We start from the raw sequence: 72,089 nt of genomic DNA, 5'->3' as shown, positions 1-72,089 counted from the left end.
GGTTCACATCTAAGCTGACATTTGTTCTTTTAAAACTTTTAACTTCATCTCCCTAATGAGTGTATAATTCAATCTTGTTATTGTACTGATTAGTATTTTTCCGATTCTAGTGTTGCACACCTCTTCTTGTGCTGTACTGGCTATTTATCATCTTCTTGTGTCTATTTTTTAATAGGGTTTTCTATTAATGAGCTGTAAGTGTTCTTTATACATTCTGGTCATAGGTTAAAGGTATTATAAATATGGTCTGTTTAAGCACTACTTTTCATTTTCTTAATGATGTCATTTAAAGTTCTAAATTTTGATGAAATCTAATTTATCAATTTTTTTCTTTTATACATCATGTTTTTTGTATCCTAGGAAACTCTTGCCTACCCTAAATTCATGAACATTTTCCCTTATAATTTCTTCTTAAAGTGTTACAGTTCTAGTGTTTCATATTTAGGTTCATAGATCCTTTCAAGTTATTTTTATGTATGGAAATAAAGGGTTGAAGTTAATTTTTTACTATGGATAGCAGGTGTTCTACTATCATTTGCTGAAAACAATATCTTTTCCTCTGCTCTTGAATTGAGTTAATACTCTATAAAATGTTAATGTTAAATAATCTTTCAAATTCAGTGGACCATACATGTGTGGTTCTACTTCTAGATTCTCTGTTTTATTCCAATGATCTATATGTCTTTCCTTACACCAACACTGCCTTGATTACTGTAGCTTTAGAGGAAGTCTTAAAATTAGGTAATAAATGTCTTCCAACACTGTTTTTTTTCTCTTTACTTTTCTAGGTCCTTTGTACTCCTACATAACTTTCAAATTTCAAAATCCAATTCTTCATTTATAGCCAGTATACACAGACCTGCATTTTTATATATATCTTGTGTTTTCTAATCCTGCTAAATTCAGATACAAGTTCTAGGGGCTCCTAGAGATTTCTTAGTATTTTCTCTGTAAATGATCATTTCATCTACATATAAAGATTTTACTTCTACCTTGCCAATCCTATGCTAATTGTTTCTTTTTATTGCCAGGCTATTTTGGTTTGGGCCTACGTTTCAATCTTTAATGGACAGATGAAGAGTAGACATATCTGCCCTTGTTCTCCACCTTAGGGAGAAAGCATTGTATCTTTTCCATTAATATAAGGCATTTTTGCTGGAAGTATGGAGTACATGGCTTATCTGTTAAGAAGGTTCTATTCTACTTCTAGTCGCCTGATAGCTTTTACCATGAACAGCTGTAGACTTTAGTCCAATACTTTTTCTCCAACTAGGAACAGGATCATATGACTTTTTCCTTTCCTCTGTTAAAATGATGACTTATGAGGGTGGATCTTCCAATGCTGAACCAACACTGCCATCCCTATAATAAAACCACTTTCTACATACTGCGAGATCTGACTTCTAATAGTCTGTTTTGTTAAACAAATTTTTATCTATGTTCATACTTTTTTCTTCTATTATCTTTATCCAATTTTAGTATTAGCACAAAGTTGATTTCCTAAAATGAGGGGAGAAGTGCTCCTTCTTTTTTCTGTTTTACATGTTTGATATAATTCTTAAGTTAAAATGTATAGGACCCTGTTGTTATCATATAGATAGGTTTTTATGCTAGGAATATACTTTCTTCAATAGCTGCTATTCAAGTTTTATATTTCCTCTAGAGTCAGTATCATTAATTTGTCTTCCATGGTGCTTCTTAGAAGTTGTCAAACTTATTTCAAAAAAGATTTTTGTAATATGCTTTCTATATTCTTTTAAATTCTGTAAAATCTGTGGTAATGTCCTCTAAATTTTGATATTGTAATTAAAACAATGTATAATTGATATTGTGTAATAGGAAGGAAAGGTCTAAAAGAGCAGGGGAAGTGGGAGGGGTAGAGGAAAGGAAAGAAGGGAAAAGAAAAAATATGAGAAAAGGAAAAAAATGGAAACAAAATCTTTGTAAATAGGGGAGGTTGGAAGGGGTGAAGGGAGGGCAGGGGAAGGGAAAACAGTAAGAACCAAGATATATCATGTAAAGATACAAGATCCTAATGATGAATGTAACTGTATTTTATACCTAAAATATACCAACAAACAATGGAAAAAAGTAGAAAAAAATAGTATCTTCATCTAATGAAATTGTCTCCAGGTAATTCATTAAGGCCAAAGTTGAATCTCAAAGCTGCTGTAATTAGAATTTAGAGAAGATTGGTCATCATATACACAATAATACAAAAGTTCCATTTTTCTAAACCAATTTAGTTTGATACACCTAGGGTCAAATCATAGCTCCAACAACAGTATGACTGTGAGTAAGTTCATATGAACTCCAAACCTGGTTTCCTCCACTGTAATTCTAAATAATACTCCTGAGTGCATAGGGTTGTTGTTGAAGATGATATACAAATGAAATCATAATTGACGTAATCTATAACTGGATGCTGCTGCTCTTGCTACTTCTTCCACAAGTCCTCCCAGTCCCCCCTTATCAACCTCATTGGTCATCCTTTTGGGAAATTATTATTCAGGATATTCTATTCTTAGAGATATTTGGTCTCTGTCACAAACTACAAGAAATGTTTTGGGGCCAGGGATATAGCTCAGTGTCACTAATGCCTGCCTGGCAAGTGCAAGGTTCTGAGTTTGATCCCGCCCCCCCCCATGTATTAAGAAAAAAAATAAACAAAAGGAAATGTTTTTATATTATTAACATTTTCTGAGTCCCTGGCACAGTGCTGAATGCTAGTAGGAGTGAGATGTGCCTGCCATTTGATACACAGCAATAGTGCTTTATAATTGGCAGGCAGAGGTATAATATGGGAGCATTTGCTCATTGACCAGCAACAGTACATTATAAGAGGGAATACCACCCGTACTGTAAGGGTGATAGACACAGTGGGGACCTCACAACTATGCTCTTCCTCACTGTATTAGTTGGAAAAGGTTGGGCCATGACAAAATACCAAAAACTGAGTACTTAAACAACCTAAATGTATTGTCTTACAGTTCTGGGGGCTGAAAGTCTGACCTCAAGGTGTTCACAGAGTTGGTTCCTTCTAAGAGCTGTGAGGAAGAACTTGTTCCATCACTCTCTCTGCTTTTAGTGATGGTCAGTAATTTTCTGCATCTCTTGGTTTATAAAAGCATCATCCCAATCTTGACCTTGATCTCGTTTTGCATGTATTTGAATCTGTGTCTATATGCAGAAGGGCCCACTCTACTCCAGGATGACCTCATATTAACTAACACATATAACAACATATCCGATAAAGGTCAGATTTTGAGGTACAAAGGATTAAGACTTCAATGTATGAATTTGGGGAAACTCATTTAAATCTGTAACACAGCCATACTGTACATCATTCTGCATGGTTTTCTTGTTTAGGACCTTGACTTTCTCCTGCTTTCCTCTTCCTCGTATTATATATTCAGTGTTAAACTAGTATTTAACACATCCACACCCAGGAATCACCTATAGCAGCTTTCTACATTCTTGTCTCTGCTGACTTGCCACCTTATAATTCAAGCCTTGCACTCTAGAAAGGAAAGAAGAGTCCAGGCCACCTTAGGAACATTCTAGATAATAACACAAACAGAACAACTTGTTTGAAGAATCCTTTAATGACGCATTCATTATTTCTATGCTCAAACTGTTTCAGCTTATACCTCCTTTCTGACTGACCTTTCCTCTTGGCAAACATCTTCAGATAAAGAAATTCCTTCCTCCTTAAAGTTCAACCAACCCACAAAAGAAGATATTGCATTCTGGGCTGGCATAGAAATGATCAGCATAGGTACCACGGGGGAAGGTTAATGAAAAGAAGTTTTAATTCTATGGCCATCTCCACACTTGTCCCTATCCTCCACCATTATATCTTCAACATATGGTTAACTTTTTAATGTTGCTTTAATGTTTTCTCTTGTATTTAATTATTTAAATATTTAATAACAAACTGCTGAGAATCAATTGCACACAAGGGACACATTTTTTTGAATTATTGTTCTTTTTTTTTCTGCTTTTGCTTAAGAGTTAATTTAAGCCACTGGAAACTAAAAGCATAAAGCTAAAGGGGGAAAAGAAGGGAACAAATTAAAGACATTCAGGAAAGGATATCTGTAGGTAAAATCAAACTCTCAACAACATCTGATAGGAATCACTTATCAGCAGGAGGCAGTAAGGATAACCAAGGAACACCAAAACAAATAACTTTAATTCCATTTTGTATCTAGCAATATAAAGTCAATAGCTCATATATCAAATTTTTTTCTTTTTACAATAAATTCTTTTTGGAGTTGGTTTCCAGTGTTAGGGGTCAAGGAAATGGAAAGATTTGTATTTCTGTAGTCCAAGTAACAGAGTATCAGTTTTTTAAATTTTGAAGAGTTTGTTGCTTACTATTTTGGATGTCTTTTCCTCATTTGTAACTATTGTCTGGATAAGCTTGTTTTTCTTTTCCATTTCAATGTTATGACAATGACAGGAAAATTTTCATTCCGTAGCATATGTAACATATGTATTTTGAGTGATCAACTGTGTTAGACAGCATTCCAGGTACTGAGGATCCACCCAGAATCAATACCACCATGAGTCCTGCCTTCAGAGCCACTCACATCCACCCCGGAGAACAAAATTACCAAAAGAATAATTAGACTTCATATGCTGTGATGCAGGTAGTACAAGATACCATGGAAGATCAGAGAAGGAGCTCCTAACCCAGATTTGGAAGAAACAGGAAATGCTTCCTGGAAGATGAGACAATGACCATGAGACTGGAAAAAATCAATAAAACTGATGGAGTGAGGTAAAAAACATAAATAATAGACATTTGGGCAACTAGACTATGATTTAGTCATTTGATATCTGTGCATTTTAAATAAGAATTAGAAATAAAACTATCATTTTACAAATAACTCCATAAATTTTATATAAAGGCAAAATCCCTATGGATTTCTCCAGAAAGATACTTTTTTGACTTCTAACCAACTGACTGAGCCTGACACTTTACTTTTGTGCTCCAGCTAACACTGCTAAGAGACACCCAACACTGCACCCACCATGTGGTTTCTTGAACCAGAACCTCTTAAACTCTTAAATTCTTGGGATTCTAAGTTTTGGACTGACGAAAAGGTAGTTAAAAAAAGTCAAATAGAATCAAGAGATTTCTCCTGATTCTAAACTGAGATTTCTCAGTTTTTCAAATTCTTCCTTTGGTAGATTACTGGGCTCTTATATTCTATTTTCATACTTTTTAAGACTATGACACATATTTGAAAATCAGAATAAATTTGGAATATAAGTACAAAAGAATAGAGTATGGCATTGTGCATTTCTTCTTTGCAGATTAGTTAGGTATATAATTAATGACATTCATCATTGGAAATTTGCACCTTTACATAATACATCTTGGTTCTTATTTTTTCCCCATTCCCCTGCCCTCCCTTCAACCCCTCCATTCCTCCCTATTTACAAAGACTTTGTTTCCATTTTTTCATTTTTTTATATTAGTTCCATTACCTTCTTTCCTTTCTCCTACCCCTCCCACATCCCCTTCCCCTTTGCCCCTTTTCTTCCTATTTCACATTATCTATTATACCTTTTAGTCCTTATTTACACTTTCAGTTTCTCACACTAGAGAAACTATTCGGAATTTACACATGTGTGTCCTATTTATTTCACTTAAGAGTATTGCCTCAATGTGCATCCACTTAGCTATAAATCCTGGCCAGAGATAAGCTGCACAGGCACATGGGCTTCAGCCAGAGGCTCACCATACCATCAGCCACACCCAGGGACCCACATGGAGAACTGTACAGGCACACAAGCAATTCTCAGAGGCTTGCCCGCATACCACTGATAAGTGTGAGGACAGTCAGCCAAAGCCTATGCAGACAACAGAAACTGGGCTGTATAGCCCCCACTTAAAGGCCCTCCCAGACAATAGCTACACAGGGGTCCCAGCAAAAGCTATGCCTAGATACCATCCCAAGTGTGCTCAAGCCCCAGCCAGAAGCCCGCCCAGACAACAGGTCAGCTCAGGGATCTAGAAGGCCAAGACTCTGAACCCAGGAATTGGTGTACTGTTGAGCAATAGAGTAAAGGCTGCTAGGTGGCTTGCTGAGAATTTAAGACCACTGGGTGAGAAAGAAGTAGCCTCAACACAGACACAGCAGGGTGCATCTGTTGAAATGTGAAGACATGTAAATGAGTCCCCAAACTAGACTTCCAGATCACCTAAGGGAACCCCAAAGGGCAATGAGATGGAACAATATGATACTCAACCATTGGAACTCCCTGAACTAGCAACGAAAGGGGACCTAGAAAAAATGAAATCAGAAATAATTTTTCAGATGATAGCAGAGATTGTGTCCATAGCACAAGATACGATTGATAAATTTAGAGTGGACACAGATTAAAAAAAATAGAGGAGACGAGGAATATAATGGAATCCCAAAATAGGAAACAAATGGAATCCATAAAACAGATTCAAACAGATTTCCAGGAGATTAAAAACTCCATTGAAAGTTTACACAGCAGAATGAGCCAATGAGAGGATAGAATTTCAGATATAGAAGATAGGATTGCAATTAGTAACCAGGAAAAGAAAAATTTCTTAAAAATAGTAATGAGCCATGAGAAATCAATCCAGCAGCTGCTAGATGAATAAGAAGAATAACATCAGAGTTATTGGAGTCAAGGAAGAAACAGGAGAGAGCGCAGATGACATAAAAAAAACTGTTGACAGAAGTAATGGCAGAAAACATCACAAATAGGGGAAAAAAACTAGACATAGAGATAACAGAGGCATATAAAACTCCAAATAGCCATGATCAAAAAGATCTACACATAAGCATATAATACTTAAGATTCCAGAAACCCAACAGAAGAACAAAATACTACAAGCAGTTAGAGAAAACAAACAACTCACATACAAAGGAAAGCCCATCAGAATCACAGCAAACTTCTCAACACAAATCCCAAGGCAAGAAGAGCTTGGAGTGATGTATTTCAAACACAAAAGGAAAACAACCTCCAAACCAGATTGATGTACCCTGCAAAACTATCTTTCAAAATTGATGAAGAAATGATACTTTCATGATAAAGAGCACCTTGGGAACTTCATGAATACCAAACCAGCACTCCACAAAATTTTAGACTATATCCTAGGAAAAGACAACAAGGATCACAACCCCAGGAAGTCCAGCAGAAGGAATCCATCAGGCACAACAAGAAATTAAATGGAAAGGGGGAAAATCCAACAAAAAGAAAAAGTCATGACAAGAATAAGTCAATATATATCAATTATAACCATCAATGATAATGGTCTCAATTCACCAATCAAAAGAGACTGGCAGAATGGGTCAAGAAGGAAAATCCAACAATATGCTGCATAAAAGAAACACACAATTCAAAAAGAAATTCATAGACTGAAAAGTTAGAAAACAATACTCCATGGGACAGGAACCCGAAAAAAAGCAGGACTAGCTATCCTCTTTGCAGATAAGTGGATTTCAAATCAACACTGACTGAGAGACAAAGAAGGACACTCCATCCTTATAAAGGGAACAGCCCAAGAGAAAGTGATGACAATCATTAATATATATGCACCAAACACTAGCCCACCCAACTATATAAAACAAATACTAACAAACATGAAAAATCATATATGCACTAATACAATAGTAGTGAGGGACCTCAATACACCACTGTCACAAATTGATAGACCAACTAGGCAAAAAATAAGTAATGAAATACTAGAACTCAATCAAACTCTGGAACAAATGAACTTAACAGATGTTTACAGAGTGTTCCATACTACCAAATCAGACTACACCTTCTTTTCATCTGCACATGGGTTGATCTCCAAAATAGACCACATACTCACTCATAGAACATGTTTAAATAAATGCAAAGGAATTGAAGTTATCCCATGTATATTGTCAGACCATACGGTGATGAAATTGGAGTTCAATTGGCAAAGAAACTGCAAGAATTTCATAAACACATGGAAACTGCAAAACACACTTCTGAATAACCAATGGGTCACAGAGGAAATTAAAGAAGAAATCAGACAGATCCTTCAATTAAATAACGATCACAACACAAATAATCGGAATCTATGGAATACAATGTAAGCAGTCTTACGAGGGAAATTCATAGCAGTGAATACTCATATTAGGAAAACAGAGCAAGCCCAATTAAAGAACATGATGCTGAACCTTAAGCTTCTAGAAAAAGAAGAGCAGGAAAAACCCAAAGCTCATATAAGAGAGGAAATTATAAAGATTGGGGCAGAAATCAATGCAATGGAGACTAAGAGAATGATACAAAAAAATCAATGCAAACCAAGAGTTCGTTCTTTGAAACAATAAACAAAATTGACAAACCCTTAGCCAACCTTATCAAAAAAAGGAAAGAAAAGGCCCAAATCCATGCAATTAGGAATGAAAAGGATGAAATTACAACGGACCCAGCAGAAATCGAGAGAATCATCAATACCTACTTTGAGAATCTATACACCAATAAGATGGAAAATACAGAAGAAATGGACAGATTCCTAGATAACTGTGAATTATTAAAATTGAATGAAGATGACCTAAAAATTCTAAAGGACCCAATATCAATGAATGAAATTGAAAATGTAATTAAAAACATACCAACTAAGAAAAGCCCAGGTCCTGATGGCTTCACTGCTGAATTCTACAAGACATTTAGAGAGGAACTATTGCCACTACTATTTAAACTCTTCAAAGAAATTGAAGGGGAAGCAATACTCCCAAATTCATTCCTGGAAGGAAGCATCACCTTGATCCCCAAAGCAGAAAAAGACCCAACCAAAAAAGAGAACTATAGGCCAATCTCACTAATGAATATAGATGCAAAAATCCTTAATAAGATACTGGCAAATAGAATGCAGATGATCATTAAGAAGATCATACACCCTGACCAAGTAAGATTCATCCCAGGGATGCAGGGATGGTTCAACATACACAAATCAATCAGTGTAATCCACTATATTAATAGAACCAAGGACAATAACTATATGATCATTTCAATAGATGCAGAAAAAGCATTTGACAAAATCCAAAATGCATTTATGATAAAAACCCTACAAAAAAGTGGAATAGATGGTCCCTACCTCAATCTGATAAAAGCCATCTATGAAAAATCAACAGCCAATTTCAAATTAAATGATCAAAAACTGAAATGCTTCACATTAAAATCAGGAACAAGACAAGGATGTCCACTATCACTATTGTTTGATATAGTTTTGGAAACATTAGCCACAGCAAGTAGACAAGAGAAAGAAATAAAACAAATAAAAATAGCAAATGAAGAAGTCAAATTGTCATTATTTGCAGATGAGATGATACTCTATATAGAAGACAGCAAGAACTCCACCAAAAGTCTTCTAGGTTTAATAACCAAATTCAGTAGAGTAGCTGGATACAAGGTCAACACACAAAAATCAATAGCCTTCCTGTACACTAACAACAGACTCACTGAGAGAAAAATAGGGCAAACAGTTCCTTTCACAATAGCATCCAAAAAACTGAAATACCTAGGAATCAACCTAACAAAAGAAATCAAAGACCTCTACTCTGAAAACTATAGCACTCTGAAATAAGAGATCAAAGAGGAGATCAGAAAATGGAAAGACCTCCCTTGCTCCTGGGTAGGAAGAATAGACATAGTGGAAATGGCCATACTTCCAAAACTGCTATATAGATTCAATGCAATCCCAATTGAAATCCCATCAGCATAATTCACAGACCTGGAGAAAACAATCCAAAAATTCATTTAGAACAGAAGAGACCCAGAATAGCAAAAAGCAATACTAGACAATAAAGACAAGATAAGAGGTATCCCAATCCCCAACTTGAAATTATACTACAAAGCTACTGTGATAAAAATAGGACGATACTGGCAAAGAAACAGACCTGAGGACCAGGGGAACAGATTAGAAGATTCAAAAACAACACCAGACACACTCAGTCACCTCATCTTCGATAAAGAAGCCAAACACCCTCACTGTCAGAAAGATAGCCTCTTATTAAATGGTGCTGGAAAAATTGGGTTTCAACTTGCCGAAGGTTAAAACTAGACCTGTATCTCTCACCGTGTGCTAAACTACAATAGAAATGGATTAAAGATCTAAATATTAAAACAGAAATGCTGAACCTGCTGGAACAGAAGTTAGGAAGAACTCTTGAAGACAATGGTGTAGGAAAAAATTTTGTGAACAAAACCTCAGTTGCCCATGAACTAGCACAAACAATCAACAAGTGGGATCTCTTCTTACTAAAAAGCTTGTGCATAGCAGGAGATACCACCAAGAGTGTAAAGAGACAACCTGCAATGTGGGAAAAAATTGTCACCTGCTGTTCCTCAGACAAAGGTCTACTATCTAGAATATATAAAGAATATATAAAGAACTTTAAAAATTCAGACCTCCCAAATTTAAAGACCCAATCCAAAAATGGGCATTTGAAATGAACAGACATTTCTCAGACAAGAAGTAGAAATAGCAAATAAGCATATGAAAAAATGTTCAACATCATTGGTCATTCAAGAGACGCAAAAGAAAACAATGCTGAGATTCCACCTTGCCCCAGAAAGAATGGCTTCCACCAGGAAATCAACCAATAACAAATGCTGGCAGGGCTGTGGGGAAAGAAGTACCCTAGTCCACTGCTTGTGGGAATGTAGACTGGTGCAACCACTGTGGAAATTCGTATGGAGATACCTCAAAGAACTAGGACTGGAAGTCCCATTTGACTCAGGTATTTCCCTGCTGGCTATCTTCCCCAAAGAATTAAAAGAATCATACCACAGTGATATATGTGCACCCATGTTCATAGCAGCACAATTCATGATAGCTAAACCTTGGAAACTTCCCAATTGCCCATCAGCTGGAGCCTGGATAAAGAAAATGTCTTTTTTTAAATAAAATGGAGCCATAAAGATTGAGAAATTAGAGAAATTTATAGCTAAATGGATGCACATTGAGGTGATACTCTTAAGTGAAATAAATAGGACACACATGTGTAAATACCTAATAGTTTCTCTGGTGTGAGAAACTGAAAGTGTAAATAAGGACTAAAAGGTATAATAGATAATCTGAAATAGGAAGAAAAGGTGCCAACGGGAAGGGGAAATGGGAGGGGTAGAGAAAGAAGGGAATGGAATTAATATGAGAAAAAGAAAAAATGGAAACAGTCTTTGTAGATAGGGAGGGATGGAGAGGTTGAAGGGAGGGCAGGGGAAATGGGAAAAAATAAGAACCGAGATGGATTATGTAAAGATGCAAATTTCTAATGAAGAATGTCGTTATATTGTATACCTAAAATGTACCAATGTAATTAATTTTAAAAAATAAAATAGATTAGTTCATCTCAGTTATCTTTCTGGTTTCAGGAAGGCACATGTCCATGAAATATATAGTATAAATTGTTTTAAAATATAATGAACAAAAACAATTTATGTCTTAATATTCAGCAATGCTCTCCTAAGACTTGATTAATGGGAAATTTGGCTATAAATTAAAGTCCTGACCACAATGACAAATCCTACCATCCCATCATATAAGCACCAATTTTTTTATACCAAATGAGACCCAGAAAAACAACATTGTTGGTTTTGTAAAAAGTCATTTAGAACATTTTGGAACCTGCATTTTTCATAAGTAACTTTTATTTATGAAAGATTTTTTGTTTTGTCACACCTACTACAGTACATACCAAGAACTGTCCTAAGGGCATAAAGCTGTAAACAAAATATGTTGAAACCAAACAAATAAAAAAGCTTATATTTCGGTTGGGGAAGATAAAAATAAATAACAAATTATGGTGTGCATTAGGAGGTGATAAGAATTGTAGGGGAAAGTAAATTGTGTGAAGGACTGGAGAGTGTTGGATAAGGTTATTATTTTAAACGGGCTGATTGGAAGGTGATACTTAAGGCTACACTTGAAGGAAGAGAGAGAGCAAGCCACGTTTGTTGTCAGGACTGTTGCAAGCAGATGCCTGACAGGCAGCCTGTGAGCTGGCCTGCTATATTCAAGGACTCCAAAGTTCAGTGGCTAAAGAGAAAAAGGTTAACAGAAGCCAGAGTATGTGGCACCCTGTAGGCCAAGGAAAGATGTTTCAGCTTTTTCTCTAAGAGAAGCCATGGAAGGTTTCAAGGATTCAAGGAGAAGAATGTAGTACTCTGATGTCTCTCTAGCTGTTGAGTTCACATCACAGATGATGAGAATTATCACAGAACTCGTCAAGAGGTTACTGCAAAATTTAGACAAAAGGTGATAGTAGTCTGGGCTGGAATGATGCCAACTGAAGTACTACCCAGAGGCCAGATTTAAGATTACTTTAAAAGGCAAATCCAATCAATTTTGCCAATAGTTTGAAGGTAGAGTATAAGGGAAAAAAGAGAACTCAGAATAATCCTAATTTTTTGGTCTGAGAAACTGGAAGAATTGAGTTCCAATTTAATCAAGATAGAGTGATTATAGATTAAGCAAGTTTATTCTTTAAAGCCATAGTGTACATTTTTAAGTTCTTAAATTTGAATTTCATACTGGTACAAAATCCTGTACATTAACAGCTCCAATAGCATACTTTATCTGGAAAGCATTTACTGACTAATCTGAGTGAAAAAGTAGCAGGAGATTAAATTAGAAAACATTTTATTTGACAAAAAAGTTATTTGCTCTTTCTTTATTCATGAGTGCTATCCTTTATGCCGCTTGCTATCAACATTTCTGGCTAGAGTTGAAATGCTAATATTTTCCTAAATATATTAATTTTCTTCAATACTTCTTTTGGCATGGATATTGTTAATGTTTTCTAAGAGACACAATCTGGCCTGGACTTGATGTGGATCTAACAAGCATAGCTGAGTTTCTGTAGCATTGGCCCCATCTTGTCAATTGACCTCAATTTTACCATTTTCTGTTCCCACTAATCCTTGAGTCTCCTTGAAAAATAAATCTAAGTGACTCAATCTCATTTATAATCTTTTTCTCCAATTTCTCTCTCTGGTAACTCATTTCATGTTTATTACCCTCTTTGTGTGAAATAGTTCTGCCTGAACTATCCACTTAACATTCATTTTATGAAATGTTAAAACACCTTCTTTTTTAGACCCTATTATATTCATTTTGTCAAACTCTTGTAAACCTGAAAATCAGTATCAGCATTACCTTTATCACCCTGAAATAGTACACATTAAAAGGAGTTGATATGTTCTCTGATATATTGCAAGACAACATCTAGAACAATTTACAAAGAAGCTAAAATAACAGATCATCCTAAAATCCCATCAAAGGAATGAGTTGCCTGATGAAGGATTGTGCCCCTATTTTTTTTTCCATTAAGTTTAATGGTACATTTTAGGTATACAATACAGTGTAAATGAGGATCAAAATGTATAACTGATATGTGTCCCTATTTTTTAAGAGACGAAGGCAGCAAGAAGAGCATTATAGAAAAGATCTTTGAGTTGAATAGAGGTTAAGTTATAATTCATTACTATTTTAATCATACAAGTAATATACTTGAGTTTCGTTTTCCTTAAAGCATAACTGTTAAGATCATTTAAGATATAAAAAGAATATTGTAATCATTAATTGTGATATATCAATTTAAGAACTGCCGAGCAGCTCAGTAAAGCTCTGGGTGCGTCTGTAGACGATTGACATGTACGATGAAAACTAAGGAGGGAAGACTCACCCTGGATGTGGGTAGTATCAATCAATAGACTTGTAGCTTTGATGGACTAAAAAGGGAAAGAAGGAAGTCTTCCCTTTTCTCTTTTGGAGAAGGTCCTCTCTTCACCATTGCCTTTGGATGTTGGTCTCCAGGCTGCACTGGAAGGCCAGCATGGCTTCAACCTTGCAGTGGGGAGTCTTTAGCCTTCCAACACAGATTCATACTGGTGACTACAGTGAGCTTCTGGATCTTTGAATTTTCACTGCTACAGGATCCTCCATTTCTCCAGTGCATAGATGGTCATTTTGGATTTTTCTACCTCTGATTCTGCAGATGCCATTGGGACTCTTCCCCTTCAGGATCAGACCTAATAAATCATATTCATATATATATATATATCTGTTCCACTAATGAACCCTAACTAATACAGATTTAGATCAGAATCTGGCACAAAACATAAGCTGGCTGTGTTAGTCAAAAGTCTAGAGCAGTAGTAGTAAGATACGTTAGGGAAAAATACAAAATAATAAAATGTAAAATATTCTGTAATATTTCCACCCAGAGAAAAGCATTTTGTATTTTTGGTATTTTGTCTGAGATGGATGAATGGATGGATGGGAAAAAGGGAGGGGGCAGTGGACAAAAAGGAGGAAGGAAGGAAAGAAGCATGGTCCTATGTCTATATCTTTATTGTTTGCTTGTTCTAATGTTTTCTTATTCTGCCAATTTTTGATTCATATCAGAAAATTTTACTTCATTTCTTTTCTTTACTTACTTTCTTCTGTTTCATCAATAGATACTGAGTGTGGGAGAATATAAGCTAAAAGGAAGCTTGCCTTCTGGGCCTAGGAGCTCTTCTCCACCACTTCATTCCACTTCTTTCCCTGAAATTAATATCCACGCTGAATTTTTATTCCTTTGTTCTAAGAATTTTTCCTATGTTAATAAACTGCAGAAAATGCTGGCTCAGACCTTTACAAAATCACCACAGGTGACCATCTTGTGGCTTATTTCCTCTTTGCAAGTCTTGAAACTCTGATCTAGGCCTTCACCCTCTATTCAGAAGGGAACATTCACACTTAAATAGTACCTATTTTCACAGGGTCACAGGCACCCCTGTGTTAATCTAATTACATCTGGTCTGTGTCTCCCAAAAATTTATTAGCATATCTGGCCTGTTGGTAGTGTCTTTAGAAGGCACCCTTAGATCTTCCTCAAATGGGAAGGGGGATCAAGAGATGGAGGCGGGAGGAAAGGAGACGATAAATGGAATGAAGATGTGTTATGTACATGTACCAACTCCACACAAGGAATATAAATACTATGTATTATAAACATGTACTAATACAATTAATTAGTTAATTAAGAAAAAATTAAATGAGTTAGTGAGGTTTGTTTTTTCCTGTCCAATGGTATGCCCAGTGGCCCTAGTTGTACTGATTTATTTCTATATTTCTTCTGTCATTTCAGTGGTATCACGGAAGGAGAAAAATCAAATGAATTTCTTCAATCAAACATGTTGAATAGAGTTGTTGAATTATGTTTAATTGTTCATTTACACGTCTGCCTATGCCTATGATTATAGAGCCCTTGACGTCAATATCTCTATATTACTTCATTTGTATATACCTGGAGTGGGTACATAAAAGATGTATAGTAGAGGTTTGTACAATAAATAATTGATTAAATTAGGTGGCATGGCTATAAACAAATATTTTTAAATTAAGGACACATAAGTAAATAATGAGTAGTTATCCTGTGAACATGACAGAAAGCAATAGGAGAGGAAATTCTTACCTAAGCCTATATGTTGTGCTATGCAGAGAGGGGAGCTTTATAAAGAAAGCAACATTTATGGAAACTCAAACAAGGTTGCAAAGAAAAATTGAAAAGAAAGAAACTAAGAAGTAAAAGAAGAATCTATTTTTAATGACTATGCTCAACGAGAATTTATAAAAGATTCTATCTTATTTTTGTGCCCTCTATACCTCATCATTTTTCCTCTCCTCTAAATTTTATGCTTAGATTCATCTCTCTACCTGTGTCTGGTTTTCCAGCTCCCCTGATTTCAGTGACCTCCATTAAAGTCACCTCTGCCTAAGTTTGAGCCTCAGAGTCCATTCTTTATTCCTGCCCTTCTCAGACTATCTAATAACTACTCTCATTCCAGCCTTGTACATACGAAGTAGAAAAGTTTGTACATATTTTTTCTAAACTTACTGGATTTCTTATTCACCTCTAATAAAATTAATATAATAATTGACTTTCTCCCTCAACTCAGAGGTAGTGGTAAACTTAAAGCATCATAATACAGTTCCAAAGTCTCCAAGAATTATCAACAGTGCCTAAAATCCAGAAGCCATGGTGACCATGAGCAATTATGACACAATAAATAAAAATCAAAGCACTGAGATTTCTCAAGCTACTAATCATCTGCCCAAAACACTTCCAAATTTAAAAATTGATAAAGCCTTATCCATATGACCAAGTAGAATAATTAAGTCTAATTTTTTAAACTGCAAATAACAACATAGCAGCAATTATTGTAGCACCACAATAAGGCAAACTGCTTATGATTGAATAAATCTACACATTTCAGTGGCAGTCATTCTCACAGCTAGTATAGCCACCATCCCTTTATCTGAAGAAGAGATTCTGCTTCAGTCTATTTTGAGGCATTGAGTTTAACAAACTAGAAAGTATATGCTATGAATTTCTACTTGTGGCAAGAAGTTCTGTGTTGAAATATATTTGTAATTCAGCATGGCATCGTGATATATTCTTTAGATTTGTGAAAATAGGACAGTTTGTGAGAATGAATTGGACATGTGAAAATTATCTATGGGAAAGTTAAATACATTGGAGAAAATAATCACTGGAAATTAAGTCACTCCCATTTTATCACACCCGCATTTTCTTGACTTTGTCTTGATAAGTACATTTGAACCTTTTTCTCACCTGAGAAAATTCTAGAGAAGCAGACTGTGACAAAAATTTACCATCCTTTCACAAAACCCATTTCCTCTTTTCCCAGGACCATGAGGGATGACATTTTCCAGCTACCTCTGCAGAGACAGAGCCTCACGTTTCTGGAATGTGTGTATCACCACTTGCACTGCAGGCCCACAGGATCCTCCCACACATGATCTTTCGCTTTCTGGCCCTATCCTCAGGCTGAATGTGGAGAACTCTGCTGTCTTAGAGGAGAATGAAGCCAAGAGAGGAGAGGAGTCTGGAGTCTCATAGGGTCACCTGGCAACAAAGAATACTCACACTGAGTTGTTGTGTAAATAAGAAATATGTTTCTCATGTGTTAAGCAACTGAAATTTGAGGGTTTGTTATGTCAGCTAGCATTAGCCTCACTGATTTATTATACTGTTATGAACTAGCCTTTCAAATTTTGAATTGGTCATTATGACCAATGAATTTTGAATAATCTTCACGACAAAGAAAGTAGGAATAGAGTTAAACAGATGATGACAGGTAAACCGCATACCTGGAAAGGCAAGCATTTGTAGCTCACCTCTGTTGAGCTTAAAACTCTTTTGAGACTTCTCAGCAAATAAGATAGAGAACTACAATAGCAACTTCCTAGTGACCACGCAAGACATCAACCACTCAGTATCCTGACTGCATGGTTTTTTCCATAGAACTTATCGATTAAAATTATCCTAGTCTATGATTTATTTATTTTCTATCATCTGTTACCTTGAATATTAGTTCTACAAAAGAAGAAATTTTACTGATCATGTCACTTTTTGATACCTCATTACTGGATCCACATTAGACAATGGATAATTTCTGTTGGGTTAATGAATGACTAAGTAGGATTTTTTTTTAATTATTAAATTCCTCCTCCAGTGAACAAATGTTGGTGTGACTATCTATGATAAGTGTTAAATTTAATTAAGGTGGTAGAATTCAAATATCTGTGGGACACAAGAGCAAAAGAGAGCTTAGGAAGATTTCATAGGAAAGTAGTTTGATTTTAACCTTAAAGAGTCAGTAGAAGCTGATGACCCAGGGATATGTTCATCAAGCATTTACACTGAGAGGAGTGTGGGACACTAGAAAACACCAAGAGTGGCCAAAATAATTAGAACTTTTATTTACCTTCACTCTTTATGTTTTTAAGAATTTGCTAAATATTACTATATGGATTAATACTGTACGTATATGCAATTTATAAAATAAATACGCATGTAATTCAAAGGCATGTTTATAATCAAAAAGTTTGCAGATTACTTATATAGATGAACCATTTTAATGAGGAGATGCAAGTAAGGCAGAGAGGCGGGAATCCACAAAGCTTGACTAACACAAAAGGACACATAGGAGTAAAATCTAAGTTAAAGTTAGAATGGAAGATGGCATCAAATTATAAAATGCATTAAATGTCCATAAAAGCTTTTATATTTGATGACTATTCCTCAGAGTGTTTGCCTGGATGTCTACTGTTTTCACCTCCTTGACTGCTTCCCTAAGAGAATACCCTATCGGTGCCTGGATGACTACAGTACTCCTTAATTCATCTCCTTGCCCCACTACTAGCTACTCCCCCCACAGGAGTCATTACATATTTAAAAACTCCATGAGATAACTCTGCTGCCTTGTTCATACCTTCAAGCATCACCCCAGTATTCTTAGAATAACATCCAAATTTCTACAAGTTTCTATATGATCTGATCCCTGCTTATCTCTCCAGCATCATCTTGCTCTTGATCCCTACACTCAAAGTTCATCAGTCCCCCATTCTGTTGCTTCACTTATGTGCAGTCATTTCTTCCATAGTACTGTTTCACTCACCAAGCTCCTCCATATGGATAGGTAACTACCCCCTTCTCATCCAGGCCTATGCAGTTTTAGGAATGTTCATATATGAATATCTTTAATTTTATCCTCCCTTGTCTCAATGAGAAAGGATCAGTTAAATTTAAAATATATGCATACATAAAGATTACACACACACACTCAGATGTACATCGGTTACTTTACAAAGTACTTCAACATGAGTCTATTTGATCTTCAACCCGATTTTGTCAGATAGAAGATGAATTATCAGGGGAAAAATGGAATTAGACAGATTAGAAAGATTTTTAAATCATTCCACCAAACTTACACACAGACTTTAAGTTCTGGGTTAATTATTGCCAATGTCATTTGGCTTCAACCTCTATTGATCATTTGACTCCAACACCCCATGGAGGTAAAGATGGTTTCAAGAAAGTGATGAGAAGGAATAGCAGCACTGAGAGACTCAGCAAAGTTTTGACCAAGAGGTCAAGAGCGCCCTTTAGTAATATAAGGCGTCAATCAAAACATCTATTGAATTAAAGCATTCATTAAACCTCTACTGTGTGCAACCCACTGGTCAAGGTTAAAGGCAACATAAAGATACTTCATAAGATAGAATTTGCAAAGAACTATGGCAGCAGAAGTAAAATTCAATCAGGACAAGACATAATGTTCCAAAGAAAGAGAAGAAGGAGAACATGCAGGCTAGTTCTCTGAGAACTTGGCTGTGAAATCAGGAACCAGCAGCTCCATTGCAGGAAAAAAACAACAGGTCAAGTGAAGGTTGTCAAAACCGAAGGCAAAAAGCAATTAAGTAGATTTCAGCTTTTCTAGCTTGACATTGTTTTGTGGATTTTTCAGCCTATATTAATAAATTTGCATTTTCAGGCCTCTAGACACCCACATTTCAGTGTTGTCATCAAATTGACTTTTCCTAAAAGCCTGTTCTAGGAGCACACGTCAATACTGAGAGCTCAATATCCATGGAAGGGTGGTGTTGAATCACAGAAAATGTCCTTCTGATGAATGATGCTTTTGCTGCCTTGAGTTGGCAGAGTGACACATTGACCCAGGGCTCACAGGATTTGCTGATCCTTGGGCGTGAACTGAGAGAGATTCGGAAACCCTCAGAATAATTCTGATGAGGGCATGGGCATTTGATACCCTAATACCCTAGAGACCCGAAAGTGCAAAGGCAACCTTCAAAAGTGTGTTTACAGATTCTGGAAAGAACAGAGACTCTTAAATTTAACTCAAAGTATTTTGCTGTCAGATCCAAATTCAGTTCACAGTTGGTACTTCACTCACTTTGTCTTAAATTGTAAATATCATCCCAGTGATCTAAGTCTGCCTTTGAGGGGAATTCTTCAAGATTTGGCATATGATAAAGGTGATCATGGTCACAACAATGTTTACTATTAGGGAATTTTAAAATACATTTTCTGGAATAGAAAAGTGACAAAGGAGAAATCACTATTGGTAAGCGTCTCTTTACTATAACTTAAAATCTAAAGTAATTAATTTGTAAAGAGAAAAGATTTATTTTGGCTGAAGGTTCTGGAGGTTCCAATCCAAGTTCAAGTGGTCCCATTTCTTTGGGCCTCTGATAAGAGCAGCACATTGTAATGGGAGCAGGTGACGGCCCAAACTGCTCACTTCGTGAACTGGGAAGCAGAGCAAGAAGGAGGTGCAGGAATCCCACACTCCCCTGCAGTGATCTAAGGCCCTCCCACTGGGCCCCACTCTCAGTGGTTCCAGCATCCCAAGACTGTTAAAGTGAGGACCAACCCTATAACACATGAGCCTTTGGAGAACATTCAATATTCAAACTACAGCACAAGCTAAAGTTCAAAGCTGAATGTGGTGAAGGATTGGAGCCGGAACAAAATAAATGCCAGTGAGGTAAGTGACACACAGTTAGACACAATGGATCAAACCCAGGAATGCAGTGGATTAAGTCAGTCAACTTAGATATTATATTTACTATACTAATAAAGAGAAATACCAAATATTTTCTGTAAACTAACTACAAGAAGAATTTCTGTGGAAGGCTGGCATTTATTATTATTATTGTTTGTTTGCTTCCTTGATTGCTTTGAGACCATGTAGTTCAGGCTGGCCTTGAATTCACTAGTAGTCCAGGCTGGTCTCAAACTCATAGTTATCTTCCTGCCTCAGCCTCCCAAGTTCTGGGATTATAGGCATGTGCCACCACACCCAGCTTGAAGACTAGCATTTAAAGAGAGTTTCTCTTTCTGAATCTTACTTTTTCTCTTTCTGAATCTTACCTTTAGAACATTATTGATGGGTGTTATTTCCTGATCCTGGCCCAAAGCCTTATTACTACTCCATTTATCTGATATTCTTATTAACATAAATTTCAGATTCTTTCTTGACAGTGCTAGGAGATTGTGTATTGGGAGTGCCACTATGCTCATGTAGCTTTAAGAGATTTTCCATCTTGGAGGAAAGTAGGTAAGAAGGCTCATGATACATAGATGTTTCTCAATCTATAATGGGATTCTGTCCCAATAAACCCATCACAGATTGAAAATATTGTAAGCAGAAAATGCATCCAAGTTACCTAACTTACTGAACATCATAGCTCAGCAATATAGTACACTATAGAGCATCAGTTTTGTACCCCCATAAGCCTGTAACCAATAAGAGCTGCAGCTTGCTGTCACTGCTTGGATAATGACAGAATATTGGACTACAAATTGTTGGCCTGGTAAAAGATCAAAATTCAAGATGTAGTTCCCACTGAATGTGCATTGCTTTCCATGGTTGCAAAGTCACAATATTATTAAGTATAAGCATTGTAAACCAGGAACTATCTGTATTTCAGTGGAATTTTTTCAACTTTTTTCTAAGTATAGCTGCCTTTCTATGCCAGCTTCCCCAGCTACACAATTACAATCCTTTTCCTTATTTATTACACCTTTTGCTTATTTTTCCTTCTCTCATATTTTCTCTCCAGTACTTTCAAAAAGAAGGAAAAAATAAAATCAGTAGTCATGGGAATAACAGTCTAGTACTCATAATATTGATAATAAACCTGACGTTTCTCCTGGTTTGTATGATTAGAAGCCAACCATAGAAAACATAGTTATAATCTATAGATATTAATTAAAGGATTTGCCTTTTCTCCTAGCAGTATAGATAAATTAGTCAAGCCTATTATTTCCATGGATCTGGAAATGGCCATACCTTGATAATGCACTAAGAATGGTCAGGATATAATTCAATGATTCTCAGTGCTGCACATCAGAATCACTTGAGTGGTTTATAAAAATGCTGGCACCCAGTACTCACTCCAGGCCAATTAAATTATAATATGTGGATACAGCGTCACTTTGATTTTTACTAAAGCTGCCAGCCTATGCTCTTATGTAGTAGGCTGAGAACCACTGACACACATTCACCAGAGTATAAATCTGAGAACTGGATGGTAGTCCCTGCTTTACATTACCTTGCTCCTTGTATTTTAGTTTCTTCCACAGGAAATTCTTTGGCCCTCATCTCTTTCCCTCTCTGTCTCTTGGACTAAATCTGATCCAGCTTTAAAAGTTTATATATTTCAACACTAGCAAATGGCTCAACTGGGACTATTTTGGCTTCTCAGACCCTACGAAGATCTCATGACAAAAAGCACCAATAGTGATTCATTGAATACATTAAGGATGGTGGGGAGATTGCCTTGGAGAAAAGGCACAAGCAATAGCTAATAGACAGCCAGGGACTTCACATGAGAACATGGCTGGAGAAAGATCCAATCTTCTCAAATATTAACCTTTCATGGGTATAGGAGACAAAATAATAAGGGAAGAATTAACCTAGCTTGTGGACAAAGCAGTACAGCCATGGTAGAGTTGGGACAATATTAGAATATTACTGATTCTGCCTTTAAATTTTCAGTTCTACTCTGTGCAGAAACTTGAGAATTTAGTCTTATTTTAGGCAAATGCTATACCTAACACACACCTGCCTATGTGTCTTTTAAAATTACATAGTCATGGGCTGGGAATTTAGCTCAGTGGTTCTGCCGCCTTCCTTGCAAGTTCAAGGTCCAGAGTTCAATCCCCAGTACCAAAAATAAAATAAAATAATAAAATAAATTAAAATTGTATAGTCATATCTATTGCACTTAGACATATGCGTATTTATATGTTGAATACAGTTTTTTTTATTAAACAATCATGTACTGAGCACCTATTATATATACTATGTGCTGGGGATACAGCATATAAAAAACAGCAAAAGTTCCTTCCCTGAGGGAGCTTACATTCTAGTGGGGAAGACAAACTACAAACAAGATAAGTAAGGTGTTTCTTGATAAACACTAGGTAAAATTAAGATGCAGGAAAAAGATATAAGAAAAGATGGGAACTTCATGTGTTTTAAATATAGATACAGGAAAAGATAACCTCACACATCTTATTTGTATTTAGTACCATTAACCACCTTTGAAACCAGGCCTGTTTAGAGAGATAAGTGAGATTTTTGTATACTTTGCTTTTTTTGGTACCGGGGATCAAACTCTGGTCCTTGAGCTTGCAAGGCAGGCGCCACAACCACTGAGCTAAATCCCTGGCCCATTGTATACTTTTTTGATAAGATTCCTGGAAGTTACTAAATTCTCAATTAGTAAAGAAAGAGAAAAAACTCTCAAACAATGTGAATAAACCACTGTCAACCATAGGTCAGTATTACAGGCAGAATCTAAACTCAGAGCCTCTGACTTTAAAAAGGGTGCCTGCTCCTTCCTCAGCTCCATGGGATTGTATTTGAAACAGGCCACCAAGCTCAGAGAGTGGCCATGGTCACTTCCTGGAAGGCTTTGGCCTCTTTTGTAATTTTGTCCCCTCTCAGGAAGAGCATTCTCCTTATTCACCTTAATAATGACTCTCCTTTGTGAAACGGTAAGAATTTTTAGTGAATAGTCATGCTTATATCTTCAATTTTCCCTTCACTTAAGCTTGCTAATCAATTCTTTTTAATCAGCATTTTCCCCATCAGTTTCAAAGACCCAACCATCTTCCGGTTCCTTGGGCTAAGATCCATACAGTAGGGTCATGCTACAAAGCTGGGCACCTCTTTTGGGAATCTCTTCATTTTATAGTTAGAAATGCAAGCAGCAGTCCTATCTGACACCTTAGCTTCAGGGCTGAGAATTCAAACTAATTCCTGTGCGATAGAATATTATGTGCTTACTTAGCAGCAAGGAGAGCATTTTCTAAATAATTGCTTGCAAGCACAAGATCTTTCCAAACTGTGCTCAGTTCCTGGAATCCGCCCTGAAGGATCCTGTGTGTGCCTATTCATAACTGTAACCATAGCTATAGATCTGCTCTGTATGCTTTTGATTTTTCTTTGTTTTTCTCTGAAGAAAAAAAATCTAGCCACAATGTAATTTTAAAGATTTATTTTGATTATTCAAAAATGGAAAGCATTAAAAAGCTTTTCCCTGGGATGCTAATCCCCCAAATACTTATGTTTGAATTTGTCCTTGGCATAGTCTTTCTCACATTCCTGTTCACACTGTCTCAAGTCCTTCGTCTGAGCATGCCTTCCATCTTGGCTTTTGTTTGGGAGCTTAGAATATTAGACTACAAGTGGTGCAAATTTTGAACAAAACAGACCCCAGTTCACGGGTGATTGATGAGCCATATCAAAGCATACCTGGGCAAACTGTGAAAAAAATATATTTCCCACAATCTTTTAATTTCATTTTGACTAAATAAAACTTACAGACCTACACGAGCTCCATGATAAATGAATACTCCAAATCTGCCATGGATTATGTTTTTTCAGTACTGTATTGTGGCAACAAAATACGGTTGTTGAGACCTGCAAGAAATGACTGTACCTAAACACAGGCTCATAATTATTATAAAAGACAAAGTATATTGGTGATGCTTAGGTGCCCAGAACTGAGACTCAGACAGTTGTAGAATTCTGAGTGATCATGAAAACCAACGCTCCCAAAAAACTGCTGCTCAGACAGGTAAAGAGCTCTGCCAACCAAGATTTCACCAAAGCTAGGTGAAAGTTCCAGGGCACCTGCAAGTCATGCCACTGAATTAAACCACATCAAATATTGTACATACGTGGCATCTGTTGATTTGCCCAGAGATCATCAGGAAAATCAGATTTTAAGAAAACAGAAAACTCCCTATCATCTATTTAATAAAATCTTTTATTTGGAGTGGTGATGTGAATAAGAAAGATAAAACCAAATCAAAGTAATTTTATACTTGAAGTCTAAGTAGTCATACTAAAATCAATAAAAATAAATTTGCTACTAAGTCATCTCCCTTTGTTCTCCACCTTTATACATTTTTTTCTTTCACTTCTTCCATCGCCTTTCTTTGCTTCCCTTTTGCCTCTCTTATCCCACCCAAAATAGCCATTAATTTTTAAAGCAAATAAGTTAGGGAAAAGGCTCTGCCATTTCCCTTTAATTAATCAAATGAAAAATGTGAACAGTTGCTCAGAGCCACCTTCTGGGGATCTCCGTGCAAAATGTGCTATCAGGGTTCAAGAGGTGTCAGCACAACTAGCAACTTTCCTCTCATCATTAAAACAGATTCGACCTGATTGCACAAGTATTTTGGCTGGCTGCTTTAGGCTACTTGGTTTAAGTAATTGCCACCCTATTGGAGTCTACTGTATGAAGGCCAAAGATCCAAATCTTCACAAAATTTCATATCTCCATGGAGATCTAAAGCTTCAGTAAGAAAGCCCATGGACCTACTCAATGCCCCTCCCTCATTACTGGGGGGCCTGTACACAGCCCAGCATGGTCTTTTCTAATCACTAAGTTTCCTCAACTCATGTTCTTGTGCCCTATATTGAAGCAAAAAGGTGCCAGTGAAATGGTACCAGACCTGGTATTTTCTTCTTCATTTTTCTTTGTAAAGTAGTGCCCAGTTTACAAACTTGATTTTCTCCACAATTCTGGTGGGAAACCAAATTGAATGAGACCCGAAGAAAATTCAATAGTTGGGTTTATTGTTGACCCTATGGGGAAATTTGATTCTTGTCCAATTTGGTTTGCAACCAGGATAGTGAAGAGAATTGAGTTCACGGACGGAGCTATTATACAGCTTTTAAACTTTGTCTCACAGTGAGATCTGTGCAAAACTGCAGTCCATGCTGGTATTACCTTGGTATGACTCAGTGTAGCTTCTCTTCCATTTTGTTTTGCTTATCCACTCAAAGTGAGGCATTTTCTGACAGTCCTGTACAAGAATTCCAAGAACTGTGTTTTATTCACCTTGTAAACCCTACCTGGTAAATAGTAGGACTTAACATATACATTGAGTTGAGGAATAAATAAGGATTTCTATTTGTGCCTTCTTCTTGAAGCAGTATTGAGTTCCTCCACCTCTGTCTTTGACACTACTCAAGACACTTTCATCTTTGAAAATTTTTGTGCAATCTTACATGCACCTTTTAGCTGTAGACTCCCTTTTTTCATGATGGTGCTGGACACTGAGGTGGTTTGTTTGGATATTTTTTTCCCAAAGGCAACTGAGGACATTTCTAGGGAGTATATCATTAGAGTGGATTTTTCAGTGGCTAACCAAGCTGTCACACACATTTAGCACTACCAAATAGTAAAGCTTTTTGACACTGCTCAGCACCCAGTCCTCCTTTATTTATTTACATAAAATATTTCAATGCTTCACTGTGTACTTACAATAGTTCCAAAGAAATACCATAAGTAGCAAGTTGATAGAGGGATTAATAGGGCTTTTTTAGTAGAGTGCAGAATTCTGTAACAGTTCTGGAAGTAGATTTCTGGAGCATGAGATGCTTTTGAATTCGTTATTGCTTTTAGAGCAACATAATTTTCTATATGTGCAGCAGCTTGGGACTATTAGGAATAGAATTAAAGAGTTAGCTTTATTTATTTATTTTTGTTTCTGGTGCCAGATAATATTCTCTTTTATGCTTGAAAGCTTTCTGACCCTTATGGAATACGTCCTGTAAAATTTAGGTTTAGCATACAGTATTTGGCTTCCAACTTTGAGCTAGAGTAAGAAGGATTGTTTTAATTCTGAGAATGTCCAGCAATAATCAAAAGACAGATTTTTTTCACCAATGTGTTTAATCCAGTTTATACCAGACCTATATTATAGCAGAGTAATTGATAAATTTTATAATGTTAGGGAGCCTGAGAATAGCTTTGTTGCATTAAGAACTTAGCATTTTTGTGCTAGATACCTGCTTCTCAGGTACACTGCAGGAATTAAAGGCATCACAGTCCTAAAATAGCTCATAAATTTACTGTTTTAATTAAGTTGTGTACATTGATTCTAATTTTCTATTAAATTTGATGGGGAAAAGGATTGAGATAGAAAGTAGGATATGCCATAAAATTTTTCTACCAAGAGAGTACAGTGTTTCTATCTATTACTTAAAAAGTGTAGCACATTTATTCTCTGTATGAATTTGTAGGCTGTGGTCATGGCAGCTATTGGCTTCTACTATGAAGAAATGGAACTAGGATGGGAAGAAAATTTAGTGCTTCTGATAGAGGGCCTAAAGGAAAGGAGGAAAAATGCATCCCAAATGCCAGCCAGAATGCAATTTCCCAGGTAGACAAGTTTGAAGAATTTGAGACATCTCAGGATGGGTGTTGACGCCCTAAAAATCACAAGTCGATATTCATTGAATATCACTGTCTTTTTGGATACCAGATTACAAGGGGCCCTGAAACTGTGTAATCTCAAGATATTACCATCAGATGAGTGTCTTAGTATGTTTTTATTGCTATAAAAAATGTCTTAGACTAGGTATTTTATAAACTATAGAAATTTATTTATCATACTTCTGGAATCTGGGAAGTCCAAGGCCAAAGTGCCAGTAGATTCAGCGACTGGTGAGGGCTGGCACTCTGATTCACGGATGATGCTGTGTTGCTATGTTCTCACATAGAAAGATAGAGAAAAAGGGCTTAAGCACACTCTGAAGCTTCTTTTTTCTGGGTATTAATACCATTTCTAAGGGTGGGTTTATCATAACCTAATCACTGCCCAAAGGCCCCACTTCTACAACACCATCACCTTAATGAATAGGGTTTAACAGATGAATTTTGGAGGGACACACACATTCAAACCATCACAGGAGATACCAGGGATCAAATAATTAAATTAAACTCCTTACTTGCTATATGTGCATATGATGCCAAGAGGGTTAAGTGACTTACTCATGGTGAACTGAAGCAGAAAGTGAGCTAGGCTCTGTGACTCACCTCCAAGCCTGTGGGTGTGGCTGTGGAATCCTTACTACTACATTAGTAATGCAAAATACTACTCTGTGTCATAAGGGTTATTTTGAGAATTTTAGTAAAAAAAGAGAAAGTCAAGAAAGAACCTAGAATACATGTTTAGAATAAAAATTTAGCTTTATTATAGCTGATAAGAAAAGGAAAGTGGATAAAATCAATACTCACATATTGTACTTTAAATTCTAAGAATTCTCAGAGGAAATCTTCCTGCACAGTTGGCAAATTCAAGCCAACTGCTTTAACCTGGTTATTCAAATGTAGGAAATAATTTTTTTCTAAATATTATGCCTATCATGGATGATTGTTGCAATGGGAAATTTTTGTTCTCTGTAGAGCTACCATGATCATGCTGAGGAAGTGGTGTATTAATTTTCTATTGCTTCATAAGAAATTCCTACAAACTTAGTAGGTTAAAAAAACACCCATACATTAGCTCATGATTCTGCAAATCAGAGGTCTTGTACAGTGTGGTGGGGTATCTGCAAGGAGTATCAGAAGGTTCAAATTAAGCTGTTGGCTGGTCTGAGTTCTCCTCTGAAAACTGCAAAGGAAAAAATTTCTTCCAAGACCATTGTTGCTGGCAGATTCAAATCCTTCCAACTGTAGTTCTAGGGTCTGCTTTTTCTTGCTGCCTATTAGCCTGACATCACTTATAGCCCCTAGGTGTCACTCACATTCTTTGCCATGTGGCCTCTTCCATCATCAAAGCAGTATGATGCTTTAAGTCTTTCTTATCCTTCTAGAGTCTGACTTCTTCTTCTCTGACCAGATGAAGAAAGCTCTTTCTTGCAAAGGATTCATGTGATGAAGGCAGATTCACCCAGATGTTCTGCCTGTCTTAGGATCAGTCATTTCCTGCCTTCATTATACCTGTAAAGTTTGTTTGCAGCAGTCCTTTAGAATGGTGTGTGGTTGAGTAAGTGGGAAAGTCTATGTATAACCTAAGTATTAAGAAACTTTGTGAGATGTGTGGATGTTGGGGGTGGGTGGGTATCAGAATTTTTCCTAACATTGATAGCATGGCACTCCAAGTCCAAAGTCAAGAATGATGCCTCCTTTCTCCCTTAAGAAATCCTGTTGTCCAGCACTAAAGATGCTAAGACCCATACAGATTATTTTTATTTAGTGGGAACTTAATTCCTACCTCAATTTTTTTATATTTAAATCTCTGTAGCCTAAACCACCTGGACTTGGAGGGAAATGGGCATGACCATACATGCATGTTTCTGGAGAAAAGTCTGTTGGTTTTATTTTTTACTTATTATTTCAGTTCTTAAAGAGTTTGTAACCCTCAATGCAATTGTGATCCTCTTACTCCAATCAAAATATAGTAATAACTATCTTAGTTTTGTTGTAAGTGGCTTATCACTTCCCCCATATAGGAAGCATGAGGAGTTTGTGGAAAAACCAAGTATTAGACTGTATTCTATTGCTATAAGAAAATATCTTAGACTTCACAAGCACAAGGTCCTGAGTTCGAACTGTGGTATCAAAAAAAAAAAAGAGAGAAAGAAAGAAAATATCTTAGGGTTGGTGTCTGAATCACTTTCTCATCACTGAGACACAATACTCGATACCTACAATTTAAAGAAGGAGAGGTATAATTTGGCTCATGTTTCCAGACCTTGGTCGGCTAACTCCAGGACAAGAAGGGCAGGGTGGAAGGGTCTAGTGGAGGAAAGCTTGTCACCTTATGGTGACCTGCAGAGAGCAAAGAAAGGAGGAGGGAGGGACATTGATATACCCTTCCAAATCACAATCCTAGTGGACCACCTCTAACCTCCTAATAACACATTAGCTAAAATGCCTCCATGATCCAATCACTTTCCAAACACTTGAGGGGACTATTTTAGATCTAAACCATAACAGTAGCATACTTTATAAAGAACTGTCTTAAAGGTTCAAGAGCATGGCACCAATATTTGATTGGCACTGGTGAAGTCGTCATGGTGGACAGCATCACAATAGTGTGTGCGAATACATAGGAAGTTACATCGTATGAAAGAAAGTAAGCAACCAAGAAAGAGACAGGTTTGCTTTTTTCTTTTTTTTTTCTTTTTTTGGTGCTGGGGATCGAATTTAGGTCCTTGCGCTTGTGCAGCAGGCAGCAAAACCACTGAGCTAAATCCCTGGCCCAGGTTTGCTATTTTTACACCCACCCATTTTTAAGGGAACTAATCCAGTCCCACACAACTTTCACTAATGCCCCCTGAGGAGGGTACGCCTGTGGCCTTTCCCTGGGCCCCACCTCCTAAATGTCATACCACCTCAACTCCACCACAGTGGAAAATGGGCTTCAAGCACATCAACCTTTGTGGAACACATTAAAACCATACCCAAACCTTAGCACTCCAAGACTTCTTCTCTTCCTCTCAATATTAGACACACCTCATTTAGTATTCTTGATAAGTCCCACTCAGGTCTGGCCCAGGTTGCTTGCTGTAGAATTACTACTACTTGGCCTAGGTGTTCCATTTCTTTGTGACTCTGTAGACCTCAAGGTCACCACTTAAGTTTGTGCCTCTGGGGTCCCTGGAAATCATAAAATTAGAATCTGCTATTTTTCAGACAGAGTGGTCGATCTCTTTGCAACTCCAAGTGACTATTTTTTGGCTGCCTCAGGAATAAAATAAAATATCACCAGTAAAATATAATCTTACTGAGTAGGCAGAGACCACATGTGTAAATGTTGAGAGCAAGTTTTAAAGTCACACTGGCTAGATTTGAATCCTATCTCCAATACTTACTAACTGTGTGATGTAGAACAAGCATAACTTCTCTGGGCTTTGATTCCCTCACCTTTAAAATGACATTCATACTAATATACCCTCATAGGGTAATGAGTGGGGTAAATGAGATAACTCATGTAAAATACTTATAATTCACTCAGTAAAGACAAAAATAGTTGTTTTATCATTACTGTTATTATTACAATTTCTCAGCTCTTATCAACATCCCTTTTGTCTGAAGCAAAGCATATAACCATTGGTTCTCTTGTGGCTTAGGCTTAATCCCTGCTTCTGCAAAGTGCTCTTTTCAAGTCTAGAGTACATCCTCACTCTTTCAGAACACTGTGAAGAGAAGGGGTTATCAACCCAAATGCAAAAGAACTGACAATAAATCCACTGTATCCCCCACAAACTTCTCCTACTGTGGCTCTTTGTACAAATAGATTCTCAAACACATGGTACAGATCTCTGAGAAATAAACTTGGAAACTTATTCCCAACCTAGATCTTAGTGCCACAAAAGAAATAGGCATAAAACCTTGGAAAGGCTAGGATAGAAGAAATTTCATTATTTCATCATTATACAAATTTGGATTGTAGCCAGAAATAAACAACCATGGAGAAATATCAATGCTTGTTGACGGGTAGCAGGGAAAGGGTGCAATATTGAATGGCAAGCAGCTGGGGCAGCTGCTAGTGCTGTGCTATAGGCTCCATGAGTGGGTGGTACCTTCTGTCAGTTGACGTAACACAAAGAATAATCTCTCAGGAACACCAGGTGAGGACAAAGTGACTGTGACCTGAAGCTGTGTTTTTAAGAGTAATTAAAAGAATTATGATAGTACAGTCCTCAGTTCTTCTGGAGACACATGGAGAAATAGCTTTTAAAAAGGATTATGAAGTATTACACGCAAGCCTAAATGAAATAAAAATGGCCAGTCTATTGTAATAAGATGTTGCAATACTGTCTTCATTGTGTAAAATCTTTAAAATGTCAATATTCAGTAACACCTTGGTAAAATAATGCAAATTTGCTCTTTTCGGGGAATAATAAGCATAATTATTGATGATCACAATGTTTAAGTTATGATAATGATGATGATATTGAAACTAAAATATCCCTCCATACTAGTCTGGGAAATAAATAACATCACTGTACAATGATAATCCCAGAGTACATTTCTAGTTAATAGAGCAGGGAAGCCCAATCATTCCCTGGGCATCTCAATCACCTGCAATATCCAACAATTCCAGGGGGTACTTACTTATGTACAAATACTTGCTTTTTGTGACTTCCACATTACCAATAAAATCTGACTCTGAGGCACCTTCTTCAGATCAGGGATACTACAGCTATTCATTCAAATGTTACTTGCTCCAAAATTTGCTATTTCTACTACCACCAAAGTCAGAAGTTTGATTTTCTGCCTGCTAGTTTTGCTTGTCAAGGAGATATGCTATAATCAGGTCATTTGCTCCTGCTGCTTCAAAACAGGACAATGCATTTTGCCACCAGCAGCTCACAATGTCTTGCACAGCTGTGGAGACTTACCTGGCTGCCTGGGTTTCTCTTACCCTGGAAATGAATTATCATCTGGAGCCTACATTATAGTTTCTTGCTATTTCACTCTGGGATAGTATTATCCTGGATCTTCAGATATCTTTTAATAATTATGAACATCAAAGAGAAGTTAGACCTCTCTACCACTCTGTTTACGCACTTTCTTCTGTTGTTATATAAATTCACAGGCAAAACACATATAAGGGCAGAAGGTTCTTCCCAGTTGACCCAGTGCAACATCCATATTCCATATACCATTGGATATACCTGGGGAGAAAGCAGCATGTCTCCTTCTTGGTTAACATACTAGAGCTTGAACAAAGACCCTCTTATGGTCAAAAGTTATTTTACAACAATAATAGGTAGAAGCCAGAAACTAAACTATGCAGTCAACTTATTAAATCAGGTATGAGTAATGCGTCGAGTGTGGTACATCCAGAGATGCAATTCCTCTCCATCCTTGAGCCTGTGAAACTCGAAGATACAAATTATCTGCTCTAAAAATACAATGGTGAAACAGACACAGAACACCAGCTACAGACATTCCAACCTCACAAGGAAGGTAATAGAAGGAAAAAGTTTATCAGTCCCAAACAATTTTGAAATACAGCCGAGCAAACTCCATTTGGGTCAAGGTTTAGGAATAATCTTCTGTGACTCTGGGATTACAAGGCGCCACATCAGAGTCATCCTCCCTCTTCTATAAAAAGCACCAAGTATTTTCAACTTAGTAGTTTTATTAGCCTATTTCTTTCTTGTAGAACATTGGAGACTCGAAAACCTTTCATTTTATGTCCTCTGTTCATTTTAGTAAAAGCTAGGAGTGATAAACATTTCTCTTCTTAATTTTTATTTTATTAGTACACATTTAATTCATGCAATTTACAATCATCTTCTGGAGCGGTTACACATACATGTTACACTTTTTTTTATCCTCTTTCCCTTTTCTTCCTCTTTGCCCTCCTCCTCTGGTTCCCAAATCACGTTTTTCATACCTGTAGATACTATTTGTCTTAACACTTGTCATGGCTTATAATGTTTACACTGATTGAGATTATTAGGTTCCTGTATGTGGCACATCTTCATTTGTCTCACTTCCCATTCTTTCCCTTCCCTTCCTCTTTGTTCCCTTGGTCCATTTCCCTATTAGAGGAGATCTGTCCCCTTGTCCCTTTCTATCCATCTTTGATCATTTTCTTTGCTTGAACTTTGCCTAGTTCAAATGAGGATACCACATGGTATTCAAGCTTGTGTGTCTCATTTATTTCACTCAATATTATGTTTTTCAAGGGCATCCATTTGCCTAAAACTGCCCCAAATTTGTCATTCTGTATAGCCCAGTAGTATGCCTTGAGAACCATGTGTATCTTCCATGTCGATTTTAGGGGATCCACTCAATTAAGTAGGCTCCTCCAGAGATTTTTTTTCCTGGATAATCTCATTTCTATTCTTAGCTTCTTGGGAGAATCTAGTTGCCTCATGAATTACAGAACTAATCTTTTCAAAGAGCCCTCTCTGTGACTGAATACTCTGACCTTTTGATCCTTCTGAAGTAGTGGTACAGCCACACCCTTGGCTTTCTTGCCGAAAAGTGAATCTTCTAATTTTAGCATCATTGGCAATATGGATAGGCTCAGAATTCAATATTCAGTCCTGATTCCTTCTCATTTAAAAGTTCTTCCTTCAAGTTCTCTTCTCTCATTTTACTATAAAAAGCAATTAGAAAACTTTTGTATTTTATGATAAGCAACAATAGGCTTAGCTAAATATAAAATTTTATCTCTTATGATCTTTGCTTTCCACATACCAACAGGATACAATTCAGGTATTTACCTTGCCAGTATGAAAAAAGGTGTTCCTTTCCTCCAGTTTCCAGTGACATGTTTTTCATTTACATCTGAGCCCTCACCAGCAGTGCCTTTCACAACCATATTTCTACTCATAAATCTGTTGATGACAGATTAGGTATTTAAGGTCTTTGGGTATTTATGTTTCTTCTCCTGTGCTGCTTACTTTCTTCTGAGTCTTTAATCGCAGTCATTTGTATCCACATTCCTACTAACCTTCCAATGAAGGTATTGTATATCAAGCCCAAAGTTTTTTATATTATGCTGTGCACACTTCTTCCAGTCTCTCTCCATTGTCCAATTCCAAAGCTGTATTCATGGTTTTAGAAATTTGTTATAACAGCACCACGCTCTTCAGGACCAGAACCTTGTTTTCTACTACTGCTGCAACAAATTAATTCAAATTAAGTAGCTTCAAGTACGCATTTATTGTCTTACAGATTTAGAGGTAAGGAGTCAGAAATGAGTCTGTACAGGCCAAAAATCAAGGTGTTGGAAGGACTATGTTTTTTTTTCTGGAAGTTCTAGTGGTAAATCTAATTTCATACCTTTTCCAGATTCTAGCAGCCACTCGCATACTTTGGTTCAGTGAACTCTTTCATCTTCAAAGCTATCAATAACCAGTTAAGTCTTTCCCACATTATAATACTCTGATTCTGACTCCATTGCCTCTTCCTGCCTAAAGTCCCTTGTGATCCCATTGGGCCCATCCATCTGGATAATCTCATCATCTCAGAGTAAGCTGATTACCAACTTTACATAGTCACAAATTCCAAGTATTAGAAAGTGAATATCTTTGGGGGCCATTGTTCTGCCCACTTCACTTATATTATCTCAGTCCTCACCATTCTATGAGTTTATTATTATTACCTTAATATCTCTGTTACAAAAGACTCAGAAATTGAGTTACATTCCCAAAGCTAGTGTGTGTAGAGTTCATCTGGATCTATAGCTTATGTTTATAAATTTTCCTGTCTTAGACACACCCAAGTCACATCTCAAGCACTATACTTTAGACTTTTCCAACATACCTTTACATAGTTCTGTAAGGCATGGGCTTTACCAGTGCTTCTGCTGGTGTCTGGGTTCATGAGGAGGTTCAAGCATGTATACACACACCTTGAGTTGCTACTATATTTGAAGTCCTTGTTCCTGTTGAGCCAAATAATGTGGTGAACAGATGAGCTGACTCTCTGGTGCAGGAAGATTGTGCCCTTAGTGGATGATGAAATAAATGGACATCTGAATGCACAGATAGGAGAAGATAAAAGAACGGTCAAATATAAATTGTCCAAAGCAACCATTTTGTTGAAAGTGAATCTTCTGAGTCACTCTTTTTACTGGTACTCTTGGTACACACTAGGAGAGTCCTTGGAAACTTTTATAGGTTATGTAAGATATTGCCCAGTTTTTCATAATTTTTCTCATAATTTTTACTTGTAAATTTTTTCTTGTTTATTTTGTCTTTTTTTATTATTTGTGTATTAATTGGTACATTTTAGGTATACAATACATTTACATTTATCACTGGTTGTTTGTACCTGAACATGATGTATCTTAGTTCTTCTTTTTTCCCCCATTACCTATGCGCCCTTCACCCCCACCACGCTTCCCTATTTACATAGACTTTGTTTCCATTTTTTTCTTTCTCATAATTTTTCCTTTCCCTTCTTCCCTTTCCCCTTCCCCTCCCACCACCCCTCCACCTTTGGACCTTTTCCTGTTTCAAATTATCAATTATTCATTTTAATTATTTTCATCCTTATTTACACTTTCAGTTTCTCACACTAGAGATACTATTCGATATTTACACATGTGTGTCCTATTCATTTCACTTAAGAGTATGGCCTCTGAATCCTGAGTGCACATGCACATGTCAAACTGTGCCCTGAGGATAAAGCAAGTTCTAATGTATGGGGAAAGGATTAAATATTTCTGTTTTCCGAAAAGTTATTTTGTATTTTGTTTTCTATTAAAATGTATTTAGTTTCAAAAAACAAAACAAAACAAAAAAAAGAGTATGGCCTCAATATGCATCCATTTAGCTATAAATGGTTCTAGTTTCTCGTTCTTTATAGCTGAGTAGTACTCCATTTTATATAAAAAACACATCTTCTTTATCCAGTTTCCAGTTGATGGGCACTTGGGCTGTTTCCAAACCTTAGCTATTACAAACTATGCCGCTATAAACATAGGTGAACATATATCCCTGTGGTATGATTCTTTTAATTCTTTGGGGAAGATACCCAGTAGGGGAATAGCTGGGTCAAATGGGACCTCTAGTCCTAGTTCTTTGAGTTATTTTGCCTTTTCTGAACCACTTATAGTAAAAAATAAATGTTAGAAGCAAACTAATCCTTATCACCAGTAAAATTACCCTGCCCCAGCTCATAGAATTTATAGTGCAGAGAAATTATAAAATATAAATTAATGATACAATAAACTTCAATCAACATTCAAATTTCAAAGACATTGAGAATTAAAATACGTAAAACTGTTTTTAAAAAAAATTTTAAAGGAGAAAAAACTCTACCTGAAAAATGAATACTTTGCTTTTTATTTTTAAAAATGTTTATCTTGATTTTTATTATGAAAATAATTATTGCTCATGTAGAAAAATCAGAAATACAGATAAGCAGAAGATATATATATATATATATATATATATATATATATATATAATCCTGAATGTTTATTTTATTTACTCCTTGATAAATTTTTTAAAGATCCTTTCCTTTAGATTTTTTTTTTCCAGTACTGGGGATTGAACTCAGGACCTTGCACTTGGGAGGCAGGTACAGTGCCACTGAGCTAAACCTCTGGCCCTTAAAGATCCTTTTCTATATAGACATTACAAAAATACATATACACACACATATAATATTTATATGTACTTCTCATACTTTATACTACCTTGCAACCTAAAATCTATCATGAATGGTTTATGTCAAGATATAGATTTACAAAACATAGTTTTTAATGACCACACAATATTCCATTATATTGGCAAGCTATAATTTTGTTCAACTGACTTCTTAATTTGTGCACTTAGCTTGCTTACAGCTTTTAGGAAATACTGCTGAGTATGTATAATTGCTAGAAAATGAATTAGTAGCAAAATATTAGAGGATTTAAAATCTAAAAATGTACAAAATGGTTAAAGAGTCACAGCTTGTCATAAAACCTCACTTAACAGTAAATTGACACTACTTATAGGTAGGGGAAAAATCAAGGTACAGCACAGTGTATTCTTTAACCTACTCTTTACGCCAATTTTACTGGCTCATTGTTCCCAATTAAGCTGTAACAAATTTTTTCAAACTGAGGCTGTTTTTGGTGAGGGAGTCCTTTGGTTACTCATTTCATCACATGGCTTTTCATCAGAGTTAAAATTAGTGCTTGCAAATGTGCCTTTGATGAGGATAAAAACTTCCTGCTAACTCAGAACAGAAAATGAAAGAGCTGAATACAACAGGTTAAGGAAGCAAAAAAGAGAATGCAAGTGATTAGTAAACTATCAAATACCATCATTGTTCTGAAAATGCCAAGTTCTTATTAATCTGAAATATGAAAATAGTACTGGCAGTCATACTTTGAGTCTACATAGTATATTCAAGTGAGATATTTCCAAACCAAACTCATTCATGTTGGCTGCAAATGCTGGCGGCAATAATATTACAGTAATCCAAATTATGAATTGATCTCAATGAGTCATCTGTCCTGAAATTTTAAGGATACATTGTGACTTTCAACATTAGAAGTCTCTGGACTGTGGATCTCCAGGAAAAATGCAGCAAGCATCATCTGTATTGAAGTGAGTTCTAAGTGGTTGACTGACTGCCTTCCTTGTTAGGTCATTAGCTTAGTTAAAATATGTCCAACAGTTTTAACTCTTCTAGAAATACAGATACTCTATCAAGATGGGGCACTCTATCTTTGAAAACCTTTTGAAAAATAAATCATTTTCTCTAAATATAATCAAATTCTCACAGAATGATAGATTCAGTGTGCCCCTCTGGATTCTAAACACAGAGTACCTATAGAAATTTAATCCAGTTTAGTGTCCAGTAGAACTTTACTTGATGAGATCAAAATTTCATTGATTAAATTCAAAGAAATGATAATTTTTTTCATTCTTGTGTATGAGTGTTATGTTTTCATGCACTTGCAGTTCTCACATGCTAGTTCTCACTGAGGATATGAAGATGAGAAGAAAAAATAAACCTTTCAACAGTTTCTCTGGGACTTAGGCCTGGCACATAGCAGATGCCCAATAATATCTAAATAGAAAGGAAGGAGAAAAGGGTGAATGGAGAGAGAAGAGACAGTATAATGGACAAGGTTTCTTCCCTTAATAACTGACAAGTCTTTGCATGGTGTTGCAGAAAAACCCTGAGCTGCAAAAAAGGACTCTGGGCCTCCCTGGTTTGCCCATAGTAAACATCCAAAATGTGAGAAAGTTTTTCATTACGAAGCCTTAATTTCCTCATCAATGAAATGCAGGTTTTGTGTCCTACTTCAGTTTAAAGTTTAAGGATGCTCCAAATAACTATTTACCCACAAAAGTTGTCATTTAATTATCCTAGCTGCCTTTTGTACACACAGGCCCTGTGTCAGGAGCTCAGCTCACCTTTCTCTCTGCTCACTCCCTGCACTAAGAAGATATCAAACCTATATAATATAAAATATATTATATTTTAACCTATATAAAATAAAATATAAATAGTGCTTTCTCTTTCTAGCCTTGTCTTGGCCTTTTCCTTTCCCCGTCAATGAAAGGGAAAATGGCAAGTTAAATTGAGCCTAGTTACATACCACACTGCATGAAGCTCTAAGTTAGAGACAAACTGAAATCGAAGATTTTCTCAGAGAAATGGATGCTCTCGGTGGCTCAGCTGTGTTAGACCCACAGTTAGCTGTTGCATGAGCCACCCCTAAAATCTGAATTAGATCTAGGTAAATGGTTGGATTTTAGGACACAACAGAAGAAAATAAAGAGTTCTGGCCTGTCTTGCTGGGTGATGAGTGTTAAGACTGCTAATATTGCTTTCCACGTCTGGGTTTTGCTGCTGCCTTTTGGGCTCCCATTAAAAACTTCTTGTATGACAATTACTACCTTTTGCTTTTTCAAAATGTCACAGAGCCTATTTAGCCAATAGATCACCTCCTGCTGGGCTACAACTTCTCTTTTAAATATTGCATTAATCGTTTATATGTTGTACAAGGTGAGTTATGAGCTTGGCAAGAGAATGTTTTTTCCTCTTGGCTCTTTTTATTCCTTCTCTTATTGTTACTGAAAAGCCAAACCAATACTTCATGATGGGCATTTTTGTGGTTTCCCCAGAGTTTAAAAGATGCTCATATGTTCCCACTAGTCATTCAAGTACTATGTTATAGAGGCATTAACTCGCCCTTCTTCAGTCACATCCATCAAGAAAATGATGTATCTCATTGTGTGCATTAGCTGAGACCTCAAGGATGATAAACAGCTGAGGAGATTCACCCAAAACCTAGATTTGGTCTAGCTCTCTAACAAATCAGCTGTGCAACCTGGGCAAAGTCACTTAAGCCCTCTGTGTTCTTTCCAATGTGAGGGAATTATAAAGTCCTGAAATTCTGTGATCATCAGGCTCTTTACTGTCTAAAACGTTTCAGACAGGAGAGAGAGAGAGAGAGAGAGAGAGAGAGAGAGAGAGAGAGATCACTGTCAATGCTGCCATTGTAAACTTGTAAACTCTGATCAAACAAGCATAATGAAGAACAATGGCTGATATTAAGATACAGAGTACTCCTTTTTAAAATTGGACTAATAGATAAATCCTCAATTCTTCTAAGTAGATGACATTAGCTCATAATTGTGTATCTTTAATTTATGATGATCTTAGGTGAATCATTTAAATCATCTAACCCTCCATTCCCTCACCTTAAAAACAAGTATATGTGTTTCTACTTTGTGAAGACAATGGGGCACTGTGTCAACTTTGAGAAATATTTGCTCATGTCACCCTGTCTGATCGGCTACGTCATGATTCACTGATCATATGAGTCAGTGCTTCTACGCTGAGACTTCCTGTGGCACTACTGGTATCTTTATTTCCTTGGGCTTGTGAATAAGTTTGTGTAGTTGAGAGCTATCAGGCTGGCATGTAATTTCCAGCCTAAATGTCCTGCAGAGTTGCTATGAGGACAAAATCTCACTGATGAGTGAAAACGATTTGCCACATCTTTAAAGGGCTTCTCCATGTGGTAACTCTTTTTGGCATCCTAACTGACTGCGATATTTTATTACTTTCATTAATATCATTTTATCCATAAGAAGATCTAGAATTTGACTAGGTAATTAATTAAGCTAAACAAGGAAAGTTATCTTCAACCTAGATTTTAATCATGCCTTATACCTCATTTATGGTTTATTTTTTTCATTATATATCTATGCCTTTGTGAAAAAAACTACGTCTATTGTAAAGCACTACAGAAATATAAGTCACTTGTTGCCAGAAAGGGAAAATCTCTGAGGAAGACTTCACACAGTTAAAATTTAATACATTATTTATTTACTTACTTACCTAATTTATTTGTAATTAGTTAGGTTTTCCATTGTTCTATTTGTTACTTCTTTACTATTGAAGACAGATCCAAAGTTAACAGCTAACACAGGGAAAGTCAAAAGTTTTGACTGCCAGTTGGTGAAAGAATTTGACTGAAAAACCTGAATTGGTTATTCGGTAGCTGAAATTGTTATAATGTCTGATTGATCCTTTCAGTGTTTGGACTGAGTTTGTTTGCACACAATCTGTTCTGTGTACAATTTCCACCAGAAACTACAAAGGTCCCGTCTTTGCTGGACTAAGATACAATAATGGGTGGTCACCAGCAGAAATGGATGTCAGCCATGAACTACATATACAGGATGGAGGTGAATTTTTACTGAAACAACTTCCTCTTTCTTATTACGCAGGTGAAGACTTGGTCAGAGTAGGAGCTGTTCTCACAGTCAAGCTCACTAAGCTTCCTTATCTGCCAAAGGAGCACATGAGAGCTGTCCTGTGGTGTTAGTATAAATATTTATAAAACAGCATGCACAAAGCAATTGGCACAGTAAATGATAGCTATTTTAATAGAGACATTACATTAACATTAACATTACATTAACCAGAATTCCCATAAAGTAAGCTAAGCAGTCAGGACAGTCACTTCCATTCTGTCTGCTAACAATCATTTCTGAAACCATTGTGGGGAGGGGATTAAAATAATGAAATAAATACATTTCATTAATAGGTATTCTTCCATCATAGGAAACTATCTTTAAAACATTTTTATCCAAGTTTCCTTCAATTTTTCACTGCTCTTTTTTAAAATAATAAATAAATACTGTACATTGCTCTTCTTACTCAACAAAGGATGCCTTTGTAGTTACCACTGTTGTACAAATACTACTTTAGGTATATACTGAAGAACATTTGAATTCACAGGACAATAAATGTGTTCTATCTTCCTGTGGTAACTACTTTTGAGTTTTGTTTTCTTCCTCATGATTATGCTATGACTGCCTTACCTTAGGGTGGTTTCCACATTCCAAAAAGACTTTCTCATGAGATTTTTTTTCAGGTAATTAAGAAAAGAAGCTCACCTCACCCAACTTTAGCAGTCCCTTCATTAGCTACAATTTCATCTCTTTGCCATCCTTAATTAGTTAGGATATCTCTTAGAAAAGAGAATTTTAAAAAGTATTGCAGATTTTAATCTTTTTTTTTTTTTTTTTGGTACAGGGGATCAAACTCGGGTCCTCGTGCTTGCGCAGCAGGCTGCGAAACCACTGGGCTAAATCCCCAGCCCACAGATTTTAATCTTTGAAAGAATTAAACAAAGTTTTAAATGCAGCCATGCCTCACACAGATGACACAGCAGCCACATGCTTTGGATTCTGAGCCCTGGCTGCAGCCATCTGCCAACTCCCAGCTGGCTTTACATTTATTTCCCCTTGGAATGAGTCAGCAGAGGCTCCAACCAACTGACCTACCTGACTGTGGATGGAGCCAATGTTCAGGGAGAAAAAATAACCCTAGACAGGGAGAAAGTATGGGCCGGGCCAAGAGCACTAACCCTAAGAAAAGATACACCTATCGTAAACCACAAAAACAGCATGGGGTTTTACTCCAAAAATGACTCCTTTATGGCAGGCTAGAGTTGGAGAAGAAACCCAGCACAGTGCTCATTATATTGCCAGAGAGTGTTTAATCAGGGCCATTTTGGGAAAGGGATAATTGTTTAAAACTGAGCCACACAACAGTTTCTTCTCAGACTTCCAGTATTACTCTCCCACAGTGACTGGGTGAGAAAGAGCCACAGGAGACAGCCTGGAAGAGGATGCATGGAAGACATAGACCTCCTGAGATGTTTAAGCTCAGGCCAGGAAGGAAATGATACCTGCCCTCCATCTTGAGAAACCGGGTCTGGTGAGTGTGATTTTCATAAGAGGCTGGATCTGAAGATGTTGATATTAAGTCCAACAGTGTGCTTGAACCCCGTCCCACAGCCTATATCCAGTAAAGAAGGCTGATTGGCTTTCCACGTGTACCAACATGAGCAAAGTCACAACTCAGCTTGTACAGTTGCCATAGTATGGGGTGTATGGACAGAGGGGCTGATGGAGCTGGAAGGGGGACCTCACAAACTCACAGACCAAAAAGCTAGGTAGAGAAACTCATGATTTGCTAGATTCTAAGACTGCAAATGTTTTTTTTTTTAATTTTTTTAATTTTATTGGTACATTTTAGGTATACAATATAATGACATTCATCATTGGAAATTTGCACCTTTACATAATCTTTCTTGGTTCTTATTTTTCCCCTTTCCCCTGCCCTCCCTTCAACCCCTCCATCCCTCTCTATTTACAAAGACTTTGTTTCCATTTTTTCATTTTCTCCTATTAATTCCATTCCCTTCTTTCCTTTCCCATACCCCTCCCACTTACCCTTCCCCTTTGCCCCTTTTCTTCCTATTTCACGTTATCTACTATACCTTTTAGTCCTTATTTATACTTTCAGTTTCTCACACTAGAGAAACTATTCAGTATTTATACATCTGTGTCCTATTTATTTCATTTAAGAGTATTGCCTCAATGTGCATCCACTTAGCTATAAATGTCTCTAATTTCCCATTGTTTATGGCTGAGTAGTACTCCATTTTATTTTTAAAAACCCACATTTTCTTTATCGAGTCTCCAGTTGATGGGCAATTGGGTTGCTTCCAAGTTTTACCTATTAAAAATTGTGCTGTTATGAACATGGGTGCACATATGTCACTGTGGTATGATTCCTTTAATTCTTTGGGCATGATAGCCCAGCAGGGGAATAGCTGGGTCAAATGGGACTTGCAGTCATAGTTCTTTGAGGTTTCTCCATACTGATTTCCACAGTGGCTGCACCAGTCTACACTCCCATCAGTAGTGGACCAGGGTTCCTCTTTCCCCACAGCCCTGTCAGCATTTGCTATTGGTTGATTTCATGATAGCAGCCATTCTTTCTGAGGTGAGGTGCAATCTCAGCATTGTTTTCATTTGCATCTCTTGAATGACCAGTGAAGTTCAAAATTTTTTCATGCGTTTCTTTGCTGTTTCTACTTCGTTGTCTGAGAAATTTCTGTTCATTTCAGATGCCCATTTTTGGATTGGGTCTTTAAAATTGGGAAGTCTGATTTTTTTAAGTTCTTTATAGATTCGAGATAGTAGACCTTTGTCTGAGGAACAGCAGGTGAAAATTTTTCCCCGCATTGTGGGTTGTCTCTTCACACTGCTGGTGGTTTCTCTTGCTCTCCAGAAGCTGCTTAGTAAGAACAGATCCTACTTGTTGATTATTTGTGCTAGTTCATGGGCAACTAAGATTTTGTTCATAAAATCTTTTCCTACACCAATGTAGAATTCTACCTAACCTCTCTTCCAGCTTATTCTGAATTTCTATTTTAGTATTCAGATCTTTAATCCATTTCAATTGTAGTTTAGTGCATGGTGAGAGATATAGGTCTAGTTTTAACCTTTGGCAAGTTGAAACCCGATATTCCCAGCACCATTTACCAAAGAGGTTATCTTTCCTCCAGTGAGGGTGTTTGGCTCCTTTGTTGAAGGTGAGATGGCTGAGTGTGTCTGGAGTTGTTTCTGCATCTTCTAGTCTGTTCCACTGGTCCTCAGGTCTGTTTCTTTGCCAATACCATGCTGTTTTTATCACAGTAGCTTTGTAGTATAATTGCAAGTTGGGGGTGTGATACCCACTGCCATATCTCTGTTACCTAGAATTTCTTTTGCTATTTTGTCTCTTCTTGTTACAAATGAATTTTTGGATTGTTTTCTCAAGGTCTGTGAACTATGCTTCTGGGATTTTAATTGGTATGGCATAGAATCTATGTAGCAGTTTTGGAAATATGGCCATTTTCACTATGTCAATTCTTCCTATCCAGGAGCAAGGGATGTCTTTCCATTTTCTGATATCTTCTTCAGTCTCTCTTTACAGAGTGCTATAGTTTTCAGAGAAGTGGTCTTTGTTTTCTTTTGTTAGGTTGATTCCTAGGTATTTCAGTTTTTTGGATGCTATTGTGAAAGGAATTGTTTGCCCTATTTCTGTCTCAGTGAGTCTGTTGTTTGTGTACAGGAAAGCTATTGATTTTTGTGTGTTGACCTTGTATCCAGCTACACTACTGAATTTAGTTATAAATCTAGAAGACTTTCGGTGGAGTTCTTGGGGTCTTCTATATAGAGTATCGTGTCATCTACAAATAATGACAATTTGACTTCTTCATTTCCTACCTTTATTCCATTTATTTTTTTCTCTTGTCTGATTGCTGTGACTAATGTTTCCAAAACTATATTGAACAGGAGTAGTGACAGTGGACATCCTTGGCTTGTTCCTGATTTTAGTGTGAAGGATTTCAGTTTTTGACCATTTAGTATGATACTGGCTATTGGTTTTTCATAGATGGCTTTTATCAGATTGAGGTAGAGACCGTCTGTTCCAATTTTTTGTAGGGTTTTATCATAAATGTGTGTTGGATTTTGTCAAATGCATTTTCTGCATCTATTGAGATGATCATATGGTTTTTGTCCTTGGCTCTATGATATAGTGTATTATATTGATTGATTTGTGTATGTTGAACCATCCCTGCATCCCTGGGATGAATCCCACTTGATCAGGGTGTATGATCTTCTTGATGATCTTCTGCATTCTGTTTGCCAGTATCTTATTAAGGATTTTTGCATCTATGTCCATTAGTGAGATTGGCCTATGGTTCTCTTTTTCAGTTGGGTCTTTCTCTGCTTTGGGGATCAAGGTGATGCTTGCTTCCAGGAATGAATTTGGGAGTATTGCTTCCCTTTCAATTTCTTTGAAGAGTTTAAACAGTAGTGGCAATAGTTCCTCTCTGAAGATCTTGTAGAATTTAGCAGTGAAGCCATCAGGACCTGGGCTTTACTTAGTTGGTAAGTTTTTAATTATGTTTTCAATTTCATTGGTTGATATTGAGTTGTTTAGAATGTATAAGTCTTCTTCGTTCAACTTTGGTACTTCATATGTATCTAGGAATCTGTCCATTTCTTCTGTATTTTCCATCTTATTGGCATATAGGTTCTGGAAGTAGGTATTGATGATCCTCTGGATTTCTGCTGGGTCTGTTGTAGTTTCACCCTTTTCATTCCTAATTGCATAGATTTGGGCCTTTTCTTTCCTTTTTCTGATAAGGTTGGCTAAAGGTTTGTCAATTTTGTTTATTGTTTCAAAGAACCAACTGTTGGCTTCATCGATTTTTTTGTATCGTTCTCTTAGTTTCCATTGAATTGATTTCTCCTCTGATCTTTATAATTTCCTCCCTTGTATGAGCTTTGGCTTTGTCCTGCTCTTCTTTTTCTAGAAGCTAGAGGTTCAGCATCAGGTTGTTTAATTGGGTTTGCTCTGTTTTCCTCATATGAGTATTCACTGCTATGAATTTCCCTCGTAAGACTGCTTTCATTGTGTCCCATAGATTCTGATATGTTGTATTGTCATTGTCATTTAATTGAAGGAACTGTCTGATTTCTTCTTTAATTTCCTCTGTGACCCATTGGTTATTCAGAAGTGTGTTGTTCAATTTCCACATGTTTATGAAATTTTTGCAGTTTCTTTTGCTATTGATCTCCAATTTCATGACACTATAATCTGATAATATACAGGGGATAAATTCAGTTCCTTTGCATTTACTTAAACATGTTCTATGAGCCAGTATGTGGTCTATTTTGGAGAACAACCCATGTGCAGCTGAAAAGAATGTGTATTCTGATTTTGTGGGGTGGGACATTCTGTAAACATCTGTTAAGTTCATTTGTTCAAGAGTTTGATTGAGTTCTAGTATATTATTACTTATTTTTTGTCTAGTTGATCTGTCTATTTGTGACAGTGGGGTATTGAGGTCCCCCACTACTATTGTGTTAGTCCATATATGACTTTTCATGTCCATTAGTATTTGTTTTATATAGTTGGGTGCACTAATGTTTGGTGTATATATGTTAAGGATTGTCATCTCTTCCTCATGGATTGTTCACTTTATAAGGATGGAGTGTCCTTCTTTGTCTCTCTTAATCAGTGTTGGTTTGAAATCCACTCGATCTGCAAAGAGGATAGCTACTCCTGCTTTATTTTGAGTTCCTGTCACATGGAGTACTGTTTTCCACCCTTTAATTTTCAGTCTATGAATTTCTTTTTGAATTAAGTGTGTTTCTTTTTGCAGCATATTGTTGGATTTTGCTTCTTGACCCATTTTGCCAGTCTATTTCTTTTGATTGGTGAATTGAGACCATTAAAATTGATGGTTATAACTGATATGTATTGACTTATCATTGTCATGAAATTTTCTTTTTGTTGATTTCTCCCCCTTTGCATTTAATTTCTTGTTGTGCCTGACAGATTCATTGTGCTGGGCTTCATGGGGTTGTAATTCCCCTTGTCTTTTCCTAGGATATTGTCTAAAATTTTTTTGGAGTGCTGGTTTAGTATTCATGAAGTTCCTAAGGTGTTCTTTGTCATTAAAGTATCTTATTTCTCCATCAATTTTGAAAGATAGTTTTGCAGGGTACATCAAACTGGTTTTGAGGCTGTTTTCCATTAGGGTTTGGAATACATCAGTCCAAGGTCTTCTTGCCTTGAGGGTTTGTGTTGAGAAGTCTACTGTGATTCTGATGGGCTTTCCTTTGTATATGAATTGTTTCTTTTCTCTAACTGCTTGTAGAATTTTGTTCTTCTGGTGGATTTCTGGAATCTTAACTATTATGTGCCTATGTGTAGATTTTTTTTTTTATCAAGGCTAGTTGGAGTCCTATATGCCTCACTTATCTGTATGTCAAGTTCTTTTCTCCTGCTTGGGAAGTTTGCTGCCATCACTTCTGTGAACAGTTTTTTTTATGTCATCTGCATTCTTTCCTCTTTCTTCATTGACTCCAATCAGTCTCATGTTATTCTTCTTTGTGTTGTCTAGCAGCTGCTACATTGATTTCTCATGGTCCCTTATTATTTTAAAGCAATTTTTCTTTACTTGGTCACTAATTGCAATTTTATCTTCTATATCTGAAATTCTGTCCTCACATTGGCTTATTCTGCTGTGTAGACTTTCAATGGAGTTTTTAATCTCCTGCAAATCTGTTTGCATCTGTTTTATGGATTCCATTTGTTTCCTATTTTGAGATTCCATCATGTTCCTCAGATCCTCTCTAGATTTAAAAATCATGTCTTGCACTATGAGCACAATCTCTGATGTTTACAGAGAAATTATTTCTGATTTCATTTTTTCCAGATCCTCCTTTGTTGCCAGTTCAGTGGGTCCAGGTGGTTGAGTATCTGAATGTTCCATCTTGTTTCCCTTTGGGGTTTCTGTAGGTGATCTGGAAGTCTGGTTTTGAGACTTGTTTACCTGTCTTCTCATTTTGATGGACAGGAGGGTGCGTGCTGCCAGCACCCATGGGGCTCACCTCCTCTCAGCTGGGAGCGGTGGTACATTGGCCTGGAAGCCTCCTCCTCTGCACTGAGACTGTAAATCTTTAAAAGAAGCTACTCAAAACCTTTTGAAGACATAGGCATAGGCAAGGATTTTCTGAATAGAACCCAAGTTAACACAAAAAATAACATCAAGAATCAACAAATAGGACCATATCAAATTTAAAAGTCTCTGCACAGCAAAGAATATAAAAAGACAGCCTACAGAATGGAAAAAACTTTTTGCCAGCTATTCTTTAAAGGAGTAATACCTAGAATATAAAAAGAACCCAAAAATTTAGACCACCCCAAATAAAAACCTCAATCCAAATGGGCAACTGAAATGAATACTTCTCTGAAAAAGTGCAGATGGCCAATAAATACGTGAAAAAATGCTCAACATCTCCAGCCATTAGAGTAATACAAATTAAAACAGATTCCATCTTTCTCCAGAAAGAATGGCTGTCATCAAGAAATCAAATAACACCAAATGCTGGTGAGGTTATGTGGAAAGAGAAACCCTTCTATGTTGTTAGTTGAAATGTAAAATAGTACAACCACAGTAGATATTCCTCAACAAGCTAAAACTAGAAATTCCTTTTGACCCAGATATTTTCCTCCTATCTTCCCAAAAGTTTTAAAGACATATTATAATGATACATGAATACCCACATTGCTAGCAGCACAAATCATAATAACTAAATCTTGCAAGCAGCCTATATGTCCATAAACAGATCAATGGAAAAGTCAAATGTGGCATTCATACACAATGGAGTACTTTTCTGCCACAAAGAAGAATAAACTTAAATTATTTGTAGAAAAATCAATGCACTTTGAGATTATAATTTTAATTGAAATAAATTAGCCATACAAGCTTTCATATTGCATGGTTTGTCTCATATGAGAAACCTAAAATTTAAATAAAAAGTAAATATAGGAAACAGAGATCTTTTTTGAATAGGAAGAAGATGGAGGGAGGGTAGAGAATAGAAGGAGGAGAGAGGATGGAGAGGGAAAAGGGATGAAAAAGAATTGTGATGTGTTATGTACATGTACCAACTCCCTATGAGTATAATCATTATGTGCTGCAAATACGTACTAATAAAAAATAAAAACTGAAAAATATAAATTTAGCCTTGTGAATTCAAAAAGAACAAATCTGGAGTTGAAATGATTAGGGTAAAATATGCAAAACTTATGCAAATGATGGAAACAGTGACACTGACTCTGTTGCTAACAATGTAAATTAGTACCACAGTTCTACACATCATTTTGACAATATACACTAAAAACCTTTTTTCAAATGTATATTTTGCAAGATGTGGTGGCACCTGCCTATAATCCCAGCACTCAGGAGGCTAAAGCAAGAGGAGGATTGCTGTGATTTCAAGGCCAGCCTGGGCTACATACTGAGTTCAAGTCCAACCTGAACTACATAGCAAGACATATATATATATTTGAGTCAGGAATTTTACTTCTGGGAATTTATCAGACAACCACAAGGATATTTATAGTAAAAGTGTTGCTTTTGCATGCCTTGACCACACTGCCTTCTAAAGGATCTATTCTAACTAATGTCCTTCCAGAGCAGCAAGGCTAACATTTATACCAAATAATCCTGACCCCATCCTGAAAGAGTTGAAGAGACTAACAACTACCTATCACTATCTATCTCAAGTTGAGAATCCATAGAGAGTCTGGACTGATGTCTGGTTGGCCAGGTATAATGAGCATGAATTTAGAATTATTCTGTTGGGAATGAGGAATGAGAGAAGCAAGAGCCTAGAACTGTTGGCTACAAAGAAAGAAGCCAAATATCTATTAAAGGTTTCTATATTTTATAGAGACAGGGAAAGCCATCACATACAATATGTTAGGGTCAAGAGTGATCAAGAAATAGAGGAAGACTTTTAGTAAAAAAAAAAAAAATTAAAAAAAATAAAAGAACGTAGCATAGTAAGCAAAATGAACCAGGCACAGAAAGACAAATTCTTCATTGTCTCATTCATATGCAGAATCTTAAAAAATTGGTCCCAGGGAAGTTGAATGCTGGTTACCAGAGGCTCAGGATAATTGGGAAGGAAAGAAGCATGGATAAATGCTGGTCAATAGCTACTAAGTTAGAGTTAAAAAGGATTAAGAAGTTCTGGTGTCTTATAGTGCAGTAGGGTGATGATAATATAGTGTATATTTCCAGAAATCAGAGTGAGTGTGGTAGCACATGCTTGTAATTCCAGCTACTTTTGAAGCCCGAGACAGGAAGATCACAAATTTGAATTCAGGCTGGGCTATTTATCAAAATACTATCTCAAAATAAAATTATAAGAGCACTGGGGATGTTGCTTAGTAATACAGTATTTTCACAGCATGTAGAGGGTTCTGGGTTCAATTCCAAGAACTGGAAAAAAAGCTGAAAAAGATTATTTTGAATGTTCTCACCATAGTAAAATGACAAACACTTGAAATGAAGATAGATATGCTTACCCAGATTTGAACATCATGCAAAGTACACATGTATCAAAATATCACATGGCTCCCTATAAATATTTATAATTTATATGCCAATTAAATTGCTTTTAAAATTCTTACTAAGTGACAAAAATGCTAAGAGGAAGAAAAAAGGAGAGGGATGGGGAAAGAAGGAAAGAAGGGAAGGGGGGCAAAGGGAGGGGTAGGAGGGAGAGAAGGAAATGAAATATGCACAGAAAAATACAGCTATCCTAGGTCTGCCTTAGGACTCTGACCACTTTCTAAATCCAGTTCCATCCCACATATATTTGCATTGAGGAGCTTGAAATGAGTATCTATTTCTTAAAACCAAAAAGATTTTCCTTAAAATAATCCCCAAATGGAATAATGTACAAGGATGTGAAATTGTAATGCTGAAGCATTTGGATTAAATGACAAGCTCATGGTAAGTTTTTCTTTCTTTTTTTTTCTCATGTGTGTGCTGTTGTCAGCACCCTTAGGACAATTTAATTTGGAGAAAGAAAAGTAGTAGGAAGCATTTTTGACTATAAAATCAAGCTGCATTATCCAATCTAATCCCACAAGTAATAATATAGTATTATAGTCCCTTCACAAACTAATGATATTTTTCCATGTGGAAAAATATATCTAAATATTTATATTCCTCCCTGATATTTATATGTACAGTATATTATAAACAAAGGGCTATAGATAGATCAGAAAGAATATATGCAAAATGCCAACTGTGGCCATCTGTGAATGGTGATATTATTGACTTTTTAAAACATTTCTCTCTAGATACTTAATATCTCTACAATGAAATGAGCCATCCTAGTGATATAGTGGAAATAGATGCAACTCCCAAACCTGCTAGATATCCAAAATGTGAGTTCATGTTCTCTAAAATCAAAGAATGAATTATAGAAACAACAGAGGTTAAGAGTAGGAAAGATTTATTGACAGAAAGATAGCTTCTGTCTAAGAGAGACAGAAGGGGGACCAGAAAGTGGTTGCCTGCCCATTCTGCTTTTCCAAGGCATTTTACTGAGCAAAGCTATGAGGTGAGGCGGGTACAAAGTGGGACAAAACTATAAGACCCAATGGAAAATTAGAAGGTGGGCATGAGGTGGGACAAAACCATGCTCAACCAATAAGATTACAAGTACAGTCACCCAGGTAATATTGATTAAATGGGGATCAAATTGGAAAATGAGTCACATATAAGGAATTTCCGGAAAGAGAATGGGCTAAGGAGTTTGATGTCTATTTAGAATATCAACCACTGCTATTCATCTCTAGGGGAAGTAGAACCTCTTTTCTTTTTATAATGCTAACTAGTGAATGTGCCTCAATTATTTTTCTATACTGAGGGCCCAGCTTTGTCTAACTGCCTTAAATAATTTCTAACTAATTTAGCTATCTGCAATATTCTCCCCTTTGAAGAAGTACCCCTAACTGCAATTAGGGGAGAAAGGGCATAGTTTTATCATCTAACTGTTTGAGCTGAGAAGGGTTGATGTGGGGGAGACCACAGTTAGGGGCTCTCTCCAGAGAGCTAACTTAATGGTCCCTAGATAGAAGTCATATTGTAGTTTAGCAGTTATCCACTTTGTATAAGGTCAATCTGATGGATTCCAGTGAAAGAAGTATAGCACATTTGTCATTGGGTTCCATCTGTATGACAGCTTGGAGTCTGGCAGGCTCTAGGTAAGAATAAACAAAAATTTTAAGAAATTAGAATATGTATAATCTAAGCATGAGCACTAGAATGGAAAGCCAGGTTGGGGAAAGTCACACTTAGAAACTGAGATAGTGTGATTGAAACCTGTTAGTTCTTAGAATCTTTTATTGATGTAAGTTATCTATAAGTTTGATAATTTTTAATAAATCTCTCCAGTCTTAGCTGGAAAAAGATAGAGACAATTTGAAGGACAAATTTAGCTAAGAAAATTTAAAACTCTAGTTGAGTTTTTATAGATTCCACCATAGTTTTTCCTAATGATCCATAACCGTGGTTAGCTACCAGTGTAGCTGGAAACTGACATAAGGGGTCAACAATTAGAGCCCCTTTTTATACCTAGCTTTATTAGTATGGCATTATTTTTATACCTCCTTTGGTTATTCTTTTATGCTGGGTGTTTAAGACCAAGTTAAAGTGAGACCTATGTCAATCAATATGAACCTCTTGCTATCTATCAGTCAGTTAAGTCTCCTCAGGCACTAATTTGGAACCATGCATAGGGCCTCTCAGCTACTGTCAGTATCAGCCATCAGGATGGGTTAGGGCCTTGCTTGACCATGCTGCTTTCAGTGAAAGTGTGGGAGACTTTTCCCTCTTGGTGACTCTCCTTTGGCAGATGGTACATTTGTTGGTTTGGTGTTCAGCAATCTCCCTGGTCAGGAGGTTGCTGACTTCTCAAAGATATAGAATCTCATAGAAAAGGTTTCCTCATGTCCTGGATCTTGTTGACCTTGAGGGGCCAGGGCCAAAATATTGGCTGTCCTCTTACCCCTTTCCCTTTCTAGAAATTTCTCATACGTGACTTGTTTTCCCATTTGATCCCATTTAATCAGTATTACCTAGGCAACTGTGCTTGTAATCTTATTGGTTGAGCATTGTTTTGTCCCACCTTACCTTGTAATTTTCCATTGGGTCTTAGTCTCACCTTGAATCCACCCTACCTTATGGCTTTGCTCAATAAAACACCTTGGAAAAGTAGGATGGGTTGGCAGCCCACTTTCTGGTTCTCCTTCTGCCTTGTTAGAAGCTATCTTTCTCTCAATAAATTTTTCCTACTCCAACTGATAGATTCCCCCACTGCCTACATGGCTCCTATGTATAATAGTGGCCCTCATGCCATAATGCCCTGCCCCCTACCTAAAACGACATCAAGAAGGCTTCTCCCACCAAAGAGCAACCTTTCTTCTTCCCAACATGCCCCTGTAGCTGCCAAAAGTGTATGTCCCAGGCTCCAGCAGTCCCTCACTCAACCCCACCCCAGATCCTACAAGCCCCACCCCCGCTTCTATAAAAGGCACTCCCAGTCCCAGCCATATTGCTTTTTGTCTCTCCTTTGTTCAGAGACAGCCCAGCAGATGGTCCCTGCAATAAAGGCTTGTTGTGGCCTGGTCTGGTCTTGGTTTTCGGCTCTTTTTACCTGACATTAACCTCTGTTGTTTCTATAATTCATTCTTTGATTTTAGAGAACACAAACTCACATTTTGGATATTTGGCAGGTTTGGGAGTTGCATGTATTCCACCTATATCACTAGAAGTATTGTAATTTGTGATTATAAACCCTGATGCTGTGGATATGACCTCCATATATTTCTTCTAAGGGCCAGTTTTCTGGGAAATAGCTTGAATTACTGAGTCAAAGTCAAATATGTCATGCTTAGCTCCTAAATGAGTGCTAAAGGTCAAAAGCACAAGGTAAGAGTTAGCCCTGCAGCTGCACATTGGGAAGATGGTGAGAGTTTTAACTGAGTCCTTGCTAAGTCACTTCAGGATCTTCTTTTTACAAGTTCCCTGTTATGCTCATAGAAGTTAGGAGGAAATGTCATAGACTGTCATTGGCAGAGTGAATTATCAGTTGTATTATGCAACATTAGAGAGTTGTTTCAACGAAATATTGTAGCTGTGCTTATTTTCATGAAAATATTGTGAGCTAAAATTATCTAATAAATTTATCATTGAGGCTTTATAAAATGGTTATTCATTGTTTATTATATAGACTAGCAGTGGCTTTGAAATAAATTTTACTTGTAATCTGAAGCAAATAGGATTTTAATAATCAAAAAATTGTTACTTTTATGCCATGTTGATTATTAAATTGAGCCAGAAAATAATAGAATTGATGCAGATGAAAACATTAAACCTCTAGCAGGGGACTAGATGAAACTATTTGATCATTTGATAATAATCAACCCTATGAGTAAACCTATAAATTGATTCATCATGAAAAGATGATAAATGATTTAATTATCCCTCATCTTTTAGAAATTCAATTAAATGCTGTTGATTTTCTGCAACCACAAACCTCCTGCCATCTCTCCATCTTCAGTGTTATCTCTATTGTGAATTGAAGACACTGGAGGGTAATTACAACTGTCTATAAAAGGTAATAATGTGAATTCTATATTATAGATGCTCTGAAATACCTACACTGTAAATTTTGTCCACTATATTTCCTTCATTCAACATTGATTTAGTGCTCTAAAGTAACAGAGTTCCTAAATCTGGGCATACTCTTCAATCCACCCAGTGTTCTTCTGACCCTTAGGACCTCTCTCTGCAATTATCTTGCAGTGTTGACTTCTGCATGAAATGATGAGTTCTTTAAGGTCAAGGACAATATCTAATTCATTATGGAGTGATGGGACAAAAAAAATATTATTTAAAGACAAAGCTGGCTGGACCATCTTTTATCGATCAGGAAAAAATTCCATAACACTCTTACATGAAAAGGACTTTCAGTGTGCTCTCCTCTCCTCTCAGAAACTATAGAGGAGAGAAAAGAAAAGAGTGAAATTGCAAAACCTCTTCAACTTTCTTTGTGCTGCTGCACAGTGGAAACTGGACTGCACATCCCATTGTTTAGCAGAAGGCCAGGTATGCCTCCACATATTCAAAACTCTACTCAGAGAAAAGGGATGGAGAATAAGTGGCTCTATGAAGTGCAATGAGGAAAACTGTGTTTCCTTGAGCTTAAGGGTGGTGATCCAACCAATTTAGAAACCTGAAAGTCTAGATAATGCTCTCAAACTATATGTAGGAAAATGACAAGATATTGTTTAATTTCCAGCCATCACTGATCAATTGTTTGCTAGTGCTTACTCTTGATATCTGTACTTCTGGATGAACTGGTGTCAGACCATCAGATCTAGAAAAGGGAAAGATAAGGAACCCTCAAAACACAGGTGCCTAATGTTCAATTTTAAGTTATTGCTGATCTACGGAAACCCTAATGTCAGAAAACTTTTAAATTGTGTTTGACCCACAAATACTTTGTGATTATAGATTTGTTTTGGATGTTGTTGGGAGTTAGAATAACAAGGAAATGAAGGAGTTCTGTGTCTTGAGACAAAAGGGAGTATATGATGATACACAAACATTCAGTAATATCAAAAGCTTAAAGCAAGGGTGACCTTGAGGATGCAATCTCTGTTGATTGCTGACTCCTCCTTAAAGAGCACAAAAAAACAGGTTAACCAAAGCCAAATTTAACAATAAGGGAAATCATCACCTTGACAGAGTCAGAACCACATCTTGAAAGAGGGTATAAAGGGAAGGTATTTATAAAAGTATAAATTAAAGTGGCTCTTTCAACATATGAACCTGATTAAAACCGGGCACAGACCATGATATAATGACTTAGACAGACAAAGTGATGAAGAGATTTTGAAGGAAGGCTCTAAGAGTAAACAGTTCTTCAATAAATCTAGTTGAATAATTTATTGTCCTTAGAAGAAGACTATTTACTCTGAGGTAGCCTACTTGGCTAGTCTACTGTTGGAATAAATAAATTTCAGAAAGTTCATGAGACAAACATTCTCCTGAATAAGAATTTCCTGAAAAAAATCCAGTCAATTTAATCCATTTTGAATAGTAAATTTATGCTAATAGTAAACTACAGATTTCCCTTCTGAGTAACAACAGCTGCAAATCCTGTACAAGACAGGTTTCTCAAGAGTTATGAAAAAGGAATTTGATCTCATGTGACATCAGAGTTTTGTTTATTATCGCTAGCATTCCACACCATCAGACACATAGTGGAGACTCGGTGAATATTAACAAAAAAGGAATGAATAAATAAATGAATGAGTGAGGGTGGCCACCAGCCTAACACAATTCAAACCCTAAACCTGCAGTTTTTAAATGTTCACTCTCATAATGACTTCTTAATTCAGAATAATCCATTTCATTAAGAGAAAGAAAAGCCAACCATGCTATGCTTCAAACATGAGTATACAAGCATGTCTGATGGCCCTGAATCCTCTGGAATCTGATATAACTCATCCTGATCTGGCTGAAAATCAGGTCTCCCAGAACCAGCCCCATAAACCTGAAAATGACCAATCAGAAAGAAATGATGTCTTTGCCCTGAACTCAGGTTCCTGTCTGATAATTTAATGTGACTTCTTCTGTTATATATTTTTAATTTCTGCTTGGAGAAACCCACTGAACTTTTAGCTGACTGATAGGCTGATATGGCTTGACAAGCAAGCCATATATTTGGCTTTGTTTCAGGCTCTGATTTGATTATTTTGTTTCTCAGTGCTTAACAACTTTTAATAGAATCAGAATTTGGAGATATAGTGACCAAGTAGATTACTAATAAATAATACCAACCTCATTGTCAATGAGATTCTGAAATTATGTGTAGTATCTTCAAAACTGTAGAACAAAACTATATAAATTTAAAATGTATAAAAGTGTAATTTAAGAATACATTCTAAAAGATTATGGCATATAGGTAGTGACTAAATGGTTATGTATTTCAAATAAACACTAAAACATTTTGTGGACAATGGCATGATCATTTGAAACTAGAACTGCACCTTAGAAAAGCTAGGACATTTGATCATGAGCCACAAGTATCTTTAACCACAGTGCCCAAATTGTGTATTTTGCTTTCTAATACTGCTTAAAATTCCACTAGACCTGTTTTAAAAACAACAGAATTTATTTTTTCAATGTTAGAAATCCAACCGAGGGAGTCTCCCATGCTAGACAAGCATTCAACCACTAAATTACTCTCCTTTACCCAAACAACAGCATTTTATAAATTCCTCTAGCAGGTGTAGGGTATTACTCATATTAACGAGAATTTGGTCAAATAGAGGCATATGATCAGGGGAAAGTATGAATCTGAATCATCTATCACAGGGCTGCTTAGGACAGAAAGAACATGCTGTTAAACAGTAAACCCCAGGAGAGTAAAAGACCAAAGAAAGATGGAAAGATCCAAGATTGTACATTCAAGGAACATTTTCCCAAACCAAACCATAAGAAGAGATTTGGGTTTCAGTCTATCTCTGAGTTAGGATCTGTCTATAGCATTTTAGGACCTCTTGGTCACTGACATATACTGTCTAAACAGAAGGGGAGAAAGATCTTAGCTATGTATTTTTAGAATATTTTTATTTTGTTTGCATCTCCAACTGAGCTCAGGCTTCCAGCCTGATAGTCTGCATTTTAAATGTTCTGTTGGAATATTCAGTTCATTTATTTTTAATTAAAATTTTATTAAGATTATAAAACTGGTGTGAAGATTAAAAGCAGATAGTACAAATTACATATGTGATGTGGTGGCATTAAATATTCACCCGCCCAGTTCATTTGGGTAACTTCAGAGTGAACAGGAAAAAAGATCACCATATCTTTCAACTTTGTTCCTTTTATCCTTCCACCAACTTTCCCTGAGCATCTCTCACAAGAGCAAATATTTCTTTCTGGCCTGTTAGGTTGCCTCTAATTGAGCCCTGTAAATAATCCCTCATCAGTCCACTGGTGCAAAATAATATAGATGGGGGAGAGGACAGTTAGTTACTTGTTATCCTCTCAAACAAGAAAAAAGAAATTCACGATCAACAAAGCCCACAGGACAAATGTGACATACATACCTTGAGAGGACTATGCACATTAGGATGGCTCCAAAAGTTGCAGTACCTGCAGAAAAAAAGGTCACCATGTGTAGATGTGCAACAAGACTACAGGGATCTGGTATGACTCCTACCCTGTTGGATAAATGGTAGACATACAGAAGAGAATAGGGATACTAAAAACCCATAGTTTAATAGAGAAAATTGTTAAGAATCACTTTTAAATTAATTATGCATTGCACATTTCAATAATCCACTGAGTTTGAGAGAAATAGTAATAGAGCACAGGTTTACGAACGTGAAATGACCCATCCATGGATATTCTAGAGGTGTAGGTGGTAGAGTCAGTATTGGAATCAGCTCTAAATCCTACAGACAACACCAAGCAGAGATCCTAAGCAATTATGTATGGACATATGTGGGGTGTGTGCGTGTATGTGTGTGTGTGTGTAGGGTGTTAGGACACTTCTGCATAGGCTATACAAACCTTGTATTTCCTTTTACCCTTGTTTCGGGTATGTACAGTTGTATTAGTTGATATCTCAGCTATGTAGTTTTGGAAATGTAGTACCATACCCACCTTGGAATAGCAGATTTGAGAATCTAGCTATTAATAACTATGCCAGATTACTTTTATATTTTTTAGACATAAAATCAAAGTTAAGTTTCATTTAAACAGTTCTATTAAGGAGAATAAATCCAGAAGAAAAATATACACTTTGTTTTCCTAAAAGTGACTCAGACAAAAAGCAGGCAGTCTGAATAATATTTCATAAATAAATTTGATTATAAATGCAGAAATCCATAATAATTTAGTAAAATAATTGAAGCAACTGAAAGAACTTATTAAAGAAATCCTTTCCTAAGAATTAAAAAGAAAACTAAATTTACTCTTGGATTTATTAGGTAGTAGAAATAATCATGAATGATATGCATGTTTCCACAAAGACAAAAATCAATGTGTTTTAGTGATTTTTAAGTACAAACTTTGATGTATCTTTAATTAATAAGGTAAACTTTTGAGCATAGACTGCAAGACCTGTGTCCATAGAGGTCCCCAAGTTCCCCACTGAAGTGGCCAGCACTGTCACTGTAGAGTGGTCTGGCCATGCAGCCTCTCTGAGTCTAATTCTCTGGTCTTCTCCACCACCCCCAAAGATTTTGTGGGTTTCTAAGAGTTCTTAACTGCTTTCTTTTTCTGTTTAAACTGCCCAGACTGGCCTTATTCTTTGCATATCCTTACACAGAGATACACACAAACTGCATCTTCCACACAATAGCCAGAGTAAACTTTCTAATACGAATATCACATCACCCCATCGATCCCTGCAATTGACTTCTCACTGCCTCCACCCTATAAGCCAAACTCCTCCCCAGGACACCAGACCCACACCTTGACCATAGATATCTCTGCATGGGCCCTAGCCTGTTTCATCTTCCCCTTCTTGTCAGTCGCCCCTCTCCAGCCCACTTCCTCTTTCTATCCCTCTAACATCCCAGGCTCCTTCCCATCTCCGGGCCTTCTTCACATTTGCTCTTCCTTCTGCTTCAAGCTATGTTTCTCCACAATTTTGCACTGTTTCTTGCCTCTCAGTGATGATCACTGTCCCATGGGGTAAGGGTCAGAGAGTTCCTCGATCACCTATGCCTTTCCTATTAACCTGTCTCACTTTGTCCTCTACTCAGTTTTCACAGGTTTAGGAAATTGTTTTATTCATCATTCACTCAACTCTAGATTGTCTATTTCCTTATACATGACAGTAAACAACTTGAGGGTATGACATCTCTCATTCCTAGTAATTAAAATAGTATTGAGAACATAGAAGATAGTCACTAAATATTCACTAAATAATTGATTTCAAAATATCTTTGGATATCTTTTAACAATTTTAACTAATTCTATTTTTTCCTAAAAGAATGAATTCTCATTTGAAGCAACTTGGAAGATATGGAAAATTAGAAAGAAGAAAACAAAAGTAAGCTTTATTCTTACATCTTATATTTATTCTTATATAGAGAGAGAAATACTATTAACATTTGATCTATTTCTTTCATGTAGTTTTTCCATAAAACACAGAGAAACCTATTATTCGTAGAATCATGCTCCACATTGCATTAGTTTCCTAGTGCTGCTACCACAAATGACCACAGACTGAGCGTCCTAAAACAAGACTTTCAACCTTTGGAAGGGGAAAAATACTCGTAAATCTTATATCTTGTAAGACATTACTATTTAAAATATAAAAGGAACCCATATAACTCAAAAATATAAGTGCAATAACTCAATTAAAAATGTGCAAATATTCAAATAGACATTTCTCCAAGGATAACATACAATATCCAACGGAAAGGTATTCAGCATTGTTAATCATCAGGGAAGTAAATATCAAAACCACAATAAAGTATCATCTCACAACTGTTAGAATGTACCACTGTCCAAAAACAGAAAATAAATGTTGGCAAGGATGTGGAAAACCTGGAATAACTGTAGAAATTCACAGCCACTATGAAAAACAGCATAGATATTTCTCAAAAAAATTTAAAAATAGAACTCATGTGATCTAGAAACCACATTTCTGGCTATCTATACAATTAATAAAATCAGGATCTCAAGGAGATATTTACATCCCTATATTTATTGCAGCATTAAGTAGGTGTAAGCCACCTAAATGTTGATTGATGAATAAAGAAAATGTGAAATATAAATATATATATAATATACAGACCCAATGGAATATTATTCAGCCTTTAAAAGGAAAAGCCTGGCATATGCAGTAACATATGAATATGGAGGACATTAATTTAAGTAAAATAAGCCAGTTACAGAGGACAAATACTGCATGAATCCATTTATATGAGTTATCTAAAGAAGTCAAGATTATAGGTGTTGAGAGGTAAATGGCAAGATAAAAGAAATAGTTTGCTATTCAACAGAAAGAGTTATGCATGGTAAAAATATTCTAAAATCAACAGTACAACTTTATGCTTATAATTAACACCACACCATGCTCTTTTTTTTTTTTGTACCGGGGATTGAACTCGGGTCCTTGCGCTTGCACAGCAGGCGACGAAACCACTGAGTTAAATCCCTGGCCCCGACGCACCATGCTCTTAACACTTATAAGAAGGGTCGGACCTCAGCTGAACAGGAGGACCTCAAATTTGAGACCAACCTAAACACCAACAGTGAGATTCTGTCTCAAAATAAAAAATAAAAAGCTGGAGAGGTAGCTAGCTTGGTGTAGAGTACTTGCCTCACATGTTTAAGCCTCTAGGTTCAATCACCAGTATAGGAAAAAAAATTTTTTGTAAAAAAGATGAATCTAATGTTAAGTGTTTTTGATTATAAATTTGTTCTTTCACAGTTCAAGAGACCAGAGTCCAAAGTCCAAGTGTCATCAGGACCTTGCACTCAATTATGGCTCTAGGGAAAAGTCCTTCCTGGCCTCTCTCTAGCTCGCTTACTTTCACTCCCTGCCATTTCTTGGCTTGTACAAATATGGCTCCCCTCTCTTCTTCTGTTGTCACATGGCCTTCCTTCTTGTGTGTCTCTGTCTCTGTATATCCATATGGCCTTCTGCAAAGACACCAGTCACTGAATTTAGGGATCACCCTAATCTAGTATAAACTCCTCTTAATGAATTACAGCTGTAAAGGCCCTATATCCAAATAATGTCACATTTAGGAGCTCTCAGTCTCACCTCAATTCCTTTCAGGCTTTACCCTAAGACCCAGGACTAGATTCTACTCCAGGTCTGCAATGAGCCTGGCCCACTCAATTGTCCTGTCACTGACCCTGTGGCTGAGGCACTCTTGTTCAGTCTCTGCAAACAAGCAGGTTCTTTGCCACCAGATTACCTGCTGCAGATTTCTCCTGCGTCACTGAGAGATTTCTCTGAACTTAACCCAGGGAAGTTAGTTTCTATACCTTAAACGATTATTATTAGTTTTATTTTTTGAAGCATACACGCCAGAGAGAATTCAAAATGGGCTCCATCCTGCAAAAGAGGTTCAGCTTCTGGAAGAACAGCTCTGGGACCGGGCTTCCCATGGGAATGCCTACTGCGGTCTTCTCTAACGAGTTTATCAGAGGCTGGCACAAGTTCTTTTTGAAAGCTTATAAAGTGTTGAACATGCCCCTGAATTTCATTAGAAGAACAGGAAGAGCTAGAATATGCTGAGCTTAAAAATGCTAAGGCAGCATCTTCTGCTCATTTCCATCATTCCAATTAGCCTTCTCCGAAGAAAGTACAGTAGTAGGCAAACAATATCAAAAATACATTTGAAAATGCAGCAATGGTAAAAATATTTTTTTCTCAGAGGTATTAAAGATTTTTTACAAGAATTGTGCTTTAGAAAGCTAGTTCATCTAGTAGCAATTTCAGGGAATAAAAGATAGAAGTTAGAGAGGAGGCCGGTCACAAGGTCATTTAAGGAAGAAATGTTATGAACTAGGAGAGAATTAGAGAGAAGGAAACAGTCATAGGACCTCTTTTCAGTTTACCTGTTTTGCTGCTGTGACTTAGCCAACTCTCCCACATTTCAAGGAAATGTGTTGTTGAGCTAGCTGAGACAAGTACAACCTACTGGAAAAGCAGTGTCTGTCTGAGAAACACTGAGTAGAGTGCCAACAAAGGGGATGTGACAACAAAGATCTTTGATGTTGATGCTTTTAGTTAAGCAATATGCAAAATACAAAATCTCTAGGTAGCTTGTGACAGTACAATGCCATTAGTTCCAACAAGCTTTTAAAATTCTACATATCCCCGTGGAATGAGAATCTACTGGAGGAGGAATGAAACGTTGCTTAACACATATCAAATATTTGAGAAAATAGAGAGCTACTCATTTTCTAAATAAAACTTTACTTTATACAAGATACCAGTATTCTTGTTATAAAAACATTAAAATAATCATCAAAGAAACCATATGAGTAGTCAATAATTAGTTTAAGGATTAGAGGTTTTATTAAGTTGCACTTTGACCCCATCAATTCCAAGATTGAAAATTGCACAGACACCTTTTTTTAAAAGGGATTTTAAGTCACTTTACCTTAAAATTGTAAAAAGAAGGAAGTGCAGAACAAATTATCTCTGTACTTCCTGAGGCACAACAAATATGACATGATCCTTTTTATTATTACTAAATGCCTGTGGAAAAATTCAAAACCAAAAACATGATTCAATTTAAGAACCTTTAACCTTATTCCACGTGATAGTGTGCTGTTTGTCATTAAGACACTTCTGATTAAAGGTTTATTGACTCAATAGAGACTCGCTATTTTATATTACTGTTTTAAAGAACCAAAGCCAACTCATTAGTTAGAAACCAGCAAAGCATGCAAGTGCTTTGTTCAACTGACAGTGTGAAAGAGAACCGGTGGAAATTTACTGCTGGAAAACATTATTACCAAAAAATATTCACTGAGCTGACAATTTTTGACATTTCTCATGTCCCTTCTGAAAATATTTGTGTTAGAATCAGAACTTTCAACATACCAAATAGCATCGATTGATTTTTCTGCAGTTTATCAAACTCTAGAAACTAAACTACAAGTAAAATGAGCAAATTTTCTTTGGATTCTAGGGTCCTGCTCTCTTTTTATTCCTACCCCTACCACTCACACCATTGAGGATGTACTTAAATAATAAATTTTAGGAAAGCCCCATCTCCAAAACCAGAAAAAAAAAGGCAATCAAGGGTGTAACTAACATCAATAACAATGCTAACAAAAATCAGGTTTCTCTGACTAGAAGGGCATGGCTAGGTCTCCTCTCTTTCCAAGACAAGGAAGGAAGCTCAAATTTCTCCTCGAACCATGGGTTCTCTTTGGAGCCTATAACCCTCATTTGCTACAGAAGTGTTTCAACCTGGTGTAGAACAGTGCTTAATTAAGGCTACCCCGGCACTGCTCCTGCTTCCCCTACATCTACCCCATATTCCACCTCAAGCTTTACTATTCTGCTGAGGCTCAGCTTGCTATCCCATGATCCTTCCACTAATCACAAATTCCACCACCCTCACTGAGTTGGGAAAGTTTTCTTTCTCTTCTCCCAGATTGGATGCCTTATTTCAGGTTTGCATTTTCTTACCACAGGTTCTTGTCAAGCACCACAATCTGAGGGCTTGTACGTATTCATTCTGTTCATAGAGGATGTTGTACAACATCTCGTGAGAACAAAGGACACACTTTGCATAGCTGCAGATCTGACAGAACATTAGAACAGCCTTATGAAGGCACTGCTGAGACCCTGGCTATCATTGGAAATGATGCTCTGTGAGAATGAGAACCATCCTCCAGGATGCAATACACATCCTATAAGAATGACTATTGCATGGTGTTGTGTTCAAATGGGTAGAATATATTGGTCCCAAGGACCAATGGATGGATGTAGTACAGGGCCTTCTTGCCATCATTTTCAGTGACTCACCAGGGGAATTTGTGCATCTGTGTGCTCCATCCATCTAAAAATTCTAGATCCTAGAACTTCCACCAGGAGACATTGTTAGAATTCTATTTAGCTTTAACCTACAACTCCCACACATTTTCTCTGAGCCTTTTGTGCCAAGAGACCAGGAACCAAGGAAGAGGGTCATTAGATTGGCAAGAGTAACCCTGATCATAAGGAAGAGACAGAACAGCTTTTAAACAGTGAGGTCAGGGAAGAATATGACTGGTACCTGGATGGCCCACTGGGCATCTCTTGGTTTTCCCCTACCCAATTTTGATGAAAAGTGAGAAGTACAGCAATCATGGCCTGAGAAAAAGTGATGAGTAGGGGGATGAGAGCCTGGAATGCCTTGTCAGGTAAGCTGCATAAAATAGCATACATGTGAACTAAAGATGCAGAGAATCTAAAATGAATAGTAGAGGAAGAAAAACGTAAGTATCAAAGTGACTTCCAAAACAGCTACAATGACAAGGGGCTAAGGTTGCCCCGTTAACCTTCTTCCTATAAATTTCATAAGAAAACAAGATCAGAGTTTTGGTGGAACACTTGTACCCAGGCAGGGGCACCTCACTATATGAAATAGACTGTGGTAGGTAGAATGATATGTGATCTAGCTCTGTGCTTCAAGACTGAGGCACTCATTCCCCTAGCCTCTGAAAATGTGAGCTGATGACTTATCTAGGGATTGCCTTTGTCCAGATGGAGCTGCCTCTCCCTGGGGTAAGCTATATAGCCTATGACGTGTGGATAGGAGACTTCAAGGGGCCAGACCCCTTGCACTGATGGTGGATGATTCTGAAAGGCCATGCCAACATCAGAACTCCAAGAGAGATTGGATGAGGCCTCAGTTACATCATTTCAATGCAACTTTTTCCTCTTTCCACCTGTACTTCCTTCACTTATTTGCAGGTGTTGTTTAGCACTCCTTAATAAGTCTTATGAAACCTAATCACAGAATGCATTCCCAGGAGAACTCATCCTTAGACAACCTCATGAGTAATGGTTTCTGCAATTGTAAAACTCCTATAGCAGCACCTACTTTATAGAATTGTAAAGAGCATGGGGCGGGTATTTAGCTCAGTGGTTTCGCCGCTGCTGCACAAGCGCAGGGACCCGAGTTTGATCCTTGGTACCAAAAACATATATAAATAAATAAAATAAAGTAAAGTGAACACATTTGTATTCTCCATATTTAACAAAAAGAATTGTAAAGAGGACTCAATGAAAATCTACATGAAAAGCATTTACCATAATGCCTAGTTCAGTGTTCAATAAGTGCTCCTTTTTGTGTAGTACCATTACAAGTTAATTCTTGGTTTGCATGTTAATAGTGATATCACTATCACTAGAATCTATAAAGCCTATCCTTTATTGTCTTCTAAAGTTAGTGTCATAAGAGGGCTTTCCATGTTTCCCCTACCTTCTCCCTAAACTAATATTCGAGCCTGAGTTTTCAGTTTCAACTCCAAGCCTCTGAAAGCTTTTGTGGTGTCTTTGACCTTTCTCCTTAGGGATAGCAAGAAAAGAGTCCCTATGTCCATAAAAGAAATGAAACAAAATTATCAGATCTAAACCTGAAAAAGTAGTGAGTTTAAAATTATTTCTGATTTTATATGGAGTGTCATGTTTAGAGACTGAAATGAGAATTTAGTAACCTGTTTTTGACCTCAAGAGAATGACAGTACAACTCTGGGCATTCATTTTTTTAACCTATGGAGTTGCCTTTAGGATATCAAGTAGAGAGTTCTCTGTTTTCTTTTCAGAGTATATCATAACTGTAGCCAAACAACCCACCTGCTACAAATGGATGGAGAGCCAACCGCTCTCCTCAGTTGCCACTCTGTCCATTGGAGGGCAGGCTGATTGGGATAAACAGAGGTGGCTGCTGAACAAGAAATGCTCATGTCTTCCTGTTGGAATTAACTTCACTACCCAGTCCAGCCTTCTGTACCATTCATCTACTGACTTGTGCCTGAAGAACACCACCCTCTCTCCAGTATTTGTTTATATTGGTGAGGTAAAGGCTCAAATCCAGTTTCCATACCAGTCCTTCACTGAAAGGAGCCAGGGCTCCTTGCAGAAAGAGCTAATTCTAGACCTTGGGGAAGAGAACTACAAAACAGTCTGGAATATCTTTCTGTGTCAGAAAATGAAGAAGCATTCAGAAAATAACAGGGGTATGTCAAAAGAACATAAGAATCTATTTGGCTCCAGCCAAATCAAACTGAATACTGAATTAATGAATTCTAAGTCATTGAGTACAATAAAGTTCTATGAAAAAATGTATGCATGTATGCATATAAAATCTACCTTTACTTATCCCTAAGGTTACAAAACTATTCTCATATATGTTTTCTCCTAGAAGCTTTTAATTTGAGGACTTATATTTGTAGTAGAAATTCATCTCAAATATATTTTTCTGTGTAATATTAAGTAGAGACCAAGTTATTTTTTCCATACATTTATCAGTTATTCTAACATTTTTATTAAAAATGAAGCTATTATCCTTCTATTTAATTATTTTACACCTTGGTAGAATATATTTTTTCAGAATACCTTAGAACTGTAGAACCCACTTAGAACGCACTCTGCTAAAAATGGATGGAGAGTCAACAAAGGCCAAGTCTGTTTCTGGACTTTTTACTCTGTTCCATTTCTTTTCTTGTTCTCTGCTTATGCTGATACTACCTGTCTTTATTGTTTGGATTTTATTGGAAGTCTTGAAGTCAAGTAAGTTTTTTTCAAGATTGTTTGGCTCCTTCTTTTCAGAGATATTTTACCTCAGTTTTTAGCCACCCACTATCCCAAACTTTGCCCCTTAATCCTAGGATCAATAAGACAATATCACTTAGTCCTCATGAGGACAGAAGAACCACTTTCAGGAGGAGAGCCTTATAAATGTGGATTTCACACAGCACTGTTTATTTCCTCTTATGGGCTGAACCTCTCCAGTTTATGCTATCTTTTGGTCTCCCTCCATCATCTGTAATGTTTGTCAGCAGGAAAGTTAGTTTTACACAAGCTATTTGGCCATTTCTCAAAGCCTTACCCTTTCCATTGGTTTTCAGTGCTGAATTTCAAATCTGTGCTGATGGTGTCCATCAGCCTTACCAGATGGCTCCTATTTGGGGGATGATCTAGGAACCTTCCTCTGTTGTTAGTGAAGCTTTTCATTTTCTCCCAGCCTCTGACAAGGCATGTTCTTCTCAGCTCTTCCCCCGATGCGCCAAACCACAGCATGACACATGGTGCTCCTAGTAACTATTCAGTTCTTGTCTGTGACTGCACTGTCCCCCAAACATGCTTTAGAACAAATAAGAATGGAAGCAAAAGAGCAGGAAACATCTATAAAACATCCTCAGAAAAGACAGAAGAGACATGGGGGCTGGAAAAGGAAAGTAGGGACCTCAGCCATACCTAAGTTAAATGGGTAGTTGGAGCCTAGGTATTGGGACCAAGGATACTAAGAGTCAGATCCAAATCTTGCCTTTTAGACAAGAGCTATTTGTCAATGTCTGTTGTTATTGAAGAAAGAATTTTATTACTCTATTGATACTGTCTCTTTGTCCTCCCTGGAACCACTAATCCCTCAATTATTCCCAAGAGAACCAAAACTATAATTACCCTGCCAGCTGCCCTTGACTCACTGGACAGCCTGGACATCACAGTCATGTTAAATCCCCCTCATCTATCATGGATTCTTTGTCTCTTTTCCCTTCAAAGGAAATAACTCTTATTTCTGAACTACCTCTATTATTAATCTTCTTCAATTTCTGCAAAAAGGAAAAGTATACATTTTCTAATGAAAAGGAAACTGATCCTCCTTAGGAAATTGTGTTTGTCTTTGAAAACTCTGAAGCTACTTCAGTGGGAAGGGAGTAAAGGGGAAAAAAATCTTTATAATCATCTTTAACTCTGTGACTATAGTTTAGTAAGACGTGAAGAGCCTCAGGTTATAAGACTTAGGTCAATTGTTTCGTTTATCAAAGAAAGATAAGGTAATCCCTAAACAAATCCAGCTGTGTGCTTTTTTTTCCTGACCTTTTATTGAACGATAGCAATTGTCACTTAGGCTTGCAGACTGACATTAAAAAGGATGAAAATATTGCTTTCTTAGTGCACAGCTTTTGTTCAGGCTATGAAGCTCCTACAAATTAGCCCAGGGTAATGGGTAGGAAAAAAATGTCTTTATTTCAACTTGTTATCATCTTTAATATTACCAGAAAAGTTATTTTTCCATATGTTCCCAACCCTTTGCATCTCATTAAGGAAGAGGATCTGCCTAGATTATTTGATGGTAAATACCTAACTAGATCATAAACTCTGTGCTTGAGGAGCTTGTTTCAAAAGCCCACAGCACTCCGCATACTTGGATACATTGAAATGTTCAGTAATCCTTGTATGATTGCATAGCACAATATGAACATTCAATATTAGCATTCTATATTTAACCTCTATTTCTACAAGTGTCAAGATCTACACTAATTTTATGCCAGTCCTGTGTCAATAGCAATATTTTTTACTGAGTTTTGTAAATACAGTGGTAGAATTTTTAATAACCCTCGTTAATCAGTTATTATCTTGAGTTTTTCCTGCACATAGTAACCATATTGGAAATGATAAGGCCTTTTAGCACACTCAAATCCTTGTAGTATTACTTCACATTGCAGTAATAGGTTCTATCTCAGCACATTTAATGGTAAGAAACAGCATTACTTGTGATGGGGGGGTGATGATTAATGCCTTAAATATGCTTGACTGGCTAGAATTCATTAAATGATTTCAAACTCCCTATTGTTCTCCACACTCTTCAGGCTAAAATAGTGCATTATTTGGAGAAGAAAACTCACTTAGCCTTTTTTGTTTTATTTTGTTTTTTCTTGTAAAAGGGGAACTGTGGCACATGCTCAATCTTCACTGCAGGTTGGTTGTGAGGGTTGAATGGGATAATGCATGACAATATGGTTGACAAAATACAAAGCATTGTCCCAATCATTATTACTATGATTTGCACTATACATAGGTCAAAGTTTTACTGGGCAAAGATCCATCTAAACTTCTAGCATGAACATTTTAAACTATTTATAAATCTGCAGCATGAAATGTGAACTGTTTCTTTCCATGTCACAGATCAATGCTAATACTGCCTAGTCACTTATTTCATGTGACAGGGACCTAAATAACAATCATTAAAAGCTGATCTGCATACCACATATTCCTCATTGCCATATAGTGCCTTACAAGCTAGTCACAGATCAATTAATCAATGTTTTCCTCAATTAGGTCTGCCACAGAGAAGTCTACCAGACCAACTGAGAGTATTTTGTGCCTATATTTGAGAAGGCATGGATTTTGCAGCTGCTAGGCTATTTCTCTTGAGAGGAAAGGGTGATAAATGATTGCTTTACCTCATATTTTCTTCAAGTACAGGAAATGTCTAACTTACAAAAGGGTTATGTTGACAGAGCCACAGTAAGACTCTTGAAATCCATGCACAGTCTTTGTGATGGACGTGCCTTGGCCGAAAGGACCTGAGATTCTGAGAGGGCCTCAAAGCCTTTTCTCCCAGCACATTGGGGAAATGAACCTCAGCAGCATATTGCTCTGATGGTAAGAAACAGAACAAGGTCCTCTTTCTGGACCGAGATAAAAGAATTGATCATATTGTCACTACTCTTAGGGAAGGCAAGAAGGAGGTCCCAAGGTGAACATTTTGGTACACTTCTGAATATTCATTTTGATCTGTAAGATGACATGACAGTTCTCACTAAGCATGGAAACCTTTTTCATTTTAAATGCACACTTTCAGGGAAGGAGACATTTTATATTTTTTTCATCTGACAAATATCTCTCATTAACATAGTTCACTGACTACTGAATCCCACCCCACTTAGTTTTCTTTTTCTTTTCTCCTTCTATGGAGGAGAATACACTGTGGAGGAAGTAGAAGGATCGTACTGTACTACACACCCTAGTGACTGGGGCTCTGTAAGCCTTGTTTTTCCATCTGCAATATGAAAAGCTTAATGCAAGTAAATCTCTTAGTAAGAAATTTATCTCAAATAAGCTCTAGTTCCTAAGTTAGCAGGTGGTGGATTCCAGGTAACTGGAAGGGTTTATGGTACCCCAGAAGAGCTAAACTCATGAGTCCTCTCTCAAATTTTCCTTTTTTTTCCACAGTCTATCCCCTTCCCCTAGGTTATTTAACCCATGTTTAATTTACAGCTAGAAACAGATTTACATTATGTTTTTATCAGTGATTTTTCCATATTTTAAAAATTGTAACACATAAGAGATACTGCAAAAGTAGCTTTTGTTGGGAAATGTTATTATTTATAGAGTTAATGTGTACGTTATAAACTGTTGCATAGTCACATGTCTTTAAGGAATGTACTCGAGTTTTCCAAGTAGTACAGGTATGAACCTTGCATTGATGTGTTCCTATATATCCTGTTTCCCCTGTAGAACATGGGAAAGTGCAAGAATTGAAGTAAAATTAATTCATTTTTAAAGATTCAGGAAGAAGTGCAGATGCACCCAAAGGTAGAAGTTGCCCCAGGTAGAAGTTGACAAAGATGAGAATGAGATTCTAACTGGGCTACTGAGAGAAATCTCTTTGGCAGATGTTGAAAAAAGTAAGTAAAAAATGATGGAAGAAGAAATTATTTTGTCCATACCTTTAACCACTAATTTCTGTAGAGGAACATGAAGAAGGGATTCATTGGCAGGCAGAGGATCTCCATGAAAACAAAGGGTTAACATAATTGTAGGGTATGAGGAGTGGGAAGTTTGGCTAATTATATAACAAAGTTGGCATCTTGTCCCGGTGTAAATCTAATTAAAATAATATGCTCATATCATTCAGATGCTTATAAAGAAAATAGGCAAAAAATATTTATGAAGTACTCTGGAAACATAAACTATTTACTTCACTGACCTAAATGTATATACAGAAGCAATAAAGAAGATGGGAGCAAGTATTTCCTCAAAGATACATACAAAACATGTCAGACTGACAACTTTCTCCTTTAACAGACTGTGACTATGACTACCTTCTCTTTTAAAGCAGACAGCAAGCTCTCAGATAAATCATTGGATTAAGTAATTTCCTATGGGAGGAGCTCATGATTCAGCTATTGTATAGAAAACAAAACAGATGGTCTAGTAAAGTCAAGGACACTCAGTTGTGGCATGGTATTAGGGATGTTTGGTGAAGTGAGCAAATTTTCTCTCTCTCTCTCTCTCTCTCTCTCTCTCTCTCTCTCTCTCTCTCTCTCTCTCTTCTTCTCTCTCTCTCTCTCTCTCCCTCCCTCCCTCCCTGCCTCCCTCCCTGGATGTTTTAACTCTTTCTTATCTTGGATTCTTGCTCTTTCCTTTTTGTTTGCTAACTATTGCTTTTCTATTTTTTCCTCTTTCCTTGTAGTGGTAGGGTAAGAGCTGATTGTACAAATTTTCCAGAATAAAAACTATCCTCTCTTTCAATTCTTCAAGACTCTAGAATTTAAGGAAGAGCAGAGGAAGGAAAACTTAAGACTACTTTGCTGTAGGCTGTCATGAGAACTTTTTTCCCCTTGGATTCATCTTTTGAGTCACCCAAAAGGTAAGAAAATTCAAGTCAGGATGAAGGTTTACACATAGGGAAAGGAGCCTGCTTACTA

The sequence above is a fragment of the Heterocephalus glaber genome, unplaced genomic scaffold (assembly GCF_053883595.1).
Source record: "Heterocephalus glaber isolate CG9 unplaced genomic scaffold, H.glaber_assembly_v1.0 deba00001569, whole genome shotgun sequence".
Lineage (NCBI taxonomy): Eukaryota > Metazoa > Chordata > Mammalia > Rodentia > Bathyergidae > Heterocephalus > Heterocephalus glaber.
Note: the sequence above shows the minus strand (reverse complement) of the source record.